A 71,657-nucleotide genomic window follows, 5' to 3' on the forward strand; every position below is an offset into this window, starting at 1 on the left:
CATCTGTGCACATTCTTAATAATCTTAGACTCAGATAGATTTTAGTGATCCACAAGGGAAAGTGCTTGGTCACAGTTGCTTAGTTGCACATAAAAAGAAACACTCTTAAGAACCACAAGTAAAAAAGAAGATTAACGTAAAATAAAATATAAGTAATATTGAGTAAAATAAAATAGAAAATTATCTATCTATCTATCTATCTATCTATCTATCTATCTATCTATCTATCTATCTATCTATCTATCTATCTATCTATCTATCTATCTATCTGTTTCAGTTTTTCTTTCAATTTTCAGCACCAACTCGCGTCCTTTTCGGTGGGACTGGAATCCTCCAATCACAAGCTCCGATTCTGTCACGTGGCCCCCAGCGACCAATAGGAAGTCCCAGATTAGCCCGTTTGCCGCACCCAAGTAGGATGATGGCGGATGGGCGGAGCGACGCCGCAGGAGCGACAAGCGCAGAGAGATAAACCCACTCTGAAACCATAGGAAAACAGTGAAAACCACCGCTTCGCTTTCTCGCAGCATTGTTTATACCCAATTGCTTCATCGAGGAGAGGGTAAGTTGTTATATAATCGACGCGGTTTGCATTTTAGCGGTAGCTGCAGCACGGCCCCTTGTGTGTGTTTTAGCGTGACTCGTTTGTGTCTCAGTTTGTCGAGCTATGTTTTGCTAATGTGTTGCAGCTGAGCGGGGGAGTGTGCCCACGGGCTGCTGTGGACATTTAACACTACTTCGGCATTGTATTTCTATATTTTCACTGCAGTTTAATGACTTAAATCCTCCGCTCCCTCGGTTTCCCGGTGCGGATAATGAGTAACAGCCGAGGGGGGCCACACCAATTTGTGCCCGGTGTGTTTCTTGCCCCATGTACCGTTAGCTAGCTACCTGAGCAGGCCTGTGGTGGCATTATTTTTTGCATCTCACATGCGTACAGACCCCGTGGCCCTTTTTATTATGGACTCTTGTTGTGGGAAATGGCGTGTAGAGAGGAGAGGCAGGGAGACTTTTCGTTTATCTTTGCGGAGATGGAGCAGCTTCCTGTCCGAGGTCATGCTGCTCCACGTCCTGCACAATAACACCGATGCACATTCATCTTTACCTCGTAAACTGGCTTTGACACTGAAGACCAGAAAAGAGCAAGGCCTGCTTGCATGGGATCAGATGGCAATCTCAATGAACCCTGTCAAAATCAGTTAAGTTAACATCCATTCAATGCACACACACACACACACACACACACAATGTTAGACTGCAGTAGTATAACCATTTTTGACATGTAAACCATGCACAGCCTATGTTATTTGAATTGTGTTGTCACACACAGTTAATTAGGAATAGTTTCATAGGAGCTTCGAGCCTCTCAAGTGTGATGACTTGCTGCCCTTTTTTTGTTTCAGATTACTGTAAATGGATTAGTTTTCATCCTGTGCTCTTGGAGTGTGTGACGGCCATTTTCTAACTATTTTATTCATTATAAAAAACAAAAAAACATCCATACTAGAGAATATTTATTTCCTTACCTAATTGTTCAGTTATAACAGATCCAGCAGATCCAGTATAATGTTTTTGATGATTGAAAGTGCTTCTTCACAATATTAATTTTAAGATGCAACCTCTACACCTTAACCACTAAGCTGTAGCCAAAGTGAAGCCCCTTCCCCCTCTGACTGTATGCGGATTAGCAAAGTCAAACTGCCACGATGAACTGCCTGCGAGTGTGTTAAGGCATGCTAACTCCCTGGATTTGGTAATTCTCCTAGAATGAGTGAATCTCCCAGAGGACGGCGCTTAACTCTGTCAGTCTGGCTCCAGTCGACACCCTCGATACACACACACACACACACACACACACACACACACCACACTACTACACACTCTACTGTAGATAGAGCGCTCCATGTTTGTTTTACTCCCACTCCCCACGCCCTCGACTGCAGTGCAGCTGAAAATGTGTTCCTGGTTTCAGCTCCACGCTCTCTGTATTTCACTATTTCCTTCCTTCCTCCTCGTATGTGATCACCTTACAGAGTCCGATTCGCCTTTCGCTCGTGCCACGCGGGTCGCCACAGATCATGTCAGCGTGTGCAGCTACATCCCGGTCACACAAGCCGCGAGCAAAATGCTACACAGATGTACATATGGCAGAACGGGCCAGTGTGTGAGACTAGGGGAAACTACAGGGAAGGTTGTGTTGTTACAGACGACCAGTCTCCCACCACTCTGTCCCATGTTCCATGTGACAACCAGTTAAATATTGACTTGTATTCACGCAGTAAGACAACAGAACATGTTATCTGGCTAAGGCAGTTAACGACAAATAATAGCAGAGTTTCCCAGTGTAGTTGTCATTGGAACCATTTATTCCTCTATACTTATAACTTTATTTCACACCAGCATGGTCCAGAATAATTATGCATCTGTTGGCTAACTTCATTATGATAATAACTGGTAATTCATGCACATAGCAAGATAAAATGAGAAGTGTCTATGCTAGCATCAGTTGACAAATCAACCATATCTGTAGACTGCACTGTGCCTCCATAGCAGGTGCTGGTTCATTCGACACTGAAAAGGAATTGAAACTCCAGGCGCATCCTTAATATGAATAGCGCGGTATCACTTAAATTTTAGTTGGGACAAATAAACTTAATAAAGTCATGGCTCGTCATTTTGTTCTCGCTAAAGTACATTGTTGGAAAAATGACTTTACAGGCACTTGTGGTGGATTAAATATGTGCTAAATTGCTCGAATGTCTCACACTTGGCTTTATTTATTTATTTATTTATTTATTTTTTTAAATCTGTGAATACAAAACCATGTTTCTTGCCATGTTCGCTATAAGTGGTTACACGCATTGGCAACATTCCTCCACGTATGCTAAATATGGCCTAGTGGACAAGACAAGACCAAACTAGGAGCAGTGCTAAAATGACACCTAACGCTTCCCCACTGCTCGCACCAGTTGCTATTGGAGTCTTCAGCCCCAGTAATGACAGGCATCCGACTCAGGGAAATAAAGAGGTCTTGTTTGAGTGCTTCACTTGAATGTCTGATAACTGCTTGAAACCCCCACTGTACGCGGACGCACACAAACCAAAACTCTTAAAGAAACACAAGTAGCCGTTTGAGGCTTTTCTTTTAACGCACATAATGATCTTTTTTTGTGGCGATCACTCGCTTGGCATATTTTTGGACGGAACAAAATGGATCTTTCAGTCGCGCTGAATGGGGCTTTTAGTGCAAGCTTCCGCCGCTTACAATGGAAATTATGATAATGCTGAAATATTTGCTAATACAAGAAGCAGTTTAGAGTTTTATGAAAAGCCTGGTGCTTGAGTTCATTAAGTGTCTCTACTGTGTTTTTTCTGTCCATCACTGGCTTCACAAAGCCTCTGCAGAGAATGGAAACATCTGTGTTGGGTGGTGTCACAGGAAGTTCAAAACATCTGTTATCTAGGGAAAATGTGTCACTTGTTTAGTGCAACAGCACCAAGTTAATGTTACATATGTCTGTTGTGTCAGTGGGAAATAACTTATGTGGATACACTTTGTGGGAGTGTTTTGTCTGAAAATGAAATGCTTATTTATGTTAGATTACATTTCAGATTATCAGTTTTAATAATGAGAAAATACATTAAAACCATCCCAAAGATGCTCAAGTTACTAGAATAGGGTGGACAGACATTTTAAAAGTGTGAGATAAGAACTCTTGTCATCAGCCAGATGTTTTGCCTGTAGCAGGTTTCTTAGCTTCTTTCATGGCTTGGGTTAATGCAGTCACTGTATTTGCTGTAAGAGTGAACAGAGATGGTTATTTAAAATGTATGATCAGTGAAGACCTTTAAATGACCATCTCACAAATTCCTTTTTTTTCCAAAGCCTAACCTTGGCATTGATTAGAACAGATAGTACAGCTCTTCTGACCAAATACTGACTGTTCTGGTAGTTGTGAAATCCCCAACATTTTCAGGGAGGTACGTGAGTTGCAGCTTTGGACACACCCAAGTTTCCATTTAGTAAGTATTGGCACTTCCCAATACAGATCTTCTAATGGGTGTGAATCTGTCTTTAGGAAGACAGGCCATCACAAGATGCTCCATTCATACCACTATTGATTATTTTCTATACATTGACGCTTGGCAGGACTTACTAATGAGCCCTTATCCAGTTGTTAAAAGAGAGGGAAAGCCAGGTGGTTTAAAGAGGTTTTCCTTTTTGTAATTATCTCTGTCTCTAGTAGTGGGCACTAACATAACCAGTGGCTTAAACCTTGTTGTGTCCTTGTCTGTCATTTTTGAGAAAAGAAACAACAACGGACTTGAAAGACCACACGCTAACTGCGATGCTAATCCCTAGCATTTCTAGTGCATTCACAAGTTTTAAGCAGATTGTTTCTGCCCATTACACATATACATTTATATACATTTATTTTGACAGCCAACTCTAAGTGGGTGGAAGCAAAGCAAAGCGTCACAGCATGTAGCTTCTGGCTCCTAACTAACCTGCCGGTCGTCTCGTGTTTTTATGTGGAGTTGTTAGGTTAATGTGAGTATGAAGAGTGACCTTCTGCTACAGGATACTACAGATATCCCTAGATAAAATGTAGAAGAGCAGTCTGCACTGATGCTTAATGGCATCTCTTTTGGTTAACACCTTGAGAGAAAATGTAATACGTAATAGTTTGTAATCTTAATTTGAAATAAGAGCATGCCATTTTTTATTTAATTCAGTGTATATTGCATTAATTCACACTTGTGACACACGGCCTCTGAATATGATTCCCAGTCACAGGGACGTGTTTTGAACTCGCGTATAATGGGTAACACATGAAGCTGTGCGCCTCCGCTCGTGACACTGACTGACTTGCACTGTGATGTTGGCCTACAGCGGTTATTACATAACGGTAATCTTTAAAGGCTGTCCCGTGTTTCCATAGCAATGCGTTTGGTTTCCATAGCGATTGCACTCTCAACAGTGGAGTGGAGGCTAGCTGAGCTGCCTGCACCTACATTTCTGAGGAGAGATGAGAATAAGGTGTCTAGTGGGGGGGAAAAAAAACCCACTATGCTGAACTTCCTCCACCTACAGCAACTGTTATTGCTTCACTATCCATAAGAAATAAACATTGTCAGGATATGATCATTTGTTTTTGCTTGAAAGGTTCATGCTGGCGGAGCGTCTTATTATTTCCCAGCTGGAGGGATTCAGCCTGACATGGCAGAGTGTAGCGGGGGATTGGTTTACTCAAGCAAATGCTTTGTTAAAAAATGGAAGTGTAAGAGACCCGATTTAATACCGTTGGTGTTTTTTTTGTTGATTCACAAAATGATATGTATTCCCTTTGAGCTTTCCTGTTTTTGTTTACGGTGGCATGAATGTGTCCGCAATACTTAACTCAGCCTGCATTTGCAGGTGTTTGCAGATCTTGTTGTATTAAATACTGCAGAGTTGGAGGTAAATTTAGTATTCAGATTAATTCTAAATTAATTCTTGGGGTCTTGGTGAAATCTAAAGCTCAGGTGGATAAAGTGTTTCTGTTTCTTTAGCAAAGGCTAAAGACTTATGAACTGTATGTTCTCAATTCATTTACTGCGACATGTCAACACAGAAGCACACAGTGTCCTTGTGTGGTGTATTGTAACTCAATCAGAGACATCAGTGAAAGTGCTGACAACTCTGTCTTTACCGCTCAGATGGATGTCTGAACAAATATATTGTCCTCGCCGCACAAAAGATCTGTAGGACGAACTGCGCCCGGCAGCGAACGCAGCCTGTGGCTTGTCAACAAGACGAAAAGTGAATAAGATCTGACTGGCGGTCTGGAAGCATTATGGCCTGCCTGTAAACCAGGCCGACATGCGTCAGTCCATGAAGAACTGCAGACACTGCAGTGTTGTTAAGTAGCTTTGGTATTAGTTGGACTCCAGAGCTCGCCATGTAAATTCAGTAAAATGTTTGTGCAGTGTGACTTTAAGGGGCATTTTGTGTATTTTCTTGTGGTAGGCTCGGGTGGGAGTTTTTACTCAGAGAAACTGGGACTCTCTCTCTCTAATGACGGATTTGGCACCGGATCTAATTGCTGATCTGCCTATTATTCCTCTGTCAATAACCAGTGTCCTAATCACACGAGTGGGACAGAACAACCGTTCCTTCCTGAATGATTGCAGAGGGAATATCCAGCTCGCTTTTTTTGTCACGTTCTTTCATTTCTGAGTTGCGATTTAAGTTGACATCTACTCATGACGAAAGAAACGCGGCAAAGAGGCGACGGGAAAGTGAAGATCATGAGGGAGTTTAGTTTTAAGAAATCAGGTGTGAATGTGTCGTTCTCGGCACCGGCTGCCTCGTCTTTGGAAAGAGTTCGGAGTTTCTTTGCACGCGGAAGGCGTAAGATTCATTTCATTTCATGTTTTTCCTCAATGTTTCAAGTAGATCGATGTTGAAATTTCAACATCCAGTCCATTGCTGCATTTAGTAACTATCTAGTGACCCATGGCTAGCTCTTGTAATTAAATCGGTTATGATCAGTCTTTGCAATATTGTTTGGTGTCCCACATGACAACTTAGGCTGTAAATAAACTCAGGTATAACAAGTAAAAATCGGACAAACTAGTGCTGCTAAAAGCTAAAGTCGCAGAAACTGCTACTCAGAATCTGCATTTGCTGCTTTAAAGCACACGTTTAGATGTAGTTAAGAGCCTTTAATTATTGTAGGAATGCCTTTTTTTATCTTATTTAGGTCCTATTTAATAAACGAGATAGTACTTAGACAAAGTCCGTCCTAACAGTGTCTATGTTTTGGGGTTTTTTTTGTTTATTTTATTGTGCGTGACAAATTAAGGCGCTAAATCCTGTCTACAGTTTACCCTGGCATCCTGAAGACTTTCATGTTTAGCCCTTTTTGTTGTGTCTAATCACTTTTTGGAGCGCCCATCAATAATGCTGTGAAAGTCCCATTTTGCTCCATTAGATGTGTTTTATGAAGTAAAAATGGACAAAGTGCTGATGGCCCAGAATTAGCCAAACAGCATGCGAACACAAAAGCTCTAATGAAAGCAGGTGGCCTGAGATTTGTGAACATGTTGGTTCAGTCGTTGTGGAAAATCTCAGAAGTCCAATAAAAGCGGACAGAAACAGAGAGAGGGTCTGTCAGCTCGCAGTGTGATGCTGGATGCTTTGGGTCCAGTCTGCAGTTGTCATGGTAGTTTTGGTTGAACTGTTGCATTGATGCGGACTAATGGGCTGCATCAGTCTCCACCCATTACCCATGCATACTTGCACACACATTTCCCTATGTACGTTTCTCTACAAGTCTCTCTGCGGCCTTCAAAGTCAGAGGTTGAGGATACTCTGCGAGGATGAACAGTCTCCTCTTGTCTGTCACAGCCCGTTGGATCGACATGTGTCTATTGGAAATCTGCCTTCTAATCGCTTTCCAAATCCCTTGCTGCCAGTTAATAATTACAACATGACACAACTACAAATACTTTCATCTTTTTGTTTTAAATAGCAAGAATAATAGGAAAAAAAAAAAGACCCATGCTTTTATTTTATTTTCCCACAGCTGCTCACAGCTGACTGTGGTGTTATGATTCCAGGAAACACACTGTGGAAATCAATGAACACCACTCTGAGCCGGGGGAGGGACTGGGCAGGAAGTAGGGGAGTGTGTGATTTGCTTTCCGGGCTAATAATTGGCAATCCTCATTTCCTCATTTACAGAAAGAAACTTTCTCCACGTCTGTCTGTCAGCGTCTAAATGTCACTTCACTTTAGAGAATTTTATTTTATTAGTTAATGATTAAATTGCCCCGACAAACTTTTTCAAAAAAAGACAGTGGCTAACTAATGTTGTATGCATTGTTTAATTTTTAATTTAATACATTTAATTTTTTTTTATTTTATTTTCACTTAATTCTTCATGTCAGTCCTTCAAACTTAAATTTCATCACAGACAAAGCTAAAGAATGTCAATCATTTTAATTTTATACACATTTGCAGCTTATTTCTCTTCTCTCACCTTGAAACAAACAGCTTCTCATCCATTCAGGCAAATAAGATATCCCCGATTATCGTTCTAAAACACATGCAAAGTCACCATAAAAATACCATTATGGTTCATACCAAACGTTGTATGTTTACTTTTAGGCAAAAGTTCGTTGTCTGTTTAAACAAATGCGATTGTGATTGTGACCTGTCACGTGTGTCGTTTCTACAGGAGGCCAGCCCAGGATGAACGGCGAGTCAGGTGCCGGAGTGGTGACGGCCCCGCCTCCCACCACAGCCCCCCACAAGGAGCGGTACTTCGACCGCGTTGACGAGAGCAGCCCAGAGTACCAGAGGGAGAGAAACATGGCGCCTGACCTGCGACAGGACTTCAACATGATGGAGCAGAGGAAGAGGGTCTCCATGATACTACAGAGCCCGGTCAGTGGATCTGGAATCCTTATGTCCATGTATTCATGAAGAGGGTATGCAGTGATGTCACAGCCTGGGGCCACGCCCCCCTGAGTGGCATAAACATGGTGAAATGTATCAAGACCGGGAAAAATGTGGATTATCAGATCAAATTAGGTATATTTGGTCTTGACAATGATCCATTAGAACAGGTATGAATTTGGTTAAGTGGACTAAGTTAGTTTTGGTTCATTTGAGTCAAGATAAATGTAGCTAAATGAAAGATGCTAATGCTTAGAGCTTTACTGAGAAGTAACGTTCAATACTGTAGCGTCTGACAGGATGTTAAAAGGATGATGAGGAGTGATCGCAAATATTCAGTCTATTGTTTTATTGTTATTTGTAAATACACTAAAACATCTACAAACTTACCTGACAGCCCTCCAGAACCTAACTTAACAAGTAACTTAAGGTATGACTTAATCAAAAGCAGCATAAATTAACTGGATTCCAGTTATTTCTACTAATGCAGTCAGATATATCTGTAAAAATATATCTCTTATCTCTATTGCCACAACTTACAGATGTGAATATGCTGCTTTAAAGTGAGCAGCCTTCTCAACATCACATGATGGGTCCAGTTTATTCCCCATCAACAGTGTGATTGTGACCAACTAGGACAGAGAACAGCACTGTTCTCGAAACATTTATCCGTGAAAAACACTGATGTATCTGAGCAGGGCCTGAATGCATGGGTTATGTCTGTGTTGAGGTCTTACATTCTTCATATTACAAAACTTCACTGTATAATAACACATATTTCTTGTCTTTCATCCCTCTTTCGATGACTGGCAGGCATTTTGCGATGAGCTAGAGACGATGATCCAGGATCAGCTGAAGAAGGGGAAGACGCCCACGAGCCTGTTGGCCCTGCAGCAGATCGCAGACTTCATGACCACCAGCATGCCTTCCATGTACCCCGCTGCACCACAAGGAGGCATGGCGGCGCTCAACATGAGTAAGCAAAGAGGAGAATGAGTGTGCGCGACTTTTTGACCTCGGCCCTGCTATGCCTGCCCTCACAATGAGCAATGCAGCGCGCGTCGGAGATAATTTCAGGACAAAGAGTCGAGTCGGATTTCAGCCGGCGTAACCTCATCTAATTGTTATAATGAATAACCAGATTTCTTTACTGCCACTATTCTTCTTCAACCTCTTCACTGAATGTTAACACTGTCTTTCTGTGTGACCCCATCTCTTCCTGCCAGGCCTGGGGATGGTGACTCCTGTCAACGATCTGCGTGGCTCAGACTCTATTTCTTACGACAAGGGCGAGAAGCTGCTGCGCTGCAAGCTGGCCGCCTTTTATCGGCTCGCTGATCTCTTCGGCTGGTCTGAGCTCATCTATAATCACCTCACAGTAAGATTATTATTTGTAATTAATAAACCATTATGAGCTGGTTTTGTTGTCTGGACATTCAGTTACTGTACAATTCAAAATGAGGCTTTTAGAATATTAATAATTAATAATGTATACACTTTTAATAGCAAACTTTTGGACCTGGGATTCTTATGGATGTTACTTACTGTAGACATGTACCTTCCACCTAGACCAGACCAGCCACCCCCACCCCTTGGCAATGACCCTCCTTGGTACATTTCTTTATACATTTCCAGCAGGATGCAGCCAGACACAAACACATAAATACAAAGAAAAAAAATTAAGGAACAACTCAAAACAACATGAAGAACAGCAGAAGGTGTTGACCCCGCCTCCAAATTCACTATATCTAGATAGAATATTAGGAAGGTGGTCATAATATTATGGTGTACTTTTAATTCATTACAAGTTTTGGCAAATATTCAACTAATTTTATACATTTCTGATTCTTTCTTCATGACTCCCGTTAGTGTCGTCCTGCAGCTTTTGTCTATTGATCATAATAATGTCCTATAACGTCACCGTCTCTTGTCTTCATAGGTCAGGGTGAACTCAGACCAGGAGCGCTTCCTTATTGTCCCCTTTGGCCTCCTCTACAGTGAAGTCACTGCCTCCAGCCTGGTAAGAATTCTTCTTGTTTTTGGAGACAGTGTGTCTGAACAAGCCTTTTTTTTTTTTTATTGCAGATCATAGCAGTATAAAACAGACAAAGCAATCATTAATTTTCAGGTTTTATAACAAAGAGGGGAGTGTAATTGGCAATAACAATTAGATAAATCTTTGCACATTAAGCGTGATCTCACAACTAAAGAAAATGTGAGCTTGTGCTGGATGGAAGAGGCTTTAATATGGCCGACATGGCCTCATGCCGTCTTTGTTCCCCCTCCAGGTAAAGATAAACCTTCAAGGTGAGATCGTGGACCGGGGCAGCACCAACCTCGGAGTCAACCAGGCCGGCTTCACTCTCCACTCCGCCATCTACGCTTCACGGCCCGACGTCAAGTGTATTGTACATATACACACATCTGCAGGTGCTGCGGTAAGAGAGAGAGAGAGTTGTACACAGTTATTTATCTCAATGCAGATTTATGCTGGTTATTCATGTGTTGACACTATTTGGTTTCAGGTGTCCGCTATGAAATGTGGTCTGTTACCCATCTCACCTGAGGCGCTGTCCCTGGGTGAAATAGCCTATCACGACTACCACGGCATTTTGGTAGACGAGGAAGAAACTACTCTAATACAGAGGAACCTCGGGCCCAAGAGCAAGGTAACGTTAATGTCTTGTGTGTTCCTTAAAAACAAAAACGTGAAACATTGCTTCTGGAGCTGACTTGAGAAAAATGTTGTTTTTCCTCTTTCCCAGGTGCTCATCCTGAGAAACCACGGCTTGGTGTCAGTAGGTGAAACCGTGGAGGAGGCTTTCTATTACATCCACAATCTGGTCACCGCCTGTGAGATCCAGGTAGGACACAAACTGAGATTTATAAACGATGCTAAGCACTGATCTTTGCCAAATCGTCTTAAAGCCCCCACTGTCCTTCACCTGCAGCCTTACTGGCTTCACCTTTCTATTTGAACATGTATGGGTGGTGCCACTGGTGTTGACTAATTAGTAGAACATCCGTAACTCTATCTATTAAACTTTAAACATTCTCTATTTGCTTTCTCTGTAGTATGATGTATAAACCCCTATGTTTTTTTAGGCTTTATATGCTTGTCTTCATTTTTTTGTAACTATTACCGTTGTCCCATGTCTTTTTCACATCTCTATATCTATCTCTATGTCCATCTTTCTTCATGTTGATGTCTGTGTGTTGGATGTTCGTGTCTCTGTGCACTTTTTTTTTTGTCTGTCTGTGGTTTGTCTATTTGTATACCCTCTTAACGTGTTCCAGGTGCGAACGCTGGCCAGCGCTGGAGGGCCTGACAATCTGGTGATGCTGGACCCGGCAAAATACAAGTCACGCCCGCGGGTCCCTGAGCCAGCTGGCGACGGGTCCTCCACACATCCCAAGTGGCTCATTGGGGAGCAGGAGTTTGAAGCTCTCATGAGAATGCTCGACAACTTGGTAAGCACGGAGGGAGAGGATAACTTTCACAGCGTGGAATTACATCACCCTCTTTCTAACTTTGCTCCGTGTCTTCCTGTGTCCCAGGGCTACAGAACGGGCTATCCTTACCGCTGCCCGGCACTGAGAGACAAAGGTAAAAAGTACAGTGACGCGGAGAGCGCTTCCTCCGCCCACGGTGGTTATTCATACGGGGAGGACAGTGACTCTGGCGCTCGCTCCCCGCTGAAGCACAGCTTCCAGCGCGGCCAGCGCGACAAGACCCGTTGGCTCAATGCCAGCGGCCGGCCCGACGAGCCCTACGAGGACGGGCCCGACGGCAGCAGCCCCAAGTCGAAGCCTAAGGTGTGGACGAACATAACACACGATCACGTCAAACCCTTGCTGCAGTCTCTCTCGTCCGGTGTCTGCGTGCCAAGCTGTATAACCAACTGCTTGGTCTGTGCCTACCTTATTGTTCATAGTATAGATTTTACAGCTACCTTGTTGGTGGAAACGGGTAGTTGGTCGGCATCCTGAGGGCCCGGGGACAAAGCGAGGGGATAAAAAAAAAAAAACTAGGATACAATCTGAACCTGCACTTTTATAATCGTCTTTTCTTCAGCTTTTGCAGAACTACTTGTGGCAGTATAACTTTCCTTTTCACCACTTTCAGCCGCGTTTTGGCTCAGTCACGCTGTATTTGCAGACGTCCTTCTAACCCACCTTCCCAACGCAGTCGACCCCGCTTGTGTCTCAGCTGTAATTACTCTCCCTTCCTGTGTATCCTCCTAGTCCCCTAATGCTTCACGATGCCGGGCCAGCTGCCCAGAGCATGCCCCACTGCATGTGTAGTAGTGAAATGCATTGTTGGTGTTGATGTTTTTCCCAGAGGAGCGAGCAGCAGGGGTGTGGCATGAGTCCTCAAGTAGGCAGGTGAATGTGGCAAGACAAGGTGATTTAGCCGCTAACCACCGGATTACTCACCACCACTCAACACACACGTAGTCGTTTCTCTGCATCTTGGTGTTGGCTAATTTTATTGCTTAAAAGACGAGTAAGGCAAAAATAAACAAACATTTGTTGAGATCTGAGGCTATATTAACCAAAACCGCACAAGTGTGACTGCTTTGTGAACTTCTCACACTTTGTATTGATTAGACATGTCATTAGACAAAAGAGGAAGGTGGCATGTCTCTGAGAATAACGCTAGACGAATTAAAAATAATGAGGCTATGAAACAAAACATGTATTGCAGAAGAGTTGTACAGCCTGCTTTTATGATTTCTCTCAAACTCTTGCAACTGCTCACAGTTGTGCATCTGTGTTACCGCTATTATTTATGTCCGCTTTTAATTTGAATACCTCGAGGCTTGCATGATTGGATTTGTTTGAAGAAAAAAAAAACAAACAGCAATTTGACCTGACTTGTGAATCAATTATCTCCTGTTGGGAAAGTAGGAAATGTTGTGTTGTGAGACTCTTTCTCAGTGAGTATATCGTGTTTACATGTTCCCATCTCATACTCAACCAACCCAGCGCCGGCTATTTCCATCCAGAACCCCTTCCTCATCTAGCCCCCGGTTTGGCTGCTAACCAGCCAAGCTCGGAGTAAACACAGGAATGAAGTCATGAGCTTCCGCTTTCCACTGCGAGTTACATCTTTAGTTCAAAAAGGTTGATGAAGTCATTTTTGCATGAAGATTTGATTTCTCTATTCACCTGCCGCTCATCAAGTTTGGCGCAAGATTCGAGTGCCGACTTTTCTCCTTCAGTCATGCTGAGCATTACCAGGTTTACAAAAAAACATTTTCTTCTTGTAAAGCACAGCGAGTATTTCTTCACATTGAGGGGAACGCGCTATTAAGCAAGACAATGAAAGGTTTCTTCCTCTGCAGAGGAGAGATTCTTTAGTTTGTAGTCCTGTGACTATTGCTTTTTATTTTTTTGTCCCAACATGGGCGAGTCCTCGGTGTTGTTTCTCTCTTATCTCTGTCGTCCTTGTTGTTGTGTATCAGCCTGGAAAGTGACTTTGGTGATGCCAGCTCACCCCTCACTGCCACTCTCGCTTCGTAAGCCAGTCTCATCGTCTCAGTCACCCACCCAGCCATCTCTCACTTCTCCCCCCCACCTCTCGCCACTCCTCACTTCTCCCCCCTCCCTTACCCCTTTACCTTTTTCTTTTTTTTTTCTCATCATGTGATGTTTTTTTAGTTGATCTTCAGTGTGCTCCTCCTGAAGGTTTTTAATTGAATGATATATCAATGATGATGACAGAAGGTATTCAGTTAGGATTTAGTCATGTTGTCTGAACCTGTCAACATTAACGAGGTCCTTTAATCCGTCTCAGAGTATCATCGCCACTAGTCCCCTCAAAAGCAAGTAGCTTCACTCGTCTGAAGAACGTTAAAACATCGCTACTGTTTTTTTCTTCGTTGAAAATCAGACATTTAACACGTGGGTTTCTCACAGCCTGGACCAGAATTATCTAAGAGTTTCTATAACTGACCAACTCACCTAAATTAAGTTAAAGAATTTGTCACAGAATCCACCCTTCAGATGTTTTGAGTTAAATAAAACTGATTCAAGTGATTTAACACGTCGCCGTGTAGGCACCGGCCATTTCTTGAAATGAAAGTAAAAATAAGATCCTTCATAAACTGCAAAATCCAAAGACATTCTTTATTTAAAGGATTTATTCTCTTATCAATTAGATATTTGTGAGGAATTATTGAAGGAAAAAAATGCCATCTTCTTAGGTTTATGAATAAGTATCGTTAGACCAAATCTCGGACGTATTTTCCTAAATGTGCCTCATCATCATTGGTTCACGTATTTTACCTTTTTTTATTTTTTACAGTAATGTTTTTTTTTACACTCATCCTACTTTGTATATTTCAGTTAAGCATGATTCCTGTATTGTGAAGCCTGCATAGTATTACGTCTACATATAATTTTGTGCTTGGGATTTCATGCATTTCTCTCCGGTCGGAGGCGTTTTATTCATGTTTTTTATTTGGTGTTTGCAGTGGACAAAGGAAGAAGGGCTCCGGCAGGCTGCTGTAGCCAATCAGTTCATCCCGCTGAACACCAACCCAAAGGAAGTCCTGGAAATGAGGAATAAGGTATCGCAGCATTCTTCTTTTCAAGGGTTCAGCTGGTTCCCTGTGGTCTGTGTTTCTAGTGTAATGTTTTATGCAGACTGTGCTTTGAATAAGATTCACTTACCGTCCCTTTTGATGATTAAAATGTTTCTGTTTTGTAGATCCGAGAGCAGAACCTGCAGGACATAAAGACAGCAGGGCCCCAGTCTCAGGTTCTGTGTGCCAGCGTCATGGGTGAACGTACCTTCATCCAGGTCAGTCTGTGAACGCGACACTTGTTTACCTCATCGCTACACCTATCCACACCTGGACATGAGTATATATATATATATTTCATTCTTAAGGAATGTGTTTATGTTGGTCTCTTCAACTGAGATCACCCAATTACAACAATGTCTCCTCTCGTATATTCAGTCCAGGTATGGAGTCGTCCCATAAAGATGCTGCAATGTGTGAATATTGTATGAAATAGTCCCGGACACTGAGCTTTAATAAAACCAGCTACATTATAATCTGATCTGACACCAGTTTCTGACAAAATAACCAGTAATAACAGAAACAAATACATGTCCTCCATGTTGTTTATCAGAGCATGGTGTGGCTTTGTAACTGTGACATTATTCTTTGACCACAGAGATTGTCAGTGTTGCAGGTGAGTAGTATGTTGGAGAGGTAAACTCACTCTGCTCTCCAAAAAACTGCCAGATCAGGCCGCTGTGTCCATATTCATACATTGTACTGTCTTTTTTTTAATTTATTCATTTATTTATTTATTTTTTTGGGTTTGCATTTTCTTTCGGGTAGTTCAGAGTCCCGGCTGCTACCTGTAAGAGCATTCGCAAGCTTTTGGTTCCTCCAAGTGATAAACAAAAGCCCCGTTAGAGTGTGTGTTCTTCTGCGCATGTCGTCTGTTGAGAAGAACAAATGCAAAACACAGAACGTGCTTAAAATGTTTCTGTTTGCATGGCACATCCTTCCTTCACCAAAGAGCTCATAGATTACAGTCTATTGAAAAGTTTTAGAGCTTACTAAAACTTCCCCCGGTGCATCAGTAGGACGACCACAGGAGGCGCTGATGAGCTGTCGTTGAATATCAGATTCTATATAGCACCCTCCCGTATGAATCGTTTGCCTCTACAGCGCATGCTCCCGGCTGCTCCATCACCGCCACGCTTCCCATGACTCCACAGCCTCTTTCAAGAAGTGTCTCTCTTTGCATGCACTTTGTGTGTGTTTGTATGTTGTGTACGAATGCAGAGGTGGAAAGCAAGTAAGCACAAAGAGCGCTGTGAAAGAATTTGATCGCAGCTGCTAGGGATGTCTCGATCCGATCTTAAATAAACAAGATTATATATAAATTATACTGTCTATTCTAGAAATGGACTGGTCGACTCAATAAACTACATTTCACACCTTTACGCTGCCTCAAGGAAAGTTTTCTCTTCTTTTAAACACATCGTTCAGTGTTTATTGTTGGTTTGGAGCAGCCCTTTCCTGAGTGTACTCTGCGTGTTATGTTGCGGTTTTCTTTGGTCGTCAGTCAGACAGCAATTTCTAAAGTTCTTCCAAACAGCAGACATGTTTATTCACACGGTTTTCATTCCTCTGGTTCCATTTTTGCCAGCTTTAACGCTAGCCAACCACCACTAAAACAGAAGAACGAGAAGTCGTCTTCTTCTTGATTTGGTTAAAAGAGTGGATAAACAAACAAGGAAAGCAAAACAACAAAAGCAAATATATGTATATACGTGTACATGCATATACAATGCATAAAGAAAACAAACTTTTACGTGTCCAAAAAGGAGTCGGCTGAAGTTAAAACTTATTTAATCCCACCTCCTCTCCATAAGCCACTATAATTCAATGACTTATCCTGCTTCCTTAGTAAATACAGTATACTTATAATAATTATTACTTATACATAAATGCTATTATTTCTCAATTCTATAAGCTTATTCCTATATTATCATACAATAATGCATCCCTGCACTTCATGAAAACCCTATTTTTATACAACTTTTTAAATTTATTCATGTTTAGACGTCCCTTCAGCTCCTCATTTAAACTGTTCCACAGTTTCACCCCACAATTTTTTACATGCCCTACTGATTTTGAAATTAAATAAACTATAATTTCCTTCCAAACAGACAGACCCCAAAAAAAAACTACAAATAAATAACTAAATAACTAACAGGCATGAGTGATTCTCGTTACCGATCCGTTCATTTAAAAAGTCCCTGGATCGACATCCCTAGCAGCTACTAAAGAAAAGACAGACAGTAACACAAAAAGCTCGTCACAGGCAGCAGTCTCACATCTGTTTGTTAATTGCTCACATAGTGGTACTTCAGCTGGAGCGAGATGTTGTTACTCTTTCCCCCTTTGTGTGTGAAAGGTGATGTGTTTGTGAATGTTTGCACACATTCACGGCTGCCTGACAGACTGCTAATTTGAATGTGCTGGTGTTGAAAAGCCCGGGTTGTGCCCCCACCCACCCCCACCTCACTGGGTTTACTATTGCAGGACGCCCCTCTGTCTGACTGTACAGACACTATTGATGGCCTCGATGTGTCCGAGGGGTCCTATAGTCCTGCTAAATCAATTAGAAAGGTACTTACTGCTCCGATCACAAATACTTTTCACCCGTACTTCACATCATCCTCCAGTCACTCCACTGAGCCTGCACATAGGGAAACTGATATTTGGCTCTGTGTAGATGACGTGCTACAGCGAGACCATGTTGTGTTTGGCCTAGTCATTCCTCTGTGTTTTAGTTGTGTTTTTTTCGCTAGCTATGACTCTTACTGCTGTGACTGTGCAGAATATGTTATACAATTCAGTAGTTTACGCTGTTTTTTTTTTGTCAATTTGAGGTTCAGATCCAGTGATGGTGGTCTTTCCTGCATGTGTGTGTGCTAAATATAAATAACTTACAGTAGGGATGGGCAATAACGATTAAACTCACAATAAAATATTCTCATTACAATCCATGTTTTTGACGGAATTTGTCACTATATTCTGTCTTTTCCAGTTACCACAGTCAATTAAGCTTCTTAACTGGGGTTTAAGTAGTGCTTATCATATGGAATGGACTTATTTATTTATTTATTTATGATTTACCAGAGGATGTGGCTGCTTTCTCTTGATGCATTTGCCGGCTCTCGTCGTACTCCTTCCTTCCTGGAATAGATTTGTTGTGTTGCTGTCCTTAGCCATCATCTTTTTCCTTTTGCAAACCTTGCATATGGGACACGTTTGTTCCACATGTTATTGATATGAAGCCTCGTTTAGCCGTTAGCCACAGGTGAGCTACGGCTGCGAGTTTGTCGTGCGTGTCTACGTCATCAACTTGCTCCACCGCCTCATTGTTTTTAGCGGTTAATCTTGAACAGTAAGTTTTAGCCCATTCCTAACTTACAGTAACGTGTTTTGGCTTTAGATGTGTGGTTACTGTTAATGCACAAACGTCGTTAATGTTTCCTTCACTCTGACTATAATCTGTGTTGTGCTGTTGCTTGGATTGCTTCTCACACCCATCAGGGATTTACTGTATCAAAGCTACAGTATGAAAAGTATTTTCTCTTCTCATGAATGAATTTATTCTGTTTATATTAGAACACAGCCACAGCTCTTACTAGTGTTCTCAAATTTTACTCTTTTATTAACATTTCTGCTAGTGTCGCTTAGGAATCATGTGACTGGCTTCCTGCTCATCTGATATCAGACTGCAGTTTGTTTCCAACCGCTGCCAGATTTTTATGTGTGAAATATTCTGGGCAGTTCACAGCAAGTTGAATCTCCGCCTTCCCTCTGTGTGTCCTAAAGGGCGAGCTAGTGACCGCGTCCAAGGCCATTATCGAAAAGGAGTACCAGCCCAAGGTTATAGTCAGCAAGCAGGGCCCCAACCCCTTCACCAAACTGACCGACCAGGAGCTGGAGGAGTACCGCAAGGAGGTGGAGCAGAAACAGAAAGGAGCTGACGGTACATACATTTGAATGTTCTGTGTGAGATTATTGATGGAGCAAGAGCTAAAGAAAATATTATTATATACTGTAACAACCATACTTTATTTCAGCATTGAGACATAGAACTGACTTGTTTTTATTTTCTAGTCTGTTTTGACAATGAGTTCTCAATGATTTTCCCAAGGTAAAACTGTAGAGTAGAATAGAACAGAATTCTCTTTATTGTCATTATACAGTGTACAACAAGACTGGAGAGCTTCTCCTTTTCAGTGCAAAAAAACCTGAGTGTATATACAAAATGTATTGAAAATATTGAAAATATACAGAGTATATATACAGGGTATGCACTGACGTCACTTCTGCCTGGGGCCACACCTTGACTGAGGATCAAAAACAACAAGACTGGGGGAAAAATGTGGATTATCAGATCAAATTAAGAACAATTGCACTCGACAATGATCCATATTAACTAGTTTGGATTTGGTGGATTAGCCTCATTAGTTTAAGTTGGTTCTAGTTAATTTTATTATGATAAATGTAGCTAAATAAAAGATGCTAACACTAAGAGCTTTACTGAGAAGTAACGTTATTCATGTAATACTGTAGCATCTGACCGAACATTAGGACGACGATGAGTGATCACAAATATTCAGTTTATTGTTTTATTGTTATTTATTGTTGGAACTGAAATAGTTACTGTCGGGCGCAACTACGCCAAAACAACATCCACAGATTTATCTGACAGCCGTCCAGAACATAACTTAAGGTATGACTTCATAAAAAAAAAAATAAAAAATACAGCATAAATGAATATTACCTGACACTAAATGAGAGCCACAACAACCGGTTTCGGTTTCTTCTAATGCAACGATCCATTTACTTCTCTTTTCGTTGGCAGTCGTAGATATCTGTAAAAATATATCTGCCTTCAAATCTGTTGCAGTCAATTGCACAACAGATCTTCTCCATTTTTTAAATTAGTTTTACAATTTAGATGCTATTAAAGCCTATGATTCAAACTAATGCTGCTAATCTCCGTGCTCAACTGTCACTTTTTGCTGTAACCATGGAGACTTCATCTAACTGTGACATCACGTGCATACCCTCTATAGCAGCATCAGTGTAGCTAAAGTCTTCCCACTTTGTAATAGTGTTACAGAGACAGCAGGGAGGTGTGTTGTGTGTTTCACGGTTTCCTCTTAATACAGACGTTTTAGGAACTATACTATTAAGCTGTAACATTATGATCTTTATTCAAAAACTTCAACAATGAAACTATTTCAAACAGTATTCCAGCAAAATGTCGCCAAGCCACATTAACTCCAGATTGGTCAAACTGTGATGTTATCTTTCCAAAAAAAACACACACACGCATGGATTCACAGTGCAGGGACGAGAAGATTGTAGGGAGGGATCAACCTCCAGCGTCCCCAGTCCAAAGCCTGAAACGATGCCCCGGGATCAGACCTCCGCGTCCACGTCTCTGTCCTCCACCGCCGGCTCACCGAGCTTAGAGAAACCCCACCCAACGTCCACCACGCCAGCCTCTGAGCACGGCTTTGCTTCCGCTCCCAGCCCGTCTGGTGGGACCGAGCCAGCTCAGAGCGGCCCAGGCTCTGCAGGAACAGTAGCAGATGATGTTTTTTCGACTGCAGACGAGGTTTTCTCAGCTCCGGATTCTCCGCATAAGGAGTTCCACTGTGCCGTGCTGCGGGCCCTCGTCAGTGAGCCGTCAGTGGTAAAGGCAGCTGAGGCAGGTCAGGCTCCAGGTACAGCAGATGAAGCAGAGTCTTGCCAATAAACTCTGGCCTTCCACTTCCCTCCTCCCTTACTCCGCCCTGGCCCGTCTTACTACATGCCACTGCACTGGGAGTCTGGGATTCCTCGCCCGCTGTGTCCTCTCCTTTTTCTGGGGGTTTGGAGTCTGCTTCCCTCCCTACCCACAGTTAAATCTGAAGCCTTTGCTTTATTATTGTTTACCTTTTGTCCCCTGTCTCTGATGTCTTGCGCTAAGGCATCAGAGTTCTGGCAGATCGGATACATTTCTGCAGTTTGATTGGACGAGGAGCTGAGCAGAGAGGATGTTTGGAGTAAAGCTCCATTTTGAGATTTAAACTCATCCCGTCTTTACGAACTCTCACTCCTTGTCATGACTTTTGGAGGATGGGGCGTCTGAGCTCAGTCATCCAATCAGAGTGTATCAAGTTCAAAATTCTCTTCCTGCTAACCTTGTTATATCTCTACTGGTGTCAGCTCTCCCCCTCCCCGTGTGCTTCTGACTAATTTCAATCAAGCCTAATGGATCAGATCCAAGTCTTTGGGATGGTTCAGGAGTGTTCTAGTGGGATCTGTTTACATGGGTTTGCAGTGATCTCCTGATTTAGGCTTCTCCCCTGGTTTGGTTCTTTGTGTTGCCTTCCTTTTCCTTGTGTTGCGGTGTTGGTGGTGTTAACGCAAAGTTCATCAGGCGGAAACTGAACGATTCCAACGCAGATTCACTTAATTATTCTTGCGTTTTATTTTGAAAGGTGTCATATGTTTCTTTGTTTTTGCTGATTTTCTTTTAGATCCAGAACAGCAAGTAGAGTCTGAAGAGGAGCCCAAAGCTCTGAAACCCATTTCCACGCCACCCAGCACCCCAGTCAGAGCAGAGGAAGGTACGTTAGCTCCACCCACTTGATTCACCTGGCCTCGTCATGCCTGGTTGCACCATGGGTTTCTCCAGCCCTCTGGCTGGGGGGGGGGGGGTCTCCAGGGTCTACAGAGGGATTCAGACGCTCCCGTCTCTATCCACCTGCCTGTCTGTCTTGGGGTTGTTGTTGCTGTTTTGCTCTTTAATAATACTACTACAAGTGTTGTGCTGTGTTTTCTGTAATAACAGGCCAAGAGGTTTTTGGTTATTTTATCACATTTATGTTGTGACCAACGCAATTCAGCAGCGACAGTCTGAAAAACGTCTGAAGGCTCATTGTCAGGAAAAAGTACTTATCTGTTAATGCGTAGGTCTTCAACAGGGGGTCTGCAGATGGGGTCGCAAAATCATTGGTTGATTAGACCTTTTTTATATATATTTTTTTAAAAATTTCCAACTGGAAAATTTTAATTTCTTTATTAAACGTTAACACGAATTGGCCCGCAATTGGCCAAGAACCTATTCAGTCCCCAGGTGAAATTCCAGACGCACCTTCAGTATTACGACCACCCTATAATTGTATTATTTGAATAGTTTAATATTGAATGCGAAATGATAATAATAATGTTTATTTGTAAATAGCAGTAGGATAACTTGATATAGAACACATATAGTTTGGGGTCCTTGGCCTGAAAAACGTTGAATGGACCCTAATGTAGACCAGTAAATGCACAATGAGCAGTTTCTGCCACTAGGGGCCGCCCTATCTGAACTATTTAAAAAGTCAAAAAAAAAGTGAAATACTGACATAACTCAGGTAAAATAATTTTTACTCATGAGGTGATGTATTATTTTATTCGTGTTAGGTTTTAGTAATTTCAGTGTAGTAAAATATCTGTCAGTAACTTAATGTAAAGTAATTACAAGCGTACTATAAGCGTGCTACCGGTACAGCTGCTGTAGCTAACGATACTTGGCAAATTTAATTGTGAGGCACCCTGTTGCTGTTATAGTTGGTCTTACAGTTGTACTGAAACGTTATAGAAACTAAAAGCGATACTATTCCATCAACAAAAGTTAAATGCGCCAATATGAAATGAATGAAATTATTTCAGTATTTCACCCATTATGTAACAAAATATATAACCACGTTGGTCAGTCAATTTTGGCCTGCTTATTGCATTGCAATATTAATTATTATACCTTTTTTTTTGTTTGTTTTCCCTCTTGGCCTTTATTACTATTGGATTACACCTACGTCAGCAGTTTCATTCATGATGATATGTAAAATCAGGAAGTTAGAATACCTTTTATTACATTTTTAATAAATTTGAGGTAGCTTTGATAGCAGGTGTAATCTAATACCAGAAATGTTGTAATATAACATGTCTCTCAGTACAGTATCTCCTCTCCCCCTTCACTTCCATTCTCCATCTTTTTGGGGTCTACTAAGAATGGTTCCCAATCATTCTTCTTAAAAAAAAAAAAAGAAAGAAAGAAAAGATCTTCTGGTGTTTTTTTTTTTTTCCCCTTCTTTCACTTTTTTTTAATTTAACTCGGTGCCTGTGGTTTGACCTGCATAGACATTTGTTTCTACTTGTGCTTTTTCTTCTTTGTGGCTGCGATTACAATCAGGAGATGGAAATACAAAAGAGTACCTGTTGCCATAGTAAGTATGTACAGTTCCACCTCCTCACCACCCGTCCTAATTACCCGTCACCCCCCTCTCCGTCCCCGTCCACGTCTGTGTTTGATCATTTACCCGTTTTCTTTGCATGGCTTCAGTAGCAGAGATGTTCCGTTGTGTGAACTAACCCGTTTGGGATTTGTGACTGTTCTCTAAACTCCTTTTCTTTCTCTGGGTTGTTGGGGGTTATTCCAGAGCTCCTCTCTCTCTGTTACGTTATTTGATTCAAGTCACCGTTTTTAGTTTCAGTATTTAAACGGCCATAGCAAAAAAAAGCAATAAATGGTTTCATACATTTTCTTTAATTCCCTTAGGAAGTAAAATTTAACGCAATCAAGTCCCATTTAGCGGAAAAGTGACGCTATAAAAGAAAGTGGAGGACGTTCCTGAAGTAAACCTCACAACCTACTAAATGTTTTACATTAGATAACCTCTTTCCTTCCTGCCGATTACTCACTGTCTAATTAACCAACCTCTTGCACATGAGCACATTTCCTATAAATGTTTTTGTGACAACGTATTTCTGTGTCATTGAAATGTCGCGGGTAATGTTTTTGAACATGTGTTGTTTGTCTTGCAGACGAGTCCTTTACCAGGTACATATTTGCGTGTGGCTTTCCTACCAAACTGGCTGCTGTTGGTTTAGCTTAACATGGGGTTGAGGCCCGAAGCTTCGCTGTGTGGTGCTTAGTCTCCATTTTATCTGTCTGTGCTGTTCGGCCTCATCTCTGTCATCACAGAAATGAGTGAAAATGAAGACTGATGCGTGGTGTTTTTCCAGGTCTTGTATGGCGCTAGTCTCTGTCGCATGTGAGCGATAATAAAAATTAACGTAGCTGGAGCTGTGTTGCGGCTGAGTGCTCGCTCTGAGCTTGTGTTGGATTTTTGCACAAATCTGTCTCTGCTGAGAGTGTTCTGATTTATTACCTGTTCGTCTAAGATGAGATGGTGACCTGGTTCTGTGAAACCAAAGCCTGACACAGTATAAATGCGTTGCAGTGTATTCTTAGGGCCAAGCCGGTGATCTGACATTTTCTGCTGCGTCCAGCACCTCTTGTCGCAGACTTTTCAGCTGATTCATCACGTTGAGTCTGCAACAAAATGAGTCTGTAAGAGAAAGTGCAGGAGAAGAAAGACGTTAACAACAGTTGGCCTTAATTGCTGGTAGTTCTTTGATGTACCCACATAGATATGCAAACAATTGATGATGCGTTTCCTGATAGCATGACCATGGGATTTTGGGGAATTTTCCATTTAAAAAAACAAAAAAAACCAAAACAAAAAAAAACAAAACAGGAACAACTGTAATTAGATTCTGTGCTCCCAGCATCTGGATTAAAGTCAATTACATGCACAGCTTAACTATACTTGAAATTCCACTGCCTGAATGTGGCCCGCAGTTTACATGCAGCGGAGAAAGGCCTAACTTGCAGGAACATGTCCTCCTCCTCCACACTAGGTGGCGATATGTGTCTTTTCAGCGTATTAATACGGCCCCTTTCTGGTTGAACTATTACGTCATATAATAAACAAAAGTCGTTCATGCAGCACACAGGTATTTGAAACAACAACCAGATGGATAATAGTTAAGCTTTTTAATATCATATATTATATAATGTTCAAATAAGATGCGCGCTGTCCCTCAGACGGTTCTTTTACCGACTCTGTTTACCTTCTTCTTCTGCAACCGGCTTTATTAGACGTTTTTGTTCTGGGGTCATGTTGTCTAGTTAAAAGTCCGATTGAGTGTATACATGTCGGAGAAAATCAATTTCCCAATTTCAGTTGGAGTAACGTGTTTACATGCACTAGTTGTTAGAGTCAGATTAAGGCAATAATTCATTTTTTTTTCCACCTGCATGTAAACGTACTGATTTTTAATCCTGTACTCACCGCTTAAGATGCCTCAGCCATGGATGCGGTGGGATGCAAACCCATGACCCCTCGGTCCCAAAGCTGAGTCACTAACCACTTTTCCACAGCTCCGTGGCTCCTGTTAATAATTCAGGATGAATGCTACCTTCAAATGGCACTCATGAGCTTCACTCGCGTGGTAGAGTCAGCAGATTGACGGGAAACACTGATGCATCTGAGGCATCAGTTCAACAGCTGTGTATTTGAAGGTTGAGCCATAGAAAATACTATAACTTAATGACAGTATAAACTCTGAACTGTCGGAAAACTTCCTCCTTTGATGTCCTTTAACACTAGAGGCAGGCGTCACATAGCCTTTTTCTCAAGAACACGGTCAACTAGCTCCCATTTGAAGGCAGTATTGTTGCTGGTTGCAGGCTGCTCCAGTCTTGAATGAACTGACCTGTATGGCCTCCTCTGACGAATGTCATTAACTCAAATTTGCGGTGTTGTTGTATTTGTTGTTGGTTTCTCTTCCAAAACCTTGTTTTATGTAGACTTTCATTTGTGTTCTGTTCTGTTCCTCTTTCGTTCTGTCTTGTTTGTACACAGGGTACAAATGAGCAAGGGAACTGCGCTCATTAAGATTTCCCTGTTTAAATGAAGGTAAAACTAAAGCGCTGAGCACCCGCTAGGAACTGTCAAAACAGATTTGAGGAGAGGTGGCAGCTTATGTGAGAGGCATATTATTATATTTTTAACGTAATGCTCTTTTTGGCTTCTAGCGAGAAAGTTGCCAGGTTGTGTACTCCAAGGCTTTCTGCTTATATATAAATGGACACTGTGTGGGCTTGTTGAGAGAAGTGTGGATGCTTCTTTTGAGAAAATGACGCTGGATTTGACGACGTACCCAGTGGCTGAATCGTAGTAGCCTCATTTTAACTTAGCAGTCCACACCCACCACTGTGTAACCTGAGGTCATTAACTCTGTCCACCCTCCTCCTTCCAGAGTCCTTACCAGAACAAACCTTTAAGGATGACAGCGACGCAGCCACCCTGAGACAGACCCTTCCAGATTTAACACCAGACGACCCCTCCGACGCTCCAGCACTTCCTGCCGAAGACTCCACCTCTGCCCCTGCTGCCGCCGCCGCCGCCACCGCTGACGTCGCCGCTGCTGCCGCAGACACGGCCGAGGGGGAGGAACCCGCTGACGCTGGCGACCAGGAGGGCGACGAGTCCCCCAGCAAATCACCCTCCAAAAAGAAAAAGAAGTTCCGCACTCCTTCCTTCCTCAAGAAAAACAAAAAAAAGACAGAGTCCTAGTTCGGTGAACGTTGGATCGGTCCTCAAGGCTGGCTTCTCCTTTTCTTTTCATTTCTGCTTCTCGTCCGCTACCATCGCACCCGTCGAACGAGCCACAGTTACACACGCAGTTCTGCTTTTGTTTTGCTTTTTTTTTGTTGTTGTTTTTGATATTATTTGTCGCTGGCTTATTAACCTATTTTTCCTCGTTAGCGCGTGCCAATTTTGTATACAATGTAAAAAAAAAAAAAAAAAAAATGATTGCATTAAGGTTTTTAATTATTCAGGGCTTTTAGTTGTGAGCGAGTGATGCATTCTGTCTTGTCCACTCCATCCAAGCTTTGATGCATGTCTGCAACTACAGGCCCACACAACTGATGTGAGGTTTTAGGACTTTATCCCTTATTATTATTATTTTTTATTTTTTTTTTAGAGTAATACTTAATCATTGTAACCACTAGAATGTATTGGGATTGTATCAAAATATGTCAAAGTGTCTTTAAAAAAAAAAAAAAACGAAACTGCAGCCTCTCGTATGAAATGGTAAACTCTGACTGAGAACTACAAATAGCATATTCCTGAACTTGTGCGCCCATTTAATTACTCGTTGGCAGGCTGTGACAGTTGGGATACGTCGGTAATGCAATATTTTTTAATTAAATTACTCAATCACATTCACATCTGGGTGTTTGTTCACATTTTTTTTTTTTTTTTTTTTTGTTTTAACTCCAAATTCAGTCAGATGTGTTGTAAACAGCTCTAGGTCTTTGTATAGAAGTTTGGTTTTGTATTTTACAAAATAATTCAGTGAAAATGTCCATTAGAGGTGCTGCAAACATGCAGAGCGTGAGTCACCCGTGGAAGCGTGAGCAGTAATGTGCTCGTTGTTTCAAGGGTTGATGTAATGTAAATGCTAACGGCTATAAGCCTTTAGCATAAAAGGAATGTGTAAATTCTTCTTTTTATTTTTCATTTTATTGTATAATTATTTGAGGTTGGCGCTGTTACGTATTTACCCCCTTTGATTTGTGGTCATCTCTGTGAAACCGGCTGCAACGCTACACCTCGTGTGAGACTCCCATGTTTTTGTTTTTGTGATCTTCTCGCGCTCTTTCTCACAGTTGTAGAGCCGACTGAGCCGTGAAACACTTGCTGTGAGGAAGCACTGTGAACCTCTTTCATAAACCACTGTTTGGGATCTCACGCCACACCGTGCATTTAGAAAGCAGACCGTGACCGTAGAGGTTAGTTAGGCGAACACGCGAACGACGACGTCGCTGTCAGCGAAGCCGTGTGATCAATCGTGGACCCTCAGCTTGTTCTTTCCTGTGTAAAACTCCCGTCTGAGCAACTTCTTTCCAGTTACAGTTAAAATACAATTTACACTGGACAAGCAGTTTTACTTATGTCACTGTAATCAATAAATTGTGCTTGAGATTGCAGGGCACTAACCTGAGAACATTATCATGCTTTGCTTGACGTGTGTGCATCCTTGTTTTAACAAAAGGTTAGTCATCTTATCTGAGTAAACCTTCGATCACTACACGTGGTTTACCGACAGTGCTACATATAAGCTGAAAACTCCTGAAGGACTGCATGTGACTAGTGCATAGAGTGTATACTGGCCTATAAATGACTGTAACCACCCTGTTATATTTGAGTTCTATTTTAGCTGAAGTGTGCCGATTACAATACTAAACTCCTCTTAGTCATGTTTCTTTTTAAAGTCTCACATCTTATGCCGATTTGTATCCTCTGTCTGAACTACTTCCAGTTTCATCGTTACACCTCCTTACGTAACCGTCTTCAGACTTCACCTCTCTGTTCTAATGGTCCTGTCTCTTTTACAACCATGAATAAAAACACTACCTTGAATATCAGCATTGTGTGGTTGAAGTTATTTAAAGAAAACTTAATTAACTCTGGAACATTTCAGTGAATGATGATAATTTGTAATAAGTACAAATATAATTTATTTGTGTCCAGACAGGGTTGTTTTTAAAATGTCATACACAATGGGTCTGTGTATAACTTCACAATATAGTGACACATCAATGAATACCAAATAAAACACAATTGAATCCATATTATTAATATGTATTTTAGCATGAAGCATGAAACTGCTTTTACTGGTAGGACCAAATAAAAAGAATTTAAATATTTTGTAGAAAATTAGTTTTTTTTTAACAAGAATATAAAGTCTATTTAACACATTAATGTAATAGCTTAACAGCAGTAAAAGGGTGTTATAAGTATAAAATGGGATAGGGTGGATAAGTATAAAATGGTGAGATTGAATTATGGTGTAAACTGAGAACAGATATAATGTCTTACTTGTGCTCACATGGGGTTGTTTTTAAAATTATTATTTTTTCGTGCTATGAAGTCAAATATAAATGGTTATAAACTTACACTGTTGAACGAATCCCTCACCTGTGATGCAGAAGGCTCACAATTTGTCCTGCTCACACTTTAAATATGCATACTGTGCAAAACGCTTTCAGTGTCATTATTAATAAGTCAGAGCACCCAACTGACCATACAGTATTAAAAATTAATAAAGTTTTACAGAACTTATTTTAACAGAAAATATGTTGGGAGGAATCATGGGTATGTGAACCAAATTTGACAGTAAATATTTCAGTAAAGAAGTCACTGGTTAACTCCGTGGTAGAAACAAAAAAGTCAGAGTTATATGATATATTCCTACATTTAGTTTGATGCATTTTGTTCCATAGACGGTTTATATTTTTGTTTCCTATTTGTAGAATTAAAGATGATGTTCCAACCATCGCCGCTAGAGGCGCTGTAAAAAACTACCACACCGGAAATAGCTCTTTTTTCTTTCCTTATCAACCTCTGACCTCAGGCTGTGCACGCTGGAAAATGGAAACGCATTGAAACAACGTGGATAGTGAAAGATTCAGTTGTTATTTATTAAAGTAAGCGTTGGCACAAGGTTCGTGTCCTATGTTTACTTCCGCCTGTGTTTAATAATTGGATTTCTCTACGCGGCTAAAAGGTAAACACTTCCTGTCTGTCATTATGTTGGCTTGTTTACAAACTGTTGACCACTTTTACTGACGGTGATTGCCTGTAAAGCAAACCCAATTTTATTGTTCTGTCGTACAGTTGTGTTTTTACCAATCAAGTTTGCTATTTTATTTATCAGTGAGTGCATTAGAGTCATGCATTTACGCCAGTGTGTGTTTAAAATCACTTAAAAGCTAACTTTTAGCTACTTTAGCTAAGATATCCGTATCGTGCTGCCTTCATTAATAGCTGTGAGCCTTACGAAGGGAAAGGAAGGGAAGGATATATCCCAAACAAGTCAGATAATACACAGAAAGCAGGATATTTCGTTCCTGATTCAGTTACACGCAAGTTATGCTTCTGCGGTGAAATGACGCAGAGGGTCCTGCGTTAGCACAGACCGTGAGCGGACCTCGCTGTGTAGCTGACGTGCACCTCCCCAAAAATGTGACTTTTTGGTTGTATGATGAAAAATGGAAACTACAGACTGCCAGGAAATGTAACTACTCGTTGATTTTTGAATTGATTGGTTTGGACCAATAAAGAATCGGAAAGGTAAACCGAGACTCTTGTTTGGCAAAATTTTGGCGAAAGTGTCAGTCACGATTGTTGAAAGTGAAGTGAAAGTGGAAAGAAAAATTAATCAGACTGACAAAAAAGCGTTTGGGTGACATTATTAGTTATTACAGAACAAGCCAGACGGACGAGCGCACAATGAATGAATATTTTGCAAGGGCAATGAATGAATATCTTGCAAGGGCAATGAATGAATATCTTGCAAGGGCAATGAAAGAATATCTTGCAAGGGCAGAGGGGTTGTGCGTAAGGTTCTTGTGTAGCCCTGCGCAGTAGTATAAATTATGCATTACTCTGTCACAGATGGGGAAGGTTCCTAAGAAGAGGAACCTTGCAGACAAGGTCCGCAAGATGAAGACCTCCAGTGAGATCAAAAACAACCCATTTGAGGTGAAAATAAACAGGAAGAAGTTTGAGGTTCTTGGGAGGAAATCTAAGCACGATGTGGGTCTTCCGGGTGTATCTCGATCCAAAGCTATCAAGAAGGTAAGAGACAAGAATGTTTTACCACACTTTCTACACTTATTTCAATGGAAATTTAAAGTGATTACAATAAAACCTTTATGCATTGGTATATGATACTGTAAATTACAGTGAATAAATCATTTTTAATCCGGTTGAATCACCTTGCAGTAATGCCGGGCTGCCCCATTACTAAGACATGAATTGAAAAACGTATCCAACGACTGATGGGTTCAGTCGTTGGATAAGTTAAAAAAAAAAAATACAAAACTAAAGAGTCTTACTGTGTGGCACTATATCTGGCAGCCGCTGGTGACATCTCACCATCCTTTTAACACTATCTGTGCTGCGGCGCCTGGTGCTCACAGTATCCTGCTGAGAGAGTAATTTTCTGCAGGGGAGACTGAGAAGTTTGTAAGAACCAAGGGAACCGTGAACGAGCCTAAATCAAAGTTTGAACTTAACTTTAGTATGATTAATATTCAAAAGACACAGGATGTTGAAAGTTTTGTGTTTTCCTGTGAGGGATTTCCTCGTAACTCATACGAAATGTTTTATCTGTAGAGAAAAGAGACCCTCCTGAAGGAATACCAACAGAAGAACAAGGCCAGTAAATTCATTGACAGGCGTATTGGAGAGTATGACACCAAGATGGCACCAGAGGACAAAATCCTGCAGAGGTTTGCGATGGAGAGACAGGTCAGTGATGTTATAATAATTTTCCAGTTACCTGAAATGACACACTGTACAGCAGATTTGCATGCAGGACACACAAGGATAAATAGGCAGAGCATGCAGACGGATATAATGACTACTACCTCCACCAGTTTCAAACTTTTTTGATCATGGATGTAGTACGTGTTTATTATTAACATCAGTGGACATGCAAGAAAGATTTTTTAACTTTCCAACTTTAAATACTGTGCATTGTCCCCTAGCGTGGCCATGACAAGAAGGATGTGTACAACCTGAACGAGGATGAAGAGCTAACCCATTATGGCCAGTCCCTGGCTGAAATGGAGAAATTCAATGACATTGCGAATAGCGATGATGAGTCCGAAGAGAAGGGTCTTTTATCCGGTGAGTCTGAATGACAGATGAGTGGAAATTTAGCTGTAATATTATACCCTGAGCCTGTGTTGTCTTAGCCCCTTGAAATGCAGTTTGGGATGTGGATGTGTTACATTTAAATATGAAATTGAACATATTTTCTGTCTCACTTAGCTGAGCTGACTGCCTCCCACTTCGGAGGAGGAGGGGGTCTACTCAGGAAGAAAACATCAGGGGAGCAGCAGGAAGGAAACCAGAGGGCCAAGTCCAGGCAGGAGCTCATAGAAGAGCTCATCCAGAAGTCCAAGCAGGAAAAGGTGAGCTCGTAACATCTTCCTTTTCATGAAAGGACTTCATAGTCTTGGTTTGGGTCCCTGCATATTTTTTTTGCCAAATTGTTATTGCTGCATACAGATATACAGTAGATCAAATGTGTACTAAATCCTGGTGGCCCTCAGCTGCTGATTGCAGAGATTTTTTTAAGGGAGATGTGGTTCTGATGGCTGATGTTTGAATTTGTTTGCAGAGGGAACGACAGGTGCAGAAAGAGGAGGCTCAGGAACTGACTGAGAAGCTGGACCAGGAGTGGAAGAGCATCCAAGCTCTGATGGTGAAAAAGACGCCCAAAGCAGAAAGTGCCGACATACAGGAGGAGAAACCCAAAGTAGGGATGAACACGTCAAAGTGTGAAATGCCGTCGATCTTCTGTTGAGTGGTGTGTGATATCTCCATGGTCTCTCCCTCATTTCTCTGCCCTTTAGCTAGAAGAATATGACATGATGGTGAGGGAGCTCGGCTTCGAGATGAAGGCTCAGCCCTCGGAGAAGTTGAAAACCCCCGAGGAGATCGCCAGAGAGGAGAGGGAGAAGCTGCAGAAACTAGAGGTATATTGACAGCGGTAGAAAGTTGCTTCATGCTGTCTGCACTAAATTAAAACTCATTCGTTTAATATCTTAGTGCTCTCTGTGATAGTTTTCTTCTTGCTGTGTGCTTTCTCTAGGCTGACCGACTGAGGAGGATGATGGGAGAGGATGTCGGGGACAGTGTACAGAGTCAAAACCACATGTCTGCGGACGACATCAACGACGGTTTTATCCTGGATACGAACGACAAAAAGACCCTGTCTTACCAGGTACGCAAACTGGAGAATCATTTTCTTAAGAGATTTCTTCAAATAATTTGAAACTGTGATTATTTTCATGCCTACAAATGTCTTATTTCTGCGTGTAGGATGGAAAATGGAACATTGAGGAGGAGTCGGAGGAAGACAAGGGTGGTGACGAAGAAGACGGAGAAAGTGGTGAAGAAGAGGAAGATGAAGAGGAGAATGAAAATGAGGAGGAGGAGTTGAGCAATGAAGAAGAAGATGGAGAAGAGGAGGAGGAGGAGGAGGAAGGTGACAGTGAAGATGAAGAAGATGGCCACTCGGACCTGGACTCTGAGCAAGAAAGCGAGAACGAGGAGGGGAAACAGGAGGATGACGAGGTCATCGCCAAACCAAAGAAAGCTCTCTCCAAAGAGGAGATCAAGGCCCAGCAGGAGGCAGCAAAAGCCGAGCTCCCGTACACGTTTCCTGGTAACTACGATTTATTTGTTACATATTTCTGATCTTCATTATAAATAGAGACTATGTTAAAGTGTTGAAGCCTAGATGTGTGTTTATTATTGTGTTTAGTTTCTTAAATATTCTGTGTTTCTTCCCCCAATAGCTCCTGAAAGCTACAGTAACCTGAAAGATTTGCTCCATGGCCACACTCCTGACAACCAGCGCCTCATTGTGGCCAGGACCCAGAAGAGCAACCACCCTAGTTTGGCTGTTGGCAATAAGCTCAAACTTCAGGTACGACAGAGGCAGCTACATATTTACGTAAATCAGTGTAGCTTTACGTCTGTGCGCGTATTTCAGAGCTGTAAGAACTTGCCGTGTTCATCTCTATTTCAGAAACTCTTTGGCTTTCTGTTGGAATACATTGGAGAACTGGCCACCAAGAGTCCACCTGAACTCACCACCGTAGATAAGCTCATACCGTGAGTTCAGAAAGTGCCTCTCTCTCTCTCAAGTTTACCTGTCGATTCAAATATTTCACCCTTCAAACTACTCAAGGAAACCTGTTTGTTTACCATTTGCACCATTTCTTTTTTTCTCTCTGTAGTGAGTTGTACGCTCTGTGCCAGGTGTTTCCTGAAGCAGCCTGTCAGGCCATGCAGACTGTCCTCGGAGATGCTGGACACAGCATGGAGGAAGAGCTAGAGGTTAAAGGTCATGCGTCCTTCCCCAAACTAGATATGGTATGCAGTATTTTTGGGCGATACAAGAGTGAATAAAGTGTTATGGTGTTTAAATGTTACCCTGTACATGAAATGAGTCACAGTGTGTTTTTTTTTTGTTCCGTTTGCTCTTTAAGCTGATCTACCTGAAGGTGACAGCCCTGCTGTTTCCTACCTCTGACTTCAGACACCCTGTTACAACCCCAGCGTTGCTTTACATCAGCCAGGCTCTCACCAAGGTACAGGCAGCCTTCAGTATGTTTGTTTGTTGTTGTTCCGGTTTCATCTTTTTTCATGCCTACCTCCTTTACTGTTCTTTAGTAATGTTGAGTATGTCTGTATTTTTTGTTGTTTTAGTGTCCAGTCAGATCACTACAGGACCTAACGTCAGGTTTGGTGCTGTGCTGTCTGGCTGTGGAGTACGTCTCCTTTTCAAAACGCTTCTTCCCAGAGCTCATCAACTTCCTGACTGGAACGTTACACCTGGCAGTGCAGGACAAAACGTCTCTAGGTGACTTAACACTGTTCCACACACTTTTCCTCCCAAAAGGGTTTCTTGTCCTTGCACGTTTTTGCGTATAATGTGAAGCAGAACTGACGTCTTTTGACGTTGCAATGCAGGTTATACGGTGGTGCCACCCTTCAGGTCAACAGGGAAGTACAGTGATCTGCTGGTGGTGTCGGACTCGGAGTGCTGCAAGAGTTGGAGCAAGAAAAGCTTGCCACTGTCGGCTACCCAACACCTGGAACTCAGTAGTGACCTGGACAGGGACGAACACAGGTAGGAAGGGAGGGGAGCACGCTTGAAGTAAAGGAAGCAGGTCGGACTCCAGTGACTTCATGTGATTTATTTTTTTTAATAAATATATATAAATTATATAAGTCATTCTGTGTTGTCACCAGTATGTTCAGCAACAGCACAGATTGCAACAAAACCATAAAGCTTTGGCTATGAGGTGCCACAGTAATTTGATTAAATGCAGTACAATTTTCTACCAGTCCAAGTAATAACCAAGCACAGAAGACAGCGTAGTCTTGCCTGGAACTAAAGAGCACATCGCAGCAACAGAAATGGGGGCAGCCAAGGACTTCACGTTATGTATCACGATTTTTGAATCACGACATTACGATATTATGATATTTTATTCTGCATAGTTCACTGAGGAATTTTAAATGCAGCTTAATTCACATTATTCCAAATGAAAAAGAAACATTGGTGGTGGAGATGCAGAAGTCTTTCACGATTGACCCAAAACATGACTTTTACTTTTTCTTTTAAAATCGATATGAAAACTTTCAAAAATCGATATTTAATCGGAAGAAAAAGTATCGCGATATATTGCCATATCGATATATTGCCATTTTTTTCCCACCCATATTCCCTGTGTCCTGCAGGTGTGGTGAGCTTGGTTTAGAGCCTACATGAGTCCAGAGAAACGAATCTGACCGTGGAAAACCGTGTGCCCAGCCTCTCCCCCTGCAGCCAAAGCAAAACCACGCCCCATTACTATACTGCTATGTCATTTATTATATCCAAATTGTATCAAATCCCCATAATAGAACCTGTCCAAAACTACACTGCTGTCAAATTGGGTCACGTTCACTGTCTCTTTTTGTGAATTAATTCCACTGGCATTATCCTTCCATTAGGCCTTTGTATATCTTACACGAAGTTAACTGCTCGTTGGTTTGCTAATTGTTAGACTCTTCTAGACGTCAGCCTTTACCGAGCAGCAGTGCTTAAAGCATTTTATGCTCCTAACCACAAGCTCACAAGTTTAATTTGTGTTTATTATTATAAAGTCATGAATATTATTGACTAGTGCTAACTTGGATTAGTCTTTTATCAAGACAGACCCAGATAACGGCTCGTTGAAATTAACTTTGATGAATACTGCACTTTCTCTGAGGCAGCTGAAATTTTCATCTAATTTGTGTACAGATAAACTGCTGCACAAGTTGCCCCCCTTTTCTCTCCCCGAATGGACAGAGTTAACACAGCAAGTCTGTCAGAGTAGCCTTCACACTGGCTTTAGTGGGTCATTCTTTAAGGATTATTTAACAATTTAAGCCAAAAACATGACATGCTGTGTGTAGCCCTGAATGCCAGATGAAGTGGTTATTCAGAACTGAGTGTATAACAACAACTGAAATTAACACTTTCCTGGAGACAATTAAAGGCACAGCAGGAGGAGGGAGCTACAGTGTGAGAAAATCTTTTGTCTTCTCCCTCACGCAGATTGTCATGTTCGATTTGGAGCAAATAAAAATGACTAGAGGACAATGAGAAGAAAAAGAAAGTTCTTATAGAAGTAAAATATCAAGGAACACAACACACACTCGTACATAAAATGCTTTCCAATATTGTACAAAAAGGTTTGTGCTCCAAGGTGCCAATAATACTAACAATGTGTGATGAGGGTCCGTTGTTATCGTTACATCTACTTTACATTGTATGGGTGTAAAAAGCTAAGACGGGCCATCATACCGTGCTCACCTGTCCGCGCTGTATTCCTCATAGATGGTGCATTCACTCTTGTGATTCTGACGAGCCGCCAGCATGATTTCACACAGCAGCTGGTGTGTGGGCACAAAGCAGAGCTTGCAAACAGGCTTGAGCGGGACCATGATTGTGCACAGTTTGTGGGAACGAACATTTTTATTTGTGCTTGACTAAAATTAATTCTCAAGCCTTAAAACGCACCAACTCTCTAACGAACTATTTTAGAAAGAAACGCTCACGTTTGTTGAAAAAAAAACTAACTTATGGCTTGATTTAATCATCAGTCGTTAAGGACTTGTGTGGAAAAAATTAACAGAATAGGTAGTAAGTCAGATTGAACCTTTTGGTGACTTAAATATATGTTCAGTTCATCATCTTTAAACGCCCAAAGTTAAAGATTTCCTTACTCCAGTGAGGTGTCCAGTGTTAGTTTAATTTCCAAGGTCCTAACTTGTACCCACCAGCAGCAGCAGCAGCAGCTTTGTGTGTGAGGAGTTTAGTAGCTTTTGGTAATTACTGCCAGGGTGCTGAAGCAGACCTTGGGAAGGCGGGGATGGAGTGAGTGTACTCTGCAGGAAGGCTAGAGTATTATCAAAGGTGTAAGGATGGAGAGACTCAATCGCACACAGTACAACAAGGAAGATCTGTTGTAGAGTAGAAGTGGCTTATAGCTTATCTAGAAATTTCAGGCCCCCCTAAATAATTTGGTGTTGTTTTATTTATTTTTTTGCCAATAAATTCATCATAAAGCTGGAATAAGAGTTAAAATAATTAAGTTTTTTTTTAAGACTAGTAATTAAGTAATATTTTTCAGGGCTTGAAACTGCAACCATTTTAATCACAAAATATTTGGGAACAAACAATTGCTGTGTTGCGAGTGAAACTCATGGCATTAGCTTCGATGTTGATCAGCTATTGTCACCGTTGGAACGTGTGTTTGTTGTTGCAACGTGAACCAATTGAAATAATAACTAATAAATAAATAAATTCTCAGTCTTTGTTAGCTGTTTGTGAAATTTTGTGCTCACGCGCTACGTTCACACACATCCTGTGCATCACCCGGGGGCTAAGCCTCCCCTGTCCTTGAAACCTAGTAACGCCCCTGCCAGGCACCATCCTACTCCATAGTAATGGCACTTGTTGATGGCAGCAGCCATACCCAGCAGGATGAAAACTCAAAAAAAAAAAAAGTAAACTGAAATTTTCTTTGTCTCCTTATAGGTTGATGTGCTTGTCTACTTGCCTAGACCTGCTGAAGACATGCTGCATGTTCTACAAAGACCTTGCGTCTTTTACTCACATCTTCCAGCCAATCAGAACGCTCCTTTCCAAACATCTTTCCACCCAGACATTACCAGAGCCTCTGCAGGTTGGTGCCAGATTGATTCAGGCTTTTTCTCTCGCTGTATTTTCTCTTTATTTACAGTGTTTGGGGTTTTTTGTTGTTGCAGGAGCTTCTCAGTGAGATCCTGGAGACCATCAGCGGCGCTCCTGTGGCTCTCACTCGGCTAGTTTTTGAGAAGAAGAAGCCAATTCCTCTGAAGCTTCTCACACCAAAAATAGTTGAAGTGTAAGCGCACAAAAAAAAAAAAGAAACTGTCCAATTTTGCTATATTTGTTTACATAAATATTTTGCGTATTTCTTATTAGGCTGGACTACGGTAAGAAGCATGGCAGCACTAGAGAAGAAAGAGAGAAGGAGCGTCTGAAGCACAAGTACAAGAAGGAGTTTAAAGGAGCTCTGAGAGAGATCAGGAAGGACACGCGCTTCCTGGCCAGAGAGAAACTCAACGAGGTCATGAGCAGGTACGAAGAAACTCTGCGTCCATGTGAGAAGCGAACAAAATTAGAGAAAGCCTTTTTACTAACCCTTTCCCTTTTCTTCTTTTTTTTCAGGGATGCCGAGAGAAAGAGAAAAGTACGGGAGCTCTTTGGCAGCTTGGCCAATCAGGAAGGAGAGTTTAAAGCCCTGAAGAGGAAGAAGAAGAAGTGAAATGCAGAGTCTTAGTCTGTACCGTATCTCTTCTTTTCATATGGACTTGTTTGGCTGAACTGTGGATAACCCGTGCAAGGTTATTTTTCATTTTATACTGGTTAAAATTTTGCTGTCGTGACCCTGCACCGAGTTGTTGTGAAATATACTGACGTTACAGTTGGACTCAGTTGGACTGTTGTTGGAAGTGTTGATCCACCAGGCACCGAATATTTGGTTTGCTTCCTCCTTTTTTCCACCACAGTAACCATGATGATGAAAATATAAAAATAAATAACTTTTTAATGTTGTATAATTCTGTCAGCAGTTCAAACACCGATCAAGCACAACATTAAGACCTCTAAAATAGATACTTTTGAAAAACAGTTTGTTCAGGACTTAAGCCCTATTCTCCAACAATTAGGTGGTATATTATTAGATGGCCACGAAAGGATTGTGTAGCAACACTAAGGATGGGCATCGATAATAAGTGGTTCTTTTAAAGACAGCTGGTTCAGCTCATCAACATCATTAGCCTTCATGCTTATCGATTCCCCTTATCCATTCTTGGTGAATTTTTACATCCCTGCCCAGAAGGTGGCAGTAATGCACATACAAGTTGATTGCCAACCTCCATAAATCGAAAGAAGGAGAAGAATCATTATGTTGCCATTCACATCATGTGACCCTCAGGTGACGTCAAAGAAGATGCAATGATACGGTCAAAAGTGTGGCTTAGCTTCATCAGACGGGACTGTAACAGCGCAAAATGCAATTTGTGCAGCACCATAATTTCAAGCAAGGGCAGCAACACCACCAACGAGCTGGAGCATTTAAGGACGACGCACGACATTAAATACAGAGACTGACTAGTCAACAACTTCAGCTGTTGCTAAATCTCACCAGAGCGGTGCCAGTGAGTGACCAATATCCTATTTGTTCACTTTTACAAACCATTATATCTTGTTTAGAAACTGAACAAAATTTCTGTTGTTTACATGACACTACGAACGCCACAGGAGGAATTCATAAGGGAAGCGATAAAGAATCGGATCAATATGCATAATCGATAATCGCATGGGTATCAGTAACTGCTAAAGTGTTCTTATAGAGCACTTTGTTTTAAACTGATGTGCATGAGGCGAATCTGATCTGTTGAAAAAGAAGACTTTATATTTTAGTTTCAAATTAATTTTCCTTCTAACATATTAGAATTCTGAAATTAATCAAGTGTTTGGTATTTCTGATCTGGACTGAAGTTGATTAAAACACTTATGTAAAAAATTTAAAACAAAAATATTAGCATGTACAATATTTATAGAGTATTTGAAGACGACGCTTTGTTGAATGAGCTTTACTCCGCCCACACTCGTTTACTCCAAATGTGGACATGGGGGGTCGTGTTGGGGCGGAGCTAAAGCAGCCTGGACGTTTAGACCCGCCCACCCAACTCTCCGCTAACCGTGAGCTCAGGCTACCACCTGTCACTCAAACTGGAAACGCCCTTAATTTTAAACCTTTATAAAAAAAATTTAAAAAAATGAATTTGAGTTACAAATGTCACGAATAGTGAAATAAACTATTGAAACCAAACTCGTTTTTGTACCAGGTTGTAAACAAAGTTTTCAGTCCTCTGGAGATGCAGAGCAATCAGTAATAAGTAACTAGCACACACTTTATGATGATTTAGTTATGCTGCCATTTAGTTAGCCTGCTAGTTGAAATATATTGCTGGACGTCATCATGAAATGCTAAATAAGTCACATGATCCTTCTTTGTGAGCCACAATGAACAACAACAACAACAGGGAGTCATCAGAGATGTTCCAGGAAACAAGAGCTGACGCGTATGTATGATAACAAGTGTTTGTGACAAAAACTAATGCTCCTGAATTAAAGAAATGTGACTTTAACCTATGGTGTAACCGTTTTATCATAACTCGTCTTGTGTGTGGTATATTACAATGCTGCAGCTGGAGAGAGGATGTGTCGTGACCGTCGAACACCACGCTACAGATGGTGATGTGCGGCGGGAACTAACAAGTTTGGCTGTTTTTGTGCTATAAATGTAGCAGAGCTGTCTCTTATAGAAAAATAAAATCGCTGTCGGAGTTTATTGCAAGGACGGATCTTTGTAAGGTGCTCATACAGTATGTTTCCTCTTCCTTCACACACTGCGTGGCCTTCAGCTCAAGCAGCACATAGTCGAATATGCTGCTTTATCAGAAACAGGCTGGTTCTGGGTTATTATTATAAAATTCACATTCCTCTGCAGATTAAATTGTACCAAAATCTCAGCACATTTAACCACGAAACCTTGTTTTGCTGTAATGCTTGGAGGACACTGAAATTTGTAAAGATGCAAACAGGCTTTGGTTCATCAGCACGTCGATGTCCACCAGATGAGTGTTTCTCAACCAGCTGACATTTTTTCACACCTACACACAAACACATGCATATTGTGCAGAGCTGTCATTATTATCGCTCATGAGATAATAATGAAGATGACCTGACACCCAGCTGAGCTCAGGCATCACACTGTTAACTTACAACTACTTATCTCTTTTAATTGAACACAAAGTGGAACGTTATGTATGAAGAGTACTGAAGAAGCTGGTTGTAAAGTCCAGTGATTTGCATGTTTTGTTTTTTTTTTTCTGGGTATATTTTTCCCCGTTACGTGTACATGTTCTCTGACCAATTCTAAAAAGAGTAATGTGTTTGCTGTGTGTGCAAAGTGGGAACTTATTTGAAATGAATTAATAATAAACTGCTCACAGGAGGTCAAATTAACAAAAGGACAGGCTGGTTCTAATGAGGAAAATGTTCATTAGCCTCTGTCGCAAAGGGAAAATACAGAAATAAATTGATCGTTATCTGATTAGTTATAAAATGAGTTTCACATTCACTTAGTCTAACAGAGCTGCAATTTTAGATTATATTTCGGTAGTGGTACTCAAGACCTCAAGTGATTCCACATATTTCTGAGGAATCCGTCCACACACTGTGCTCTTCTCTTTTTTTAATTCTTCGGTCCCTTATTATTTTAAATGACTTGTTTTAGGTTCAACTCCTTGAAAAATATTTCTCTTAACGTTAGAGGGCATCAGGATAGCATTAAAAGGAAAGCAATGTTCCTCTTTGTTAGAAAAACTGATGCTGATGTCATAAATTATATGAAACATGGTTTAAAGAGGAATAATGTATATGTTTCCATTTTATTTTACTTAATAACTTTATTTATTTTTCATTATTTCTTATTGTTGTTGATTATGTGTTCCTTCTATACCTCATTTATTTAAATCCATAATTTTGTTCTGCCTTACGACCAGTGGTTGGAGGACGCACTGTATGAAAACATTGCATCACAACACGCAATGTCGCAGAAAACTGCAGGTGTTCCCAACCACTAGGGGGAGCTATACATCTGCTCTTTACTCCCCCTACTGGTTTGTTACAATTCTATTTTGTGAAGCTGTAAATATGTAAATAGTTTAATTTTATTTAAACAAGCTCCTAATATGGAGGCATGCAATATTACACATGAAATGTAAAAATTAAATTAATACATGAGTTAAGAGTTTTGTTTGCCTCCAAGCAACAACATGAAGTAAAAGCAGCTGATATTGTTTTACTTGACTAAAAAAGAGCTCTCTGTATGTTCTCCAATCAGTGTTAAAGATAAATAACAATAAGTACAATTTGTATAGTCTTTATAAGTTACGACATAGGTAAACGCCTTCAAACTGACTCTAAAAACATGATTGACCCCAATTTTACATATTTTATTCAACATTTAAATCCCAATAAATGCATGACACAGCAGCTGAACAGTAGTTTACATGCTCTTGGTTTTCAAAAGTTTCAATATGATATTTATACATATTTCCGTCACAGCAGTGATAACTTAAAAAATACACTATGAACGCACGAATAGCTGAGCACTTTGGAGTCCACCGCAACAAACAGTGACAATATAGGCTACAGACAAAAATAGAGAATATCGTTATGCTTCCATTTCAAACAGATCCATGTAAATTGTTCATTTATATCGAGACACTTAGGTGTTTGTGGATCGTGGTGTATTTCCATGTTTGGGTTATTGATTTAGCCACGGACAGAAAACACATAGACGCACACGGTGATCAGGTGGCCTTCTCAGTGGGAGGGAATCACTGCGAACGACAGCTGGTCACGGACGACACACGCACACACACCTGAGGTCCTTTTTAGGGAATGATGTGCAAAAGGCACACACAAGGGACACAAGCACGCTCGCACAACATCTCTCGAACTCCACAACGTTTACACTGAGCACGGATGCACAAACACACGAGAGCACGAACGGGAAAAAACACGCACACACACACGGATGTCGAGCACAGACTCCATGAAAGGACGAGAACGAGGCACGACGGGACTTGGCAGAGCGACATGGAATGTTTCGGTCGTTGATATTTGATTGAGAAGCTCTCAAGTAGTTTATCCACAGGTCTCCTCCTGAAAGAGAGAGAAGGAACAAGAGAAGTTAGTTTACTCTCCTGTATGCAGATGACTTCCTTTGATAATCATTTTATTCTATCATGGGAAATACACTACACTCCTTTTTAATATGGTTTATTTAAGTCTAAGTACAGTGAGCCTGTGCCTTGTACAGGATTGGACCTTAGGAAATCATCTTTGACTATCTTTAAACATATTCAGTAGACAATACAACCAAAAATCTGATTGATTAAGTCACATTTAATAATGGAATAATGGAACCAAATGCTACTGTATATCCTATATTAGGAATGGGCGATAGCTTATTGTACAGGATACATCGCCAAAAACAATACCCATGATGAGAATTTGCCATCTCGCAATAAATGTGACAAATGCGAGTTGATGACGTCCTCACAGCTGTAGCTCCCTTGTGGCTATTGCTAACGGCTAATGAGGCTCCTCGTCAATAATATGGAACTGGTTCGGATACCGATGCACAAGGTTAACAACACACCGCCTGAAGTACGACCACAAGCTGGAGTAAGAAAAGAGCCAGCACAAATACATCAAGAGAAAGCAGCCAAATGTTCCGTTAATTAGGGTGACCTGACGTCACCTATTTCTGAGGATAGTCGCGATTTTGGATGATCTATCCCCTGGCTAAAGCTGAAAATGTCTTCCATTTTAGCGTTTTATGAATGAGAAAAAAAATGTTGCGCACAGACTACAGCAATGGTTATTATGGTAGCTGGTTGCGCATCTATTGACATCACAGTTTAAATTAGTTTAAATATAAAGAAATATGTCAAAATAAATGAAACTGTATTTGTCACTGTTTCTTCGTTTCATCTGGATAACATTTATTTATTTTTTTTAATCTTCCATTTTATTTCAGAAAAATTGTCATCTTGCAGTACATTAAAAAAAAGAAAAAAAAAAGAAATTGCAGACACATCCAGTCAGTCAATTTCATATGATAAGGTAAAGATAGAACCAAAGGGCTCTTTCACACTTCAGACTGATCTGTCACTACAGATTCTCCACTTTCTACTTAAACCTGTGACCTGTAAACTTGACTATAACTGATAACTGAAGTATTATCTTAGAGTCAAAAACATATTATACTATTTTTATCATGATTTTTATTATTATGGCCAGAATGGCCCACATCGCCGATCCATATCCTACCCTTAAGTTAATTAGTAGAAAACAGAAACGTTAGCATCATTTAAATGCATTTTCCTGTGTTTTCTCAACTCCTTCCACTATAGCCACTATATTCTAGTTGCCAGAGAACAAAAGCAGATGTTGCAGCTTTGTTTTAGATTTAAATCCTGCAACTATCACTATCACCGAGGTTCTAACATTAAGTCTGGTCCAATAAAATGTCATTTGGTGTGACTAGCTAACTCTGGCTACCAAATACAAGGGGCTGTGATGATAAATATGTAGTTAGTAAAGGAGTTCACCTGTGGAGCTTCAGCAGGGTCAGCATCAACTGGTGACTCTGCGACGTTCTCTTCTGCTGAGGCGTCCTCACCCTGAAAGAACACAAAGGTAAACATTACATTCACCCCGATTCATTATATATGCTTGATCATATATAATGAATGTTAAAGGGAAAGGAAAAATAATTCACTATCCTTCTCCCACATCCTGAACCATAGTATCGTAAAGTGTGATCGTTTTATCCGAGGGTACACACACGTCTTGGGGCTTGTGTTCAGTCTGCTTTATTTGTCACTTCGAGTACATAGGAAAGGCAAAAACTCTGAGACTGTCCTCATGAGAAAAAAAAAAAACTTCCTTACTTTGTGTGCTATTTTTAGTCCGAAGTAAAAGAGGATATCTGATGTTGTTATTGCGATGCATTGTCTACCGACAGAGGATGTCGGGCTCGCTTGATGGGTCAATAAAACGTTCCATTTCGTCGTGATAGTGAACGCTGTCTTCCAGCAGCAAATGTCGTTTTCTAATTAAATTTAACCACGATTTTTTTTTTTTTTTTAAACGATCATTCCCTAAGCGACGCCTGTTTGTGCCTGAACCTTTAAACCAAACAGCAGCTGTGCTGTGAGTAGAAAATGACTTTATTTTTCCGGGAATGCCCAGATGCTGACGGCGTAATGGCACCACGCTACTTACGCCAATTTCCGTAACACACTTGAACGTAAAGAACATAAATAATTCAACCCTCTCTTGTAACCCCTGGATACGTTGACGCTGGCTGCGCTCATGGTCACTCTGAGTGAATGGGCTTCTAAATAAAGGCCTCGAGCGCTAATGAAGAGAGGAGGTGACGTCTCTCGTGCCTTGCTGAAAGGACGCCTTGATTACACCGTGCCATTGAACTGACCTTCCTTAACGGGGAACGGTCAGAGCGTGTTGACATGTGTGTGTGTTTGTGTGTCACAGACAGCTGACATAACCTTAAAACCGGTTACTGCACCTCTCTCCTCCCGCTGCTGCATTTAACACCACCCACCATGCCTCCGTCTGCTCACCTAGCAGAGCCAGAGACACGTGTGTTCGTGTTAACACACGTACTGTAACTGGGCAAAAGTTTAAGCTCTGTTCCCGGCTAGATGACAAATCTAGCTCGAGATAAAGTGCGCAGGACATGATCCACCCCGAAAATGAAATCAAAGCGATGCGTCGCCTACAGAGAATGTTTTGTTTCAGAGCAATTGTGAAGCAGAAATTGCTTCCCGGGGAAGTGAAATGGAGCCGCGTCTTTTATCGCGTGCAACTGAAAAGATTCGAGGCCGCTTCCCATTTCCCCGCCACGTGGCCTCGTCTGCTCGCGCGCCGGCGCCCGTTCCTCTGTCTCATTGTCATTTTCTTCTCCTTCTACTTTCTCCGTGTCCTGATATGAGTCACCAGCGGCTGATGAATTGGTGAAACAACCAGATGAGGAGATTAATCAAGACTCAGCATCCCACCTTCCTCTGTTTGTGTGTGTGTGTATGTGTGTGTGTGGACTATCTCGACCTGGTATCAATTTTTAAATAAAATCAATATTAATGATGTTTAATGGCTCAGCCGGCTGGGAGCGGCGGTTAAATGAGGACAATCTGCTGCTCCCTGCGTGTCACTCTCCCACAGGGAAGACCAGGATATATATATTTTTAAATGGCTCCACCAGCTCTCCATCGCTCACTCCGCTCATGTCTGGTGTCCATCTGTTTGTCTGTTCCGCCTGCCAGTTTGGCTTGTCAGGATTCCTCTTAATGAGGCTCATCGTTTTATCATTCGGCGTGAATATACCACCGTTGCCTATCTCTGAGAAAAAGAAAAAGAAAAAAAAAACGTGTAGCAAGTTCCGTCTTTTGATCCTTTTGCCAGCCAAGACGAAACAATTATTTCGTCCAAGTGTCAGGAGTTGCCACTGGCGGGAAAATATCTCAAAGATTTCTTATCTTTTAATGGGGCACTTATTTACTAATCAACAGACAATGAAAGCCGAGTTAAGGACACACCCTGCATGTGTGTGCACGCCGTCGTCAAATTGCTGTTATGGATTCCCTCCGCTTCGGCACTAATTAAGGGACGGGAGATGGCGCATCTCAGCAAACAGTGTTTGTGTTGCCCTGGGAAATATTTGATCGGCCTATTATTTCCTGCTGCTCGGCGTTATGAGTGTTGTGTGTTATGAGAGAGGAGGGTAATTACTGGAAAATGTAGTTCTTCCTCCAGAACCGCATCCAGATAGGTGCAGGTGTGAGTTAGGGACAGCGCAGCGGTTTGACAATAAAGAGAAAAACAATGAACAGCACTGGCGTTTCTCTGTGTGTAACAGATCATGATCTCTTGATAATATATAAAAATATATCCTTGAGGTCTAACAATGTTATTAAATGTACAGTATTTTCTATTCATGCATCAGTAAATGTGATTTTGTACATTTGCTATATCTTCTATTTTGTGTAATACAGTTACAATTATTATGCACCACAGAGCGCACAAGAAATCATTCCTGCCTGTGGCCATCAACCTGTACAACTCACTCTGAGTGTGCATAACCCACATTTATATCCATATTTATACTGATAATGTACAATAACTCCTGTTCACTTTATTTTTTTCATATACTTGTACATATTTCCTTATATAGTATTGGACTCTGGACTCACCATGTGCAATAACCCACATTTATAACCACATTTATACTGATAATGTGCAATAACTCATGTTCACTTTATTATCATATACTTGAATATATATCCTTATATGTTATTGGACTCTGGACTCACTATGTGCAATAATTTCTGTGCAATAATTTCCCACTGTGCAATATCCCTTATTCAGTGTTGTTATAGAGCAACAACTCAGAACACAGGTTCACTTATTATTTCTTATATTTTTTTTTTTACATTGGTGCGTGTATTCTTACTTTGTCTACTTACTCTAACTTCTTCTTATTGCCTACATTGCTCTTTGTTCTTAACACTGCTACACTTTGAGTAGGAGCTGCTGTAACGAAAAGTAATTTTCCCCTGAGATCAATAAAGTAATTCTGATTTCTGATAGTACGTGCTCATTAGCACCACTAGTGGTCAAAAACACCACAGGCCTCCTTTAAAAATTATATCGGAAGATATTTATTGTAAATAGTCTAATTTCTGCCAGTGTCCATAAATTATATTTTATACCCTCCTTTGATCTGTGACTATAATGATATGTTCTGAGATAAATAGGCCAACTCATGACTTAACCGGATTGTATACATACCTAATTGTATAGACTGACAAAATACGACAAATCGGGGAATAAAAGAACCCATTGAAACGGCGATAGGAGGATCATCTTTCACATATGACTTGTGTCTCGGCAGTAGATTGTTTGCCACGGTAAGCTGCCGTCGCCTGCTCCTCGTCCACCCTGACAAACGAAGGCCAGACTGACTGATGAACAATACGGGGAACCTAACAACATGTAACAGTTTTCATTTCAGAGGAGAAAGACGCGGCGCAGATATGAGAAGCGATGATAAATCACTCAAGGTCGGGAGGCCATTTTGACGTGGTGAAGAGTCGCAGCTCGCAGCCGCGACATGAAATGGAGGGATGTGCTGCAGGCTTCCGTTCTTGAAAGGTGGCTTTTTAATCGCGTCCATTTGTGTTCGCAGTGATACGACTGGAGAAGTGCAAGCGTCGATAATGTGATAATGTGAAGCCATTAAGCAGAAATTTGAACTCTTCTCACTGTTTCTTTAAGGATATAATCAGAATGATGCTCTGCTATTGAGCTTATTTATTTAATATTTCAAATGGAATGTTTAATGGACGATTATCTCATCTCCAGACCTCCAGAAACTTCTTAAGTTTTAGTGGAAATCTAAAGCTAAACTGTCGTTCAGTCTCTTTTTGAATTAATCCTCGAGTCACTCCTGCACTCGTCCCTTCTCCGATGTTCAGGCCTCATAAGAAATGTTGTGTATGTGGCTGCTGAGCATGTAGAAGGCTATATGTTTCGTTTATGTCCATTCTTTTTAATGTGAGTGGGCTCTTCAATCTCTACATTGTGTGTTGAGTTTGTATTGAACTCAGAGGCTAGCTAGCCGCAACAACATTAGCAAAGTTTCCTCTTGGACACACATTTAGATGTCTGCCCCTGACGAGAAGCACACAACTTCTGACTTCTGACAAAGTCAGAGTGTGGTTTCATGATTGGTTCAGCAGTGACAGGGGCGGGGCCTAACTCCGTGCAGGAGGCTTAGATTGACAGGTCTCGGGCAGTATAGCGCTCTGTGTGAAGCTGTTGAGACAGCTCTTTTATCGTTGACTGAAAGATACTGTCTTCTGCCTCCATTTATAAAAATGTTGGATTCATATTAATGCATATTAAAGGAAATTTATTTTTGTGGGGGTAAATTAAAAAAAATAAAATACATATATATAAATAATCTAATCTAAAAATTATTATAATTTAAATATAATAAATAAAAAAAATATATATATAAAAAATGTCTAATCAACCAAAGATTTTGCGACCCCCTAGCAGTACCTCCGCGGACAGTCTAGGGGTCGCGGACCCCCTGTTGAAGACCTATGCTTTAGGTACAGAAACAATTAGCTAACATCAAAGAACTGCTGGCAATGAAGGTCAAAGAGTTGCACTTGAACACAACAAGTGGGATACTGTTTATTCCTGGTGAAGCAGGGACTGATTCCCTGCTGGACAGTTGACCAAGTCAACTATGATTTCTTTACAAAGTATTTCTTCAAAAAGTATCTTTCTTACTGGTTTGGCTGGATCCTTCTTCACCAATCCGGTGGCAGCTGCAATGCTGCCTGCACCACCCACTGTTTTGTGGGCCACAGCCGTAACCCCGGTAACCATCGCTCCGCCCACATGAGACACTCCAGACACAGTTTTTCCTGCAACTGTAAGGACGAAGGGAGGAAGGGAGTGGATGAGAGGGGAGGAGGACATTTGAGGAGGGTGTTTCTCTAAAGAACCTCAATACCTGTGAGGATTAACATGTAGGAAAAGACATAAACAAGACAAAACATCCCACTGTATTTGACTCTAGAGCGTGCACAGTTATTGGATGACGGTGCGTGTAGCTTAGATTTGACCCGATGGAGCTTTGAAAGAGTCTGAAAGGTTTAGAACGTGAATATAACATGTCACATTTCATGCAGCTACACTCCTTTAATAAATTAATAAAGACATAAGAGATCTGACTGATTCATAATCATTACAGTGAGTACGACTGACCTTTCCTTATATGAATATTACTTTACATATAGCTCCAATACTAGCATTGAGAGAAGTTTTTGTTCTAGTTTTGCCTGGGGACTTATCTATAAGTGGGTCATCACCCTGGCAAACAGGAGCAACCTGAAGGCCTCTCACCCCACCTGTCATTGTCGGAGTAAAGCCTCGTTGTGTAACTTTGCATATCACTTCACCTGAGGTAGCATTTTTGTGTGGATTCTTTACTTTTTTTTTATTTCAGAAAAATAATTATAATAATAATAAATGTGCCGTTCCCATGAGTGCTAAAAGATTCTGTGGTGTGGTTTGATATCATGCTTAGAATTTGTCAAAAAAAAAAGGTTTGGGCATTTCAGCCCTTCCCCAAACAAGGAAGTAATAACATATCCTTTAGTGAACTTCCCACATCCTTTACACGCATGAAGTTCACATGCTTGGCATTGCTTTGTTTTAACAGGCACCGAGCCAAAAGGTGTGGAAATTGCCCTACAAGAATCGTAACATGTGACACTTGATCAGGGCTCGTCATCTCACAGCACATCACCTTGGCCTTCCTCCTTATAGGAGATTTATTAGATACATCGTGGAGTTTAAAAAAAAAAAAAGAAAAAGAAAACGAGAACCAAGAAGTCACACGCTTCTCTTATAATCCCACCTGCTTTACTAGCAGCCAGCATAGGATACAACCAAACACAGAGCCCTTTTTCCCTGGATGCCTGTGAGAAGGCGGCCTCCCTCTGCCTCTCTGCTTGTTATGTATGAGGAACAGAAAAGGCATGTCCCACGGGGGGTTTGGCAGGTTGCATCGAGTTTAGGCGGTTTGAAACATGACACTTACTCACCTGCAGAGTTTCATCTCTCTTGCCACCACCCGACAATTCACTGAGATTTTTTTTTTTTTTGGCTTTTGTGTCAAAGAGCTAATGTGTGTGTGTGTGAACAGATGATATGCATTTTTGGAGACCAGTAAGAGAAACGGATAAAAGACATGTAATTATGCGTTACCTGTTGTCACTCCATCCTTTGTTTTGTTGCCTGGAATGAAATACAGGAGAAGCTCAAATGAGTGATAATAGCATTGATAAATATAATGATTAAATGGTAGTAGTGGTAGTAGTAGTAATGAATCAGCAACGACTCGAAGCGTCCTAGCCACATGATCATCAGTCAAATGAATCCCCAGAACCCACCGACAAACATAACCCCGTCTTTCGTCATCTCAGCTGCTCCAGTCACTCCCTGCTTGGTTTTCTCCGCCGCTGCCACGACCCCATCCTTGGCTTTAGAGAAACCCTTCATTAACGCGTCCATGGCTGCTGGATTGACTCCCAAATTACACGCACACGCAGCTGCGAGGAGGGCAAAACAGACGCAATGAGAGGGGATGAAATGGAAGCGCTCGTTAGATGAAAAAAAAAAAAAAAATGAATGCCACCGCCCTTCTTTGTTTTCTTTCTTTTATCTTTTTTCTTTTCTTTTTTTAAACAATATCTTTCTCTGTGTGTCAGGTTTGTGAAGCCAGACTCGTTCGGCTGAAATAATTTGTGCGTCTGATGCCCGCAGCTCTGCTCCGAGGCTGCTGAAAATCCCACCTGTAGGAATTGGTTTCAGCCCGGCTGAGAAACCATGAATGGATTTACTATTCAGTTAAATAAAAAATGAAAGAAAGAAAAAAAAAATCGAGAAACGGAACTGAATGCATTGTCTTGCAGCGTGACACAGACGGTTGAAATTGACGCTGGTAGAAAAGACACATTACGCTGTATATGCACATATTGTGCAGAAAGATGAGAAATAGCTGGATTTTACGCACCTGTTTGCTTCAACTTCCTTTTAGGCGAGACTGTGGCTGAGTCTTCCGGGATGGCAGACAGATATTACCACCGAGGGCAGAGAAACCGGTTTCTAGTCCCTAAACTTCAGCGGCACTCTGAGGACGACGTGTGCTCTTCCAAACAAGACGCGCGGACACAGGCAAGAGAGGGACGGACACACGCTCCACAGGTTTGACAGACGCCTCCTACGCCGCCGTGATGGAGAAAGAGCGACTCAACCCCGTGATGCTGATGCGAGAGGAGAGATGCTCCGCGCGCGCCAACACACATACACAGACACACACGCGCGCGCGCACACTGTCACACATGCAAAGATTACGTAGCGCTTTCTGTACGTGGGTCGCCCACAGCGTGTAGGTGCTGCGAGGCTCTTTAAAATCATCAGCCGGCTGAACGCATCTGCGGACAAACTAGCAATTAGCGGCGGTGTAATTACGCAGGATGACACCGCCGGGCTCTTCGCCGCTCCCACATGTGAGTAAGATGTTAACGCAGGAGGTCCGGGATCAAGTTGTTGTATCACGGTGGACAAGTTGTGAAATGCTGAAATGAAATCGCTTTTTTAATTTTACACCAGTTTCGACACATGCTTTCTGGTGACATTATGAGGCAACAAGTCAAAAGGCCAGGGAATTACGCCCTAAAGAACCAATCGTGTTACCTACAACGACAAGGCATAACATTATGACCACCTACCTAATACTGTGTAGGTCTCCACTGCGCCTCCAAAACAGTTGTGACTCATCAGAGAATGGACGTGGGCCTTCTGTGTGCGTCCTGGGGTGTCTGGCAACAAGATGTTGCTAGTGGGGACCTTTGGGTCCTATGAGTTGAGGTGAGGGGCCTCTGTGGACACCACCACCATTACAACCATCTGTCTGTGGTTTTAATGTTATGGCAGATGGGTGAACGATACTTAATTAAGACCCATCTTCTCAGAGGACATCGTCTTGATCTATCTGAACCTCCTCAAAGCACATTTATCTGATAGATCCCTTTTGTTGTGGAGTGAAAAGACGTCTCTCCTCACTGAGACACAAAAGAGACACAAAGGACAAAGGACGATCTTTTGAATACAGCAGCTTACACAAACAGGCCATCCAATTACATCACAGTCTGAACACTCGTCCCACATTTTATGCACTAACCAATAATAAAGTGTTTTCCATATCAATTAACCATGACCTGTGGGATATATAAACAGTGCAGTTGTTTGAAAGGACCATATGTGAATCAAGAGAGTCTTCATCAGGTTCACCTACTGATCATCCTCTCGGCCTTCCTGTTTCTCCCCCCACTGGATTCTCCCTAATTTGGTTTTCAATTATTTATTACACAGCTCGAGCCGTCTGCAGTGCGTAGAAAACCGCAGCGCGCCAGCCGAGTTAAACTTTTATTGAAATAACAGTCAAAGCAAGTATTTGCATGGAAAATTTTTATCGACATTCAAAGTGCTTTCCCTTAAAATGTGTAAAACAATAACAGAGCACGGACACGGCCGTCAGTGTTAGCCGTCCGTTAATTCTCCTGCAATAAAACTGCTGAATTTTAGAATATGACACGAAGCCTGTTGAGATTTTAATTAAAAAAAAACAGGAAAAGAGAGAGGGAGAGACACTTCCTGGGTTGAGTTACAGATTAACCACCATAGGATTACATAGTCAGGTATTAAAATGCAGTTAAATACTTCAGGAGGGATTCAGTGCTTTCCTTGAATACAAAACACTAAAGCAACAGGCCCAAAAATACACAAAAGTATAATTCAAGGTGATATCTAACAGCCTTGGCGTCACTCCCAGTGATGTCTGCTGCACTCGCACTGCTAACCAATAAAAGAGTTCACCTTTTTGAGAACAAGCTCCAATTTAAATTTGGCCTGATACTTTGTGGTGTTATCTCCTCTGTCCTGGTACTACAGGAATTATACAAATACTCCATGATATGGTTACAGATATAGACACATAAAAAAAAATAAAAAAGGATGACACCGCTTCCTGCATTTGGACTTGTTATAAATTACAAAGTGTGGAATCAACGAATGAGAACTCTTGGGATACTGTGTTGATAGAGTGGACCCTTCACGCCGTGAGCTGTTTGGGTGATTTTTCATTTCTCCCACATTGCAGATGTTGCTGGAGGATCCATCATCGTGAACAGATGGCATGTGTCTAAATCGACATGTGGATCTGGGTAGTTTGTGAGAAAGTTGGCCAAGTTCTCGCCACGTAGGTGACTACGGAGGGGACGTGGCCACCTTCACAAAAAGTGTTCCTCCACTTTAGTCACAACAAATATTTAATGCTTTCACATTTGCTATAGATGTTCATGGTCTACTGAAGAATCCTTAATGATCGCCTGATTTTTCTCTCTGGCAACAACCCCACCTTTATAGCTAGATTGTTCAACAAGAAGTCCACGACCTCTAGTGGGTCCATGGAGGTACTGCAGGGGGGTTGCGAAAATATTTGGTTGATTAAACATTTTTTATATACATATGTATATTTTTTTAAGTGTCTTTAAACACACATTAACATGAATCCAACATATTGTAGAAAGGGGATAGCTTAATGTTGAATGCAAAATGATAATAATAATGTATATGTATAAATAGCACTAGGAGTTTAATATAGAAAGCATATAGTAGGTAGGGGTCCCTACTTAATCTCTCCATCAGTTTGGGGGTCCTTGGCCTGAAATACGTTGAAGACCCCTGTCGTAGACTCTTCAGCTCATTAACTGGTAGCTGAACACCCCCCACTATCTATGCAGAATATAATATTAATTCAAAATTCCATTTGATCATCAGTGCAGTTGCAGTAAAAGCTGAGAAGCGAATCCCTCCCTGTTCCTTTTCATTCTCCCCGGTCCATTTTGACAGTAAAACGTTTGCAGCCATTTGCCTGGTTATTGCTAAGTGGTGGGCTGATAGCACTTGCTATGGTGCCATTATGTCTGCACTGTTGTGACAAACAGTAATCCTCTGAAGCCCGGTGAGGGTTTCCAAAGGGGCTGGCTCAGGTAGGTTTCAGTTTTCTGATTCATATCACAATCCACAAAAATATAAAGCCACGATGAAACAAAGACAATGAAAAAATCTATTATATGATAGGTTTGGACAAGAACTCACAGGACTAAGGGATGGAGCTGTAAGAACTTGAGAATTTAAGTATCATAACTATAGTATGACAGCTGTCCCTCTGATATCAACGTCTTATCAAATACTGAATCTCAGTGCTAAAGATAGCATCCCCTTCCAGAGAACCCAGATGGCCTCAGCGGTTTCCCTTCACTACTAAGCTTCTACTACACTTCTGACTCTATGTTTTTCAAGTGAATCGTCGTCCACTATCACTCTGTAGCCTAGACTTCTCTCCTGAGACCTGAGATTGTGAAATCCACAAGAGGTAACATCACTGCTCGCGTGGTTCTAATATTTGAACTCTGATTTGAAATAACAGTTTCATCCTATATCTATCATCGCCTATCCTGTTGAGAGGATGTGTCTAAATCATTTTAGTTCAGGGGCCTCATCCAGACCATAATAATAACCTTTAAGTAACTCCTAATGTTTCTCTGCGTTTTAGTGCAAAGAGGTGCATTATGAAAATGTTTACATGTCATGAACAATCCTTTTACCAAACAATTTAAGAGCAACCTGAAATTCCTTAACAAAGGTAAAACGTTGGTGCCGTCTGCTATTTAGCTCTCAGTCTAAAAAAAAAAAAAAAAAAAAAAAAAAAAAGTGCGGCCACTAGTGGAAAGATTAGGAATAGCGGTCACTTTGAATAAAAAATTGTAGTTAATGTCTTCTATGTTGTTTTTAGATTTTTCATCCCGTGAGAAGAAACCGGAGAATCTGCAGGACATTCAAAGTCTGCACAGAAAGGCCACAACACTGTTCATGAAACTGATCTGATTATGCATGTTGAGGTGGTTTTTATTGTGGTATTTAATTCTGCATTTAACATTGCTGAGCCAAGATGGCCTACTCATTCATTCAGTGACAACAATGACGTTTGCCATTACTAGCATACTACTATTAATAATAATCATAACATGAGGCATAATTTGTCATTTGATACTTAATTTTGAATTTATTCATTTTCCTGTGTAGTAATGTTTGATCAACCAATATGCATAACCTGAAGTTGCTTATAACCAGATGGGTAAAAGTTGGTTTTATCTATTTATCTGTCTACATTGTGAGGATCCTCAGCTGAGGGTTAAACATGAATAGTGTTTCTGAAGGTCTTTGCAAAGTGAAAATTTGAATGTGCGTTAATTCCATTAAGACCCCTTCAGGAACATGCTTAGAAATTAGTCACAGGGGTCAAGAATTTTAGTTCGTCACCATGGAAACGCTTGATATCTTTAGTCCCATTTCATTCATCTCCCCATCTGTCACCCACAATCAGACTTGACGAGTGTATGACATGAAGCTTTTTTTTATTTTTTTTATCTATGGCTTCAGGAAATAAATAATTTACACATTTTAAACACACACATTGATTTTACAGTATAACAGTTCTCTCTTCAGATCGACTGGACTGCAGACCAGCAGGTATTCACAGCCACAATTTGATTTTGATTAGATTATGAAATCCCTTTTATGAATTGTTGACATTTACAGTTCCCGTTCGGCCACATTGACATTTTTATGTTACACTGTCTCACAATATGACATTAAAGTAGATTCAATCAAAGTCCACTTTGTTGATCCTCACTTGGAATCCAGTCCATGATTAAACAAAAAGACATTTTGAGAAATTTGGCCTTTGTCTTTGTTGCAACCTGAAGAGAGGATTTGTCGACAGTAATATAAAGCTGTGGTTTTACTGTGCGTGAAGGACCACTTGGAAACATGTAGCAGCGTCACGTGTTAAGGTTTGATGTTTTTTTTCACCCAACCTCTTTTTCTCTCTGTAACAACCCTCTGTACTCAAACTGACCCCAGCAGCTATAATTTGAGAGGAAGTTTCTCTTCGGAGGAGAACACGGAGATACGGAGCAGATAACTTGTCAGAGCATCCATGTTATTATCAGATTTCTGTCGGGTTAAACAAGAAACATTAACCGAGTAAATGTAGCCACTGACAGGGGTTTCTCTATAAAGCACACTGTTTCAACAAAACCAATTCATCTGAAGATGAAGAGGGAACCGGATTTACACAGTTCTTAATAACTGGTCATGAAGGAAGGTAAGGTTGAGACAATAAAATTAGTATATTTGTAATGTTTTGACTTTGGTTGTATTGGGGTAGACGTTTAAATTCAAGTCAAATGATAGAAAAAAGTCAATTAGTTGGACAAATCTCTAAACCATAGAAAGAAATTATCAGAGGGATATTCAAAGTTTTTTAAAATTGTGTTACCACAAACACCTTTGTCAATGCTGCTCACTTATGTGAGAATGCAATAAATCCTATGTGTCCAGATACAGTATAGGACCAACTTCTAATTAACTGTGCTGAGCTGTCAATCAGATGCCGGAGAGCGGAGCCATTACGGCCTTGTGTCATTTGTCACTAGCTACAGGGGACAGAGTCAGGCTCATTACTGTCTGTGCTGGTGAGATTTAGGCTCACAGCGACGGCATCACAGCAGCCCCCAGGCTCAATTAAAGAGACCTGATGGATTTCACACTAATAGTAATAAAGTAGCATCGACTTTTCTTCAGACTAATGTTGTAGAAATCCCATAATCCCATCTTTGTCCGGATGAGTTTATTGTATATCTGTGTATCAGTGTTTATATTGTTGATATAGTTATTGATGGAATACAGGGCTCACTCTGCTGATCTTTCTTACTCATATTAATCAAATCTTGGCATGGGATTTGATCAGGCAATATCAAAAGTGTTACTGCTGACACTGTTCTTATTCTTATCTTTGAGACAAATGCACAAAGACAATACTGAGGTTAAGTATCTTTAAAGTCTGACAAAAACTCTTAAAAGAACTGAAGCTGTTGTTGTGTGTTTATAAATTTAAATTTATTCCACATTCATACACGTACGTACATACGTATGCCTTTCTTTAACAACGTAGCTATTTAAACCGTCGTCCATTGCCTATGGTACAATATTTTGAGACTTTAGCCATTAGCATACTTTTAGCTAACAGTTCTAGACGCTCATTCTATACTTTTAGCAACGAATAATTTAAATCCATCACACAGCGCCTATTTAAAACAGACTCTGGACATGTCCCCAGTCTGTCACAGGGCTAACGCACTCACACCTACAGCCAATTTAGATTCACCAATTAAAACTAACAAGCATGTCTTTGTAGGAGGAAGCAGGAGAACCCAGACACAGGAAGAACATGGAAACTCCACACAGAAAGGCCCCAGTAGTCGACCTATTGATTCTAACCCAGAACCTTCTTTCTGTGAGACATCAGTGCTAACCACCACAACACTGTACCGCCCTCTATTTATTTCACTCATTTATTATTTACTATTAGCAATTTATCCTAGCTAACCATCTGTCTCTCTTCAGCTGTTTTTTAAACAAGTTGTAGCTTATTCTTTTTTAGCTAACAATGAATACGTAACGTTTTCCTAAACAAATATTCTGCTTCGATATCCAGTTTTTATGGCAAACAATTTCAGGAATTGTTCCATTAGCCCGTCCAGCTAGTAATTTATCCACAACTGTTTACTTAACAATTTAGCTGTTAAATCATGTATCCGTTTAGTTTGACTGTTCAATTCAATTATGTTATCCATGATGTCGGCAGTTGCAGCTGTTTATACAACCGTTTAAGCATTAGTCAATGATTTTAGGCATTTAGCAATATTTAACCATGTATTACTACCTTGAGCTATTTAGCTTTTATCAGTGTATCACTGTTACCTAGCCTATAGCTAACGATCGTAGCCATTTATCCATTAATTTTAGTAAACAAGTGGTCTAGTTTAGGTATTTACAGTTTTACTTTTAGGTGATTTAGTGTTGTCTTCATTCATATTTAATGCAATGCAATTATAAATGTTATCCACAAATGTCAGATTTAAGTTTGGGAATAAATAAATAATGTAATGAAAAAAATAAAAATACCCTAAATGAGACTCTGACCTGATACTGAGCCAACTTGTAGAAACAGTTTCTTGAGATGAACATACAGTACAATGCCCTGCACCGTGTTACAGCATTTAAACAAGAGTTATTGTTTTACCATTTTATTTTAATTTGTGACATTTTTCATAAACACGTCTTAGATATTTACCTCAGGAAGAGAAGCGTTGCCAGGACGACAACTGGACTACACTAATTGGCTCTAAAGCTCAAAGACAGAAAAAAATATATTGCCTGTCATATTAACTGGACAACCTGGAGCAAAGCACATCATCAAAATTCTGCTTCTTTCATCAGTGACAGCGATCAATACTGAGAAATCAATAAGAACGTGGCGCTAGTTTTAGTCAAGATGAGCAGGCCGTTTTAAAACAGATGCTGTTTCTCTCAATTTGATTCGTCTCTAAATGACCGTCCTTAATGAATGATTGACGAGGAAGATAACACGAACTGTTGAATTTTTTTATCTCAAAATCAGTTTCTGCTGCAAAGAAAGCCAAGATATTATTAATTCATTTAGAATACACGTTGCAGTATTGATTCAGGTTTTTCTTCCATTTGTGAACTTTGCACTGTGTTAGTGAGGAGGAAGACACAGTCTGGTGATGCACGGCATAAAGTGAACAAAGACACATAAGAACTTCAGTATGACTGTGCAGCTATGTCCTGCTGTCTCCACTGGTCACACAGTAATTGGTATATCTGTCCATCTTTTCAACCAATGTTCTTTACTTATGTGTGTGCGTGTGCACAAGGGGTTGCATGTGTGGGAGTGTGCACTGTGATCCAAATTTGATCTTCACACTCAAAGGTTTTTTTTTCCTGGCCTCATTAAGGATGGACTGACTGAGATCTAAAGTTAGAGAAAAACAGAGGAACTGAGCTTTGAAAACAATATCGCCCATTTTTATTAGAGAGAACATTTACACTACTGCCTACCGCTATTCATGATAGCAACTGTAATAATCAGACGATTTTAAACATGTTGTGCCAAACTATAATTAGTACAGGTTCACTATTTATTGCATGCGAAAGGTTGGGTCTGTGAGTTTATTTCCTGTTCTGCAGTGCCACCTACTGTTGCATGTCTGCTACAGCATCCGAACCCATTGACCTGCACAAGAGCCAGACACTGAAACCCATTGATCACTCAGGTGAAAACAAAAGCTGGGACAGACTTGCACGTGAGTTATCTTAGAAGTCACCTCAGCTGATTTAAGCCATGCTCGCAGACCGAAGACACATGCCTTTAACTGGGGGAAATGTCATTACAGTGTCTCTGTTGTGTCTCTGTTTTTTTTTTTTTTGTTTTTTTCTCTTTGGGAGTCCTTGCTCTGTAGATGAGTCAGTGCCGCAGACATCAGGGTGACAGCCTCCAAATATCTGTGTATGCTTGGCTGGAATCACAAGCTTTTTTGGGCGGCCAAAAAGAAAAATAATATTTTCAGTGGCTCTAAAGTTGTATGACCATTATGCAAATTTTCAGATGGTTTCAGTAAAAGAATCATTTCATTTCCAAAAAACTGCCCACAACTGAGCGCTGAGCTTTTACTCATCATGAATATAAACCGTCTCATCGCTTTGTCTGTTGTCACTGAGCTTCTACAGTTGAGTGGAATTATAATTATATATTATAGTAGTCCATATTACTTGCTGTTGGACGCTCTTTCATTCATTATTAAGTTAAACATTCTAGGCCTCTATATTTGAGCTCAACAGCACATTTTCTTCCTCTCATATAACGTTGCATTTTATTTTCCTTAGATGACGCATCCATCCGCATAATGGCTCCCAGACTCTCACTCTCACTGCATTTGCCTGGACATTGTCCACGCTTTGAGTCATCACACACTTGGCAGACCGTGGAGCAGCGATGACTGTTGGTTAGTTAGTCACTCCTTGGGCGTTGGTAGAAGTTTTAATTTGAGCGTGGGCGCAGCCACAAAAGGTGAAAGAATCATCATCTGGACTGTATCCGTGACCGTTCCATTATTCGTTCATGACAAGGGCACATAATAGTGCCACAGTGCCTAATCCTAATCACCGTGAATCGGATGATCACTGATTGTTTGTCCCTGTTTCTGGTTCCCATTTAATTCTGCAAAGCCCTAACTGACAGGTGTTTTCTTTACTAACTGACAATAACTACATTTTGTATTTATAGTTTGCCACTGCCCTGACAGATGAAGGATTGCTCCTATATTGTTATACTATCAATCCACCATTACCATTACAATCCACAGTGTAGGTATGTTTTGTGGTTTAACAGTGTCAGGTAACATTCGAGAAATAGAAATTTAAGTATCACTTACTGTGGATCAAGCAGATATATCTGTAATATACAATATATGATATAAAACATTGGTGTACCATCATAAAAACAGGAGGTTTTTGGGATTTAAATAAAATCAAATGATTATAATTCATAACAGAACTTTTGTACCTTTAATTTCTAATAAAAATATAATAAAACAATATGATGCAAATAAATAAAAACCTTAACTGGATAAGTGTGCAGTCCCCTAAATTGAAGCTGCTAAAGAAGAAGCTAAAGATAAAAAGCAGCTATACACAATAAAATGTAATATACAATAAAAACACACAGTAGAGTACAAATGAATGGAATTAGTGCAGTGGGGAATAGCAGCATTTTTAAAGTGGTAAATATTAAACAACAGCACAAATGTGCCTATTGCGTGTGCGTCGACCGGGGAATATGTACGAGGGGGTTTTGCACAACAGTCTTATAAAGTTATGTTGTATATTATCTTATATTATGTATTATAATACAGTATATTTGGTTTATATGAGCTGTAACATTTTACAGTTTGTTCACATCAAATGAAAATGTGGCTTACATAACTTCCATGTTTGTTCAATCTGCACGTACATTGTCTTGGATTTTTATTTTTTTTAATTTTTTTTTTTTTAGCTGTGCAGAAGAATTTGCCTCGACTTGATGGTTTTATTTTCCACGGTTAATGAGTCATACAGGATGCAGTGGTTGGATGAATTTCACCCACTATATGTTTTAGGGAGTGACCTCAGTGACTGTGACTAAGGTGTATACTTCGGTGGCGTGATATCCTTACAGATTAACCCTCAATCTTACGCAACACCTGTTAAAAAAATTCTCCACTCCCACCAAACTCACCCAAATTGTGGTTTCAGTCATTCTGGTTTTACTGGCGGAAATGTAATGCTGTTCTTTTCCAATTCATGTTCTTTTCTTGACCAGTTTTGTTCTCACGATTCCCTCAGATAGGCCCGCTGTCTCCCGCATGTGCCCCACTTCTCATAGCGTCCTGCTACTATATTTGTGGGATTCCTCTGGTTTTATAGCACAGACTCACTTTTTCTTTGAAGGTCACAGACAAGGCTGGCATTTCATACAATTCATATTACTTTCCTCGCAACATGACACACAAACTACCTGCCTGCACACAAACGTCACTAGATGGCACCACATCATACCAAAATAATTACCACATAACTGACAGTGTTCCTCCTCGTGTAGTTGTAACTTACATTTGCTTCAGTTTATTCTCTATTTTTATTTAGGTAAATATACTGAAATACACAACTACTCACACACAAAATCTTTATACATATATAGTCATGATCTTAAAAAAACACCAGAAATTCCAGAAAGAAACATTGAAAGCACAAAAAAGGCTTTGGTGAAAATGTGCAAAGTGTGCAACTGTGAGATATAGGCCTATATGACACTACCACCTAAAGGCTGTTAGCGTTCTGGGCTAGCTTACAGTGTCTCCAAAAGGCGTTGAAACAAGGGCAACTGTACTCGTAGAATTTCTTGATGGATTACCATGACCTGGATGACTGAGAACCTTCACAGACATACCTTACAGTGTCTCTAAATTGATTCATAAGAGACATAAATGACTTGAAAACATGCTTCAATGAGCTTCAATCAAATTAGCGTCACTCTGACATATTAATTGCTTCATGCAGAAATGTTGGCGTTTGTTGCCAAACGCACCCAAGCTAATGTGGGATGTTGCACAACACAACAAAAAGTATCAAACACGTAGGAGTTTGTTGAGTGGACCGTGATTAATGTCGATGTGCTTCGATGCCACGGACGGGATAACCCAGAGTCTCAACATGACAGCTCTTAGTGGCATTTAGCATTTGGCGATAGCATGAAAATATCGTCTCGTGCAGGGAACTCCTAGACGCGTAGTGAGAGTATGATTGGGACATGCGATAAAGCTTTGCCACAAAAACATCATTTCGTCCTCACTCAGAGAGATTCTTTCAGCGTTCTTATCAGATCTTCGGGACACATGCTGGTAGCAATTTGGTGCATCTGTTGAAATCCAAACAGAAAACTCGAAGAACCTGCAGAGCTGCCGGGTGACTCATCTGAAAACCCACCTGGAAAAACAGTGACGGCTAAACGTCAGATTGACTGATAACTTCAATTCACGGTCGAGCTGAATCTAATCCGATGTGTTTTGAAAACCTGAACATGCCAGTCTGTGATCTCACTTTGCGTCAGTGCTTTGGTACGGCTTAGGATCAGTCTCACCGATGTGATATGATGCGCTTATCATTTTAAATTTAAGTAAAGAGTGAAATGAGGACATGCTACTTGAGGCGTTGCGTCAGAACCAAATGATAGGCAAGGCTAGCAACTGGCTGGTAAACATTAGCAAAAGAAGAAATGTTTCCATCGGGCTTGGTGGAGACCAAACCAGAGTTAAAATTTTTAGAGGTGTGTTTGCAATATATTGCCCAAAAGCCTACAGCTGGCACAAAAGTGCGAAACATTTAATGACAAGTTGATGAACATAATATGGAGCATATAGCAAAAAAAGAGTTGGATATTTCCATCAAGGAAGGTGAAGAAATACTTACATTTCTGTGGTTGTGTTTGCAACATATTACACTGCCCTCAATAGGACAAAGAAAATAGTTTTCTTGTCTTGTGAAAATCCACAGTTCAATAGGGATAGCTAGCCAGAAATGGCACGACAGACGCAGTTAGCCACTAGCTAGCTGGTGAACATTACATGGAGCATTTAACGGTGTCAAACATACGGCCGACGCACCCAAAAAATGGTCCGCCAGATTGTGCAATCTGGCCCACGGGATGAATTAGCAAAGTGTGAAAATTAATTAAGAGCAAGTTGAATGAACCTGGCACCTATTTGAATTTCTTCCACATGCACATGTTTTCCTTCTTTTGTTTTTCTTCAGGTTGCTGATAAAATGTTTCTTTAAAAGGGTACTTTTAGGTTAACATGCTAATTTGTTACTGATCTGGCCTGCTTGAGATTCTGTTGGGCTGCATGTGGGCCCTGAATTAAAATGAGCTTCACACCCCCTGATCGGGTCAAGAGTCAAACATTTCCGTCAGAGCTGGTGGAAACCAAAATGGAGCTAAAAGTCAGCAAAACGAATGAAGTCAGGGAGTTGTCAGCTGCTAAATATCAATATGTTTCCCTCGGGAACTGGTGGAGACCAAAATAAACGTAACAAGAAGCTTCAAATAAAAATGAATAACGCTCCAGGTAGGTCCGCAAGGTAGGTCGGTGAATTGATAAGATGTACACTAGCGCCATGCTAACGTCATGAAAACATAATAGACCAGTGTTGTGATTATAGTAAGTTCTGATGCCAGCCAAGTCGCCTTGGATAAACCCATTAGAGTTACAAAGCATTCTTTGCGGTGTGTTTGCCAATAATTTACTGAAATTGAAAGAGGAAAAAACACAGCTCCGCTTCAAATATGCATTTGGTAAACAAAGTTCTTCACTAAATGACAGTCTGCGCTATAGCTCAAGAGGTTCCAGCCAAATCTGGACGTGCAGTGACTAATAATCCATGTGTATTAGCTGTCGGCATGGCTGATAAGAGGACACAGCAGACGGTCTTGAGTCACGAGGAGAATTTACTCACACAGTGTGGCTATCAAATATGTTTTTCTTTCTCAATCCATAATCATGAGTTCAAAGGGAAGTTGTGGAGTTTCAGGGGGAAGGGGACCGGCTTGATGGATGTTTGACTGTACAGTATATACAGCTGGAAACCCACTGCTGTTCTCTCTCTCTCTCTTTTTTTTTGTGTATCCAAGCAACGTGGATCAAGAAGACGACCTCAAAGAGCTAATTAGTTTAGGATGTCTTCTTCAAAACATTTCCATCGGAGATGAGAGGAGACAAAGAGGAGCGGGACAGTGGAAGGGAAAACTCAAGTCCGAGTTCAAGTCGTTGCTCAAACTCAAGAGTTTAACGCGGCACTCTTCAGGTGTCTATTGGGTGCTATGACAACATGATCCACATCGTTTATTTGAGCTTTTACATTTTTTTTTTTTTTTTTGCTGTGAAATTGACAAGACACTTGGCTATGGTTACAGTTAGGGTTGGAATTGAAACCAAATGCAACCTTTTTAGACCCAAAGGCATGTCAGGCCTGGAACAGCACACGCACAACACACACACACACACACACACACACATATATATGTACATTATCCCGTGCAGTGCTATGTGGTTCTGTGCCATGGATCTGCGGTTTCCAATACAAATATCTAGCAGGGAAAAAGGCATTTTCACTTTGGCCTGCTGCTACACAGCATCAGTCACTGTTTCATAACAACATGCTTCACTTGTTTTCTCAACATTACTCAACAACAGTGAAACTAGGACCTAAGGCGAGGTATCCGATTCACAATCTGTGCGAAGTAAATCCATCACAAACAAAGCTGGAAGGAAAGCGGCACATTTGTGATCGAATTTGCCCCGTGTTAATCGGTCGCCGCATCACGTCGGAGCTGTAGGAATTGTCGGCGTAAACGTTCTGTAGGTCGTCACTGGCGGAACATCTGCCTTGGCTCCGGACCGTATACATTCACCTCAGAAGATGAGGTGCTGCAGCCACAGACACCCAGTCCATGATATCATGTAAAGTGTGTGCGAATGTGAATATGCTTATGCTTATGTGTGTGTGTGTGTTAGTGTTGCTGTTGGAGGGGATCCAGGCTTGCAGATGGCCCTGGTTTGTGTTTGCACTGAACGGCTGCAAGCCTCTTGCCTCCCTAGTGACCATGACGAACCGTGTGCGCATACACACTCGCGCCGCGCGCACACATACCAAACACACTCGACCATGTACAATGACTTTTTTCAAGGGTCGAATCTGCGAACTCTCTCAAATCCTTCAAAGTATTTATGTGCTGTTGCGATGCTGGAAATGATTCCTGAGGTAATCGCCTGGATAATTTGAGTAATCAAATATGTTCTTTTCTCATAAACCATATACTAGTCAATGCAAATAACATGTAGATGCTTTGTACTTTCTTTTATAAGCGTGCCAAATTGTATAATTTAATGCTTGGGAAATTCCACGTCAGCACATCAGTTATGACGTCCTTTGGGTTATGTATCTATCTCTGGTATAAATAGAAAGTTAACAGGTAGGGGCAGATAGAGGTACACATGCTTTCACCTGCGCACACTCCCCTGGCTGGCGGCCACTACTATAGCAACAACAACAACAATACAGCAGGAAAGACTTTTGGACTTCCTGGGAGATCCTCTGGTATTCAGACTCAGTGTTTGTAGACTCAGGAATGTTGCCTGGGAGACAGAGGCCTGAAGAGGGAAATCCCTTATCTGCTGACGCTGTCGTTCAGCCGTTGTCATAGTTCAAAGGCCGCTTAGGTACAGGTGGAAAAAAAAAAAAAAAAAAGAGAGAGAGAAAGAAAAAAGACACGCACACCTTAAACATTAGTCTATAGACAGTATGTGTGTCACCATGGAGATTCTGTTTGGGTGGAGCGTAGCGCTCCACAGGGCATGAATGGTTGCGAAGCTGAGACAGGGAGAAAAGAGAACAAGGGCGTCCCTTGGCTTCGAGTCAGAGCTGGTAGACTTACACTTTCGAGCAGGAACTCTGGAGAAGTCGAATCATGAATGAGCTGAAAACCATAGCCTTGTTTATGTTTGTGAAAAGGCAGGGAGGGTTGGATTTTGAAAACCTCCCTCAGAATGCGATTGCAACACAGTGTCGTCTGTGTTGTAAGATTGTTTGGGGCTTGTTTGAATATCTGGATTACTTAACTCATGATTTAAAACGTCGATGCGGGGTGTTATGCAAAGAAGTGAATTTCAGCTTTCAGGGAAGGCATTTCCGTGCATTATTTAGAATGCCGTGAGCTTCATGGTACAGGACGTTGCATCGACATTCAATCTTCGCGGGCAGCGTGCATTGCAGATAATAAAAGCCCCATAGGCCGAGGAGTCCTGTTCCACATTACTGCCAAGAACATGAGATGATGACACAAATGAAAAGCATCATGGCTCGATATCAGAATTCATGAAATGTTTTTATTCACACATCAACCTGCACAGATGGTTCAGATTGGGTCCGTGCTGGGATGGTCAGTAGATGAAATCACAAGAATCTCCTCGGCCCTCGTTTTAATGTCTCCGCTTATGAATCACGCGTTGGAGGGGTTCGATTCCTTCGCTGAGCTGAAAGATCTTTCACAGCTGGCAGGAATTCGTAAAAGTGTTGCGCGCTCGTCTTTGCCTTTTCCCCATTCCTCAGAAGCGCTTTCACATTTAGCGTTCAGGGTGGGAATTTCCAGACTAGAGTGCATCAGTGCCACCGTTTTGATCGGAGGATAATATACTGTACAAGGCCACTGTCGCCCGACAGATACGCAACCAATCGGTTCACACACTCCCCCCCCCAAAAAAAAAAAAAAAAAACGTTTCTGCCTTGAATGAAATCTCTCTTTGGCCAGAGTGCACTGACGAGCATTTGAAGGACTCACCTGTTCTCCATTGTCTTATAATAATAATAATAAAAGTAATGCTCATGTTTCACTCTGTAACATCATCTTCGCCTCGTCCCATATGCCAAACAGAGCATTAGACTGGCATCACAAACCAACTATGTGTTCATTGAAGATCGCCAGCACTGATAATTTAATGCTCTGTTCTCAAATTCAATCAAAAGTTAGATCAGCTTGACCCAGATTCAGGAAATGGACTTGAATCAGCCGGAAGTCAAGAGACCGAAATGTACTTTCTGTTTGACTACAACGGCTGCGTTCCATTTTCATTGTCAAAGTGCACCAAAAAAAAAAAAAAAGAAAAAAATTATAATAATAAATTCCGTTTTATTCGACAGGAGGCTTGCCTCATGTTTGCTGTGGTGTCACCATAACAATTCGCTGTTTCGCGAAGCTCTACCCAACGTGCCTTTGGCTGCAATCAATCCTACGTGCCTGCAGAGCACCAGCCCAAACCAGACGGAGCAGTGGATTAACGCAGCTGCAGGGGAGAGACATTTTTTAGCGTTTGCATGACTCACTAAACTCCAAACATAAACTTTCTGGTTTCTCACTGATGTGAACTTTGATCTGCATGCAGCAGTCCTGACAATCGTTGATTCATTCTTCGCCTCTTACCAGTGGGTCCGCACTTGCGACCTCGAACCGTTGCGTGCATGATGTTTTCTTTACTGTTTCCCCGATGGGATGTGTAAACATGCGCCCGAATCATTAGCAATGATAAACCTAAGCTAAGCTAAACCATTGATCAATATTACACCATGTCTTCCTATGGAGTCCTCAGGAAGATACCCTGTTGGACAGCCAAATACATCAAGTGACCTTTCCTTTGATAAACAACATTTAAGGATGTCAAGGCACTCAATCAATTTGGATAATGTTAATATATGCGCTGAAATATTGATAGGCATGATCCACCTCCCGCCAGGAGAAGCTCGTTAAAAACATAATCCCCTGAGCATCCAGCCAGCAGAAAAAGATCAGATAGGGTTGTTTATGCCGAGGTTGACCTGCTGAATTAAAGATCAACAAAAATCAAATTTACCCTTAAATGAGCATCAATGATTTATGGCTAAGCCCTTCATTTAAATACGAGTATTTGTTTAATATATTTCTTTTTCCACGGATGCCATAATCTCTTAGAGGCGAAGAATTTATAGAATTTCCCATGTTGATTTGCTTACTGTAAACCTAATGACTGTAACGTGCAAATGACAGACAATAGAAAGAGTTTACAAAAGTTTTTTTTTTCTTCTTCCTGCTTGTTTAGCTGAAGCGGAAAAAAATGCAACACGACAATGACAGCGTGCGTTATCAAAGATGTCCATTACATTACAGCTAATTAAGAGGAAGCCTGTCAGAAACTGGTCCAGCCGGTTCATCAAAGCAGCGGCGGACAATGAAAACTGGGAACGCGTGATTCCACGCCCTCCTCCGCAGCTGCTGCTCCTACAAAGGCGCGTAATGCGGCACATGCGTAATTCCCCATGCGTGTGTGTGATGCGGGAGTGGTGCAACATTTTTTTCCATGATGACACGAAGGGATCCCTGTGGCGCAACTCTGACGACAAAAGTAGTATAAACGTGCATTAAGTGATTATGTAGGAATAGTTTTGGTTTCCCATTAGGTAATGGAGTGACTTTAATAAAATAAACGATTGCAACTGATTCTTAAGACGCGGATGATGAATGGACTTTGCCCAAAAAACATGAGAAACAGCACATGGTGTTGACCTGAGCTCCAGATTCAAGAGATCCAAATTCAAACTGATCAAGTGGGATTATCCACAGGCCCCTCCCCTCAACTCATAGAATCTAAAGATCCCTCACTAACAATCAGTGCGTGTACATGCACGTCAAAAAACTAATTATTGCCCTAATCGGACTACAACAAGAGAACTTAAGTGCATGTAAACACGTTACTCCAATTAAAATCGAAGTTCTCATTATCAAAAACATCCGAGAAAGCCGGGCGCAGAAGAAGAAAAACGTAAACAGAACCGGTAGAAGAACCGTCTGAGAGATAGCGCGCATCTTACCTGCACCAGAAGTAGCGCGAACATTACATACGAGATTTAAAAAAATGTACTATATTCCCTGTGGTTGTTGCCGGTCTGCCGCACGAACAACTCTTTATTATATGACGTAATAGGTCAACCGGAAAGCGAGCCGTATCAACGTGTTATTATCCCGCTGAAAAGACACGCATCGCCACCTAGTGTGGAGGAGGACATGTTTCCGCTGCATGTAAACTGGGACAAGTCCATTCTCTGATGAGTCACAACTGTTTTGGAGGCACAAGCGAGACCTACACGATATTAGGAAGGTGGTCATAATGTTATGCCTCTACCCCGCTGGCTGAGCTCTCAGGCCATTTTTGACATAATTTCTATTGTTATTGACACTGTATAAATAAAGTTTTGTTGAGATTAACTAAACTGAACTTCCAGCGTAGTTTGTTAATCACAGGGTTTCAGTTTAAACTCTGAGTAATTGCCACGCTTGAAACAAAAGACTCGAGTTTTACATCCTCGTTGACAAATGAAGCGGCCGCTTTCATGTGTAAAATGGACACGTGCCCCTTGACTAACTTGAACTTCAGCTCCGCTCAACTTGACTTAACCTCGGCTCTCCAGTGACCCCACTCCTCGGGTTCTCTCCCTGCACTTCTAGTGTTACCCGGACTAATTTAATATTACAGCGGATCCTCTGCCAGCCTCAGGTCACAGATGGCTGACAATTACAGCTGCCATTGTGTTTCCTACACTTTTTTGTACTGTATCATCCCCCCCGTATCTCACTATCCCAGCTTCCCAGCCGCCTTCTGCCCCCTTAATCAAAGTAGAATAAGATTTAGAGAGGAGGTAAACACTCTGGTTTTATGATTGGGCCCCTTCTTACAGCGTGGCCTGTATAATTGAAAAGCCCTCTGTGACTATTTTAAGACGCTAGTGGGAACAGGCTCCCATGTGTGCGCATACGGCTGGGAATGGGGCTCTCGCTTTTTCTCTAGTGTTCGCTGATTGCTAAGCAAGCATGGCTCTCTTCTGTGATTATCATACTGCACTGAATGCACAGAAAATCAAACAAAAGCCCAAAACAAATATCTGCTGCCTCACGAGGCCCGTGATCTGCCACGACATAACAATGGTGTCTTTCACCGTCAGGAGGAGAAAAGGAGCTGCACTGTCACAAACCGGCCGTGTGTTTTTCGAACAGGTTTTTACTCGGACCATCTGTTCTTCACACCGCTCTGCAATCCCCGACCACCAACATCCCGCAAACCAAAATTAACGTTGTTTCACTGTGAGTAAAAAGTTTAAACAAACAGAAATATCAACAGTCAGCGTCTTCTCTCTGCCCCTGAGTCGGCCATAATAGACTCTTTGTTCAGCTGAAATTATAAACTCTTATTTTGGACCTTGTTTGCATGAGCCTTGTGCGTCATGATGATAAATGTTTGTACCTAAGATTTAAAGTTAGAACCTCTGTAAAGAACAAATCACAAGCTCGCTTTTGATTCGTCCCGCTTTGACAGCCTGAAAAAATAAATCTGGGACTCAGGAACAGGCGCAAGAACGAGAGCAAGTGAGGACATCCCGTTACTGTTCTCGTTCGAGTGCCAAACTGTTCCACAACTAGGTACAGAGACGTCGTCTAACCGCATGTCGTGACAGATTTATGTGGAACACAACCTGATGTGCCTTTTTAAAAAAAATGTTAATTAAAGTGGGGAAGTAACGTTGTACGTGCGGGTTGAAGGGTTGTGTGCTGTCACCACCAAGTCACTAAACATGAAACTTATTTTATTTTACATGTCTACGATAACAGTTTTGAGCTAAATGCTAATTTCTCACAATGGACACGATGGTTTAAATACGTTTGAGGTTGTGTACAAACATTTCGCTCTAGTCTATTGTTTAGGAAACCACATGGTGGCGCTGCAGGAAATGTCAGACCAGCAAAGAGACCTGGATTCATCCTCTGGAAACCATGAACGCTGAAGTATAAACACAACGAGCGAGAAAACTGGTCAGAGAAGATCAACAAAACCATTGGCACTCACTCTAGCTTGAAGTGTCGGAGTCATAGCGACGCAGACGAAGAAGTCACGAGTCTTTCCTGCAAACGTCTGTAATATCAGCTGTTGTTCATTATGAAAGAATCGCTATCGTTACCACACTACAGAACAGAAAAGGAGAAAATCTATAACTTGGCTCTAGAAAAAACACACTTCTCACGTCACTAAAAAAACTTTCATGAGTCTTGTGGTAAAAAGATATTTATATATACACATATATATATATATATAAATAGAAACATTGCCTTGTAAAGTAATTTAAATAACACAAGGCACAGTTCCCCCTCCAAACTCCAGCAAACAGGCATGCTACCACAT

The 71,657-nt window shown here is 41.1% G+C and overlaps 3 protein-coding genes across 20 annotated transcripts; 2 read left to right on the top strand and 1 right to left on the bottom strand.

Annotated features, from left to right (window-relative positions):
• Positions 1 to 415: 415 nt before the first annotated feature.
• Positions 416 to 28,324, top strand: add1 (adducin 1 (alpha)). 18 transcript variants are annotated; one of them, XM_047569312.1, is made up of 19 exons: positions 6,159 to 6,394; positions 8,226 to 8,434; positions 9,260 to 9,422; positions 9,673 to 9,824; positions 10,386 to 10,466; positions 10,735 to 10,884; positions 10,972 to 11,115; positions 11,212 to 11,310; positions 11,744 to 11,917; positions 12,005 to 12,355; positions 14,926 to 15,021; positions 15,162 to 15,254; positions 17,524 to 17,610; positions 18,826 to 18,982; positions 20,352 to 20,735; positions 21,534 to 21,623; positions 23,866 to 23,881; positions 25,752 to 25,805; positions 26,149 to 26,290. In XM_047569312.1, exons 1-18 carry the CDS (start codon positions 6,247 to 6,249, stop codon positions 25,801 to 25,803), a joined length of 2,646 nt encoding a protein of 881 aa, XP_047425268.1. In that variant the 5' UTR covers positions 6,159 to 6,246; the 3' UTR covers positions 25,804 to 25,805; positions 26,149 to 26,290. The 18 variants fall into 18 exon arrangements, with proteins under 18 accessions (XP_047425266.1, XP_047425268.1, XP_047425271.1 ...); XM_047569315.1 differs by lacking the exon at positions 25,752 to 25,805 and adding an exon at positions 23,234 to 23,267 and having other exon boundaries at positions 6,160 to 6,394; positions 26,149 to 26,265; XM_047569313.1 differs by lacking the exon at positions 25,752 to 25,805 and having other exon boundaries at positions 6,160 to 6,394; positions 26,149 to 26,325.
• A 983-nt stretch (positions 28,325 to 29,307) lies between these two features.
• Positions 29,308 to 38,621, top strand: nop14 (NOP14 nucleolar protein homolog (yeast)). The gene is made up of 19 exons (XM_047570634.1): positions 29,308 to 29,466; positions 30,357 to 30,539; positions 31,080 to 31,214; positions 31,454 to 31,595; positions 31,740 to 31,882; positions 32,092 to 32,229; positions 32,327 to 32,449; positions 32,566 to 32,697; positions 32,796 to 33,141; positions 33,275 to 33,405; positions 33,508 to 33,593; positions 33,719 to 33,854; positions 33,971 to 34,072; positions 34,191 to 34,344; positions 34,455 to 34,614; positions 37,558 to 37,705; positions 37,788 to 37,906; positions 37,987 to 38,142; positions 38,233 to 38,621. Exons 2-19 carry the CDS (start codon positions 30,357 to 30,359, stop codon positions 38,327 to 38,329), a joined length of 2,631 nt encoding a protein of 876 aa, XP_047426590.1. The 5' UTR covers positions 29,308 to 29,466; the 3' UTR covers positions 38,330 to 38,621.
• Positions 38,622 to 42,071: 3,450 nt separating this feature from the next.
• LOC124997124 (alpha-synuclein-like) lies at positions 42,072 to 51,577 on the bottom strand. Its single transcript, XM_047570717.1, has 6 exons — positions 51,329 to 51,577; positions 50,706 to 50,864; positions 50,521 to 50,550; positions 49,036 to 49,178; positions 44,262 to 44,333; positions 42,072 to 42,807 (listed from the first exon to the last, which is right to left on the bottom strand). Exons 2-6 carry the CDS (start codon positions 50,824 to 50,826, stop codon positions 42,790 to 42,792), a joined length of 384 nt encoding a protein of 127 aa, XP_047426673.1. The 5' UTR covers positions 50,827 to 50,864; positions 51,329 to 51,577; the 3' UTR covers positions 42,072 to 42,789.
• Between the last annotated feature and the right edge of the window lie 20,080 nt (positions 51,578 to 71,657).

The sequence above is a fragment of the Mugil cephalus genome, chromosome 19 (assembly GCF_022458985.1).
Source record: "Mugil cephalus isolate CIBA_MC_2020 chromosome 19, CIBA_Mcephalus_1.1, whole genome shotgun sequence".
NCBI lineage: Eukaryota > Metazoa > Chordata > Actinopteri > Mugiliformes > Mugilidae > Mugil > Mugil cephalus.

Excerpts from the sequence above, each read along its gene's own strand:
- LOC124997124 (XM_047570717.1), bottom strand. The coding sequence starts at position 50,826 with ATGGACGCGTTAATGAAGGGTTTCTCTAAAGCCAAGGATGGGGTCGTG. Across the intron at positions 50,551-50,705 it reads AGACGGGGTTATGTTTGTCG|GCAACAAAACAAAGGATGGA; the intron begins GTGGGTTCTGGG and ends ATTTCATTCCAG. Across the intron at positions 49,179-50,520 it reads AAAGGATGGAGTGACAACAG|TTGCAGGAAAAACTGTGTCT; the intron begins GTAACGCATAAT and ends TCGTCCTTACAG.
- add1 (XM_047569306.1), top strand. The coding sequence starts at position 6,247 with ATGACGAAAGAAACGCGGCAAAGAGGCGACGGGAAAGTGAAGATCATG. Across the intron at positions 10,885-10,971 it reads ACACATCTGCAGGTGCTGCG|GTGTCCGCTATGAAATGTGG; the intron begins GTAAGAGAGAGA and ends ATTTGGTTTCAG. Across the intron at positions 11,311-11,743 it reads TCACCGCCTGTGAGATCCAG|GTGCGAACGCTGGCCAGCGC; the intron begins GTAGGACACAAA and ends AACGTGTTCCAG.
- nop14 (XM_047570634.1), top strand. The coding sequence starts at position 30,357 with ATGGGGAAGGTTCCTAAGAAGAGGAACCTTGCAGACAAGGTCCGCAAG. Across the intron at positions 33,594-33,718 it reads ACCGTAGATAAGCTCATACC|TGAGTTGTACGCTCTGTGCC; the intron begins GTGAGTTCAGAA and ends TTCTCTCTGTAG. Across the intron at positions 38,143-38,232 it reads CTCAACGAGGTCATGAGCAG|GGATGCCGAGAGAAAGAGAA; the intron begins GTACGAAGAAAC and ends CTTTTTTTTCAG.